Source organism: Aulostomus chinensis, chromosome 1 (assembly GCF_037954235.1).
Source record: "Aulostomus chinensis isolate RoL2024-O1b breed Wild chromosome 1, RoL_Achi_v1.0, whole genome shotgun sequence".
Classification (NCBI taxonomy): Eukaryota; Metazoa; Chordata; class Actinopteri; order Syngnathiformes; family Aulostomidae; genus Aulostomus; species Aulostomus chinensis.
The window spans coordinates 2,949,912-3,022,000 of NC_141320.1; the positions used below are offsets into that span (position 1 = coordinate 2,949,912).

Consider the following 72,089-nt stretch of genomic DNA (forward strand, 5'->3'; position numbering starts at 1 on the left):
CCTGTCAGCATCATTTTGAGGTTATTAGCAATTCTTACGACATCACTGTAGCATTATTTTGACGTGAGTAGCAACTCTTACTCCATGACTGTCAGCATCACTTTGAGGTTGTTCGAAACACTTACTACATTCCTGCAAGCATCACTGAGTTGATTAGCAACACTCACTACATTACTGTTAGCATCATTTTGAGATCATTAGCAATTATTCCTACATCACTGTCGCATCATTTTGAGATCATTAGTAATTCTTACGACATCACTGTAGCATTATTTTGAGGTTATTAGCAACTCTTAATACATTACTGTCAGCATCATTTTTAGGTTATTCGAAACTTTCACTACATTACTGTTAGCATCATTTTGAGTTCAATAGCAACTCTTCTGACATCACTGTCGCATTATTTTTAGGTTAGTGTCAACTTTTACTACATTTCTGTCAGCACCATTTTTAGGTTACTCGCATCTCTAACCACATGACTGTCAGCATCACTTTAAGGTTATTCGAAACTTTCACTACATTACTGTTAGCATCATTCTGAGTTCATTAGCAATTCTTACGACATCACTGTCGCATCATTTTGAGGTTCATAGCAGCTCTTACTACATTACTGTCAGCATCATTTTTAGGTTACTCGCAACTTTCACTACATTACTGTTAGCATCATTTTGAGTTCATGAGCAATTCTTACTACATCACTGTCCCGTCATTTCAGATCATAAGCAATTCTTGCTACATCACTATCACATCATTTTGAAGTTCGTAGTAACTCTTACGACATTACTGTTGCATTATTTTAAGGCTCGTAGCAACTCTTCCTACATGACTGTCAGCATCACTTTGAGGTTATTCGAAACACTTACTACATTACTGTAAGCAACATTGAGTTGATTAACAACTATCACTACATTACTGTTAGCATCATTTTGAGATCATTAGCAATTCTTCCGACATCACTGTCAAAATATTTTGAGGTTCGTAGCAACTTTTACTACATTACTGTCGCATTATTTTGAGGTTCGTAGCAACTCTTAGTACATGACTGTCAGCATCACTTTGAGGTTATTCGAAACACTTACTACATTACTGTAAGCATCACTGAGTTGATTAGCAACTATCACTACATTACTGTTAGCATCATTTTGAGATCATTCGCAATTCTTCCGACATCACTGTCACAATATTTTGAGGTTCGTTGCAACTCATACTACATTATTGTTGCATTATTTTAAGGTTCGTAGCAACTCTTACTACATTACTGTCAGCATCACTTTGAGTTTATTAGCAACTATCACTACATTACTGTTAGCATCCTTTTGAGTTGTTGAGCAATTCTCACGACATCACTGTAGCATTAAATTGAGTTCATTAGCAACTCTTACTAAATGACTGTCAGCATCACTTTGAGGTTGTTTCAAACTCTGACTACATTACTGTAAGCATCACTGAGTTTCTTAGCAACTATCACTACATTACTGTTAGCATCATTTTAAGTTCATTAGCAATTCTTCCTACATTACTGTCGCATTATTTTGAGGTTCGTAGCAACTCTTTCTACATGACTGTCAGCATCACTTTAGGTTATTCGAAACGTTCACTCCATTACTGTTAGCATCATTTTGAATTCATTTGCAATTCTTACTAAATCACTGTCGCATCTTTTTGAGATCTTTAGCAATTCTACTGACATCACTGTCGCATTATTTTGAGGTTCGTCGCAACTCTTACTATATGACTATCAGCATCACTTTGAGGTTGTTCGAAACACTTACTACATTACTGTAAGCATCACTGAGTTGATTTGCAACTATCACTACATTACTGTTAGCATCATTTTGAGTTCATTAGCAATTCTTCCGACATCACTGTCGCAATATTTTGAGGTTCGTACCAACTTTTACTACATTAATGTCGCATTTTTTTTAGGTTCGTAGCAACACTTAGTACATGACTGTCAGCATCACTTTGAGGTTATTCGAAACGTTCACTCCATTACTGCTAGCATCATTTTGAGTTCATTAGCATTTCTTACTAAATCACTGTCGCATCATTTTGAGATCTTTAGCAATTCTTCTGACATCACTGTCGCATTATTTTGAGGTTCGTAGCAACTCTTACTACATGACTGTCGCATTATTTTGAGGTTCGTAGCAACTCTTAGGACATGACTGTCAGCATCACTTTGAGGTTATTCGAAACGTTCACACCATTACTGTTAGCATCATTTTGAGTTCATTAGCAATTCTTACTAAATCACTGTCGCATCTTTTTGAGATCTTTAGCAATTCCACTGACATCACTGTCGCATTACTTTGAGGTTCGTAGCAACTCTTATTATATGACTATCAGCATCACTTTGAGGTTGTTCGAAACACTTACTACATTACTGTAAGCATCACTGAGTTCATTAGCAACTATCACGACATTACTGTTAGCATCATTTTGAGTTCATTAGCAATTCTTCCGAAATCACTGTCGCAATATTTTGAGGTTCGTACCAACTTTTACTACATTACTGTCGCATTATTTTGAGGTTTGTAGCAACTCTTACTACATGACTTTCAGCATCACTTTGAGGTTATTCGAAACTTTCACTCCATTACTGTTAGCATCATTTTGAGTTCATTAGCAATTCTTACTACATCACTGTCGCATCATTTTGAGATCATTAGCAATTCTTCTGACATCACTGTCACATTATTTTGAGGTTCGTAGCAACTCTTACTACATTATTGTTGCATTATTTTAAGGTTTGTAGCAACTCTTACTACACGACTGTCACCATCACTTTGAGGTTGTTCGAAACACTTACTACATTCCTGCAAGCATCACTGAGTTGATTAGCAACTATCACTACATTACTGTTAGCATCATTTTGAGTTCATTAGCAATTCTTACTACATCACTGTCGCATCATTTTGAGATCATTAGCAATTCTTCTGACATCACTGTCGCATTATTTTGAGGTTCGTAGCAACTGTTACTACATGACTGTCAGCATCACTTTGAGGTTATTCGAAACACTTACTACATTACTGTAAGCATCACTTAGTTGATTAGCAACTATCACTCCATTACTGTTAGCATCATTTTGAGTTCATTAGCAATTCTTACTACATCACTGTCGCAATATTTTGAGGTACGTAGCAACTTTTAATACGTTACTGTCGCATTATTATGAGGTTAGTAGCACCTCTTAGGACATGACTGTCAGCATCACTTTGAGGTTATTCGAAACGTTCACTCCATTACTGTTAGCATCATCTTGAGTTCATTAGCAATTCTTCTGACATCACTGTCGCAATATTTTGAGGTTCGTAGCAACTTTTACTACATTACTGTCGCATTATTTTGAGGTTCGTAGCAACTGTTTGTACATGACTGTCAGCATCACTTTGAGGTTATTCGAAACGTTCACTCCATTACTGTTAGCATCATTTTGAGTTCATTAGCAATTCTTACTAAATCACTGTCGCATCTTTTTGAGATCTTTAGCAATTCTACTGACATCACTGTCGCATTATTTTGAGGTTCGTAGAAGCTCTTACTACATGACTGTAAGCATCACTTTGAGGTTATTCAAAACACTTACTACATTACTGTAAGCATCACTGAGTTCATTAGCAACTATCGCTACATTACTGTTAGCATCATTTTGAGTTCATTAGCAATTCTTACTAAATCACTGTCGCATCATTTTGAGATCATTAGCAATTCTTCTGACATCACTGTCACATTATTTTGAGGTTCGTAGCAACTCTTTCTACATTATTGTTGCATTATTTTAAGGTTTGTTGCAACTCTTACTACATTACTGTCAGCATCACTTTGAGGTTATTAGCAACTTTCACTACATTACTGTTAGCATCATTTTGAGTTCATGAGCAATTCTCACGACATCACTGTAGCATTGAATTGAGTTCATTAGCAACTCTTACTAAATGACTGTCAGCATCACTTTGAGGTTATTCAAAACACTTACTACATTACTGTAAGCATCACTGAGTTCATTAGCAACTATCGCTACATTACTGTTAGCATCATTTTGAGGTTTGAAGCAACTGTTACTACATGACTGACAGCATCACTTTTAGGTTGTTCGAAAAACTTACTACATTACTGTAACCATCACTGAGTTAATTAGCAACTATCACTACATTACTGTTAGCATCATTTTGAGTTCATTAGCAATTCTTCCGATATCACTGTCGCAATATTTTGAGGTTCGTAGCAACACTTACTACATGACTGTCAGCATCACTTTGAGTTTATTCGAAACTTTCACTCCATTACTGTTCGCATCATTTTGAGTTCATTAGCAATTCTTACTACATCACTGTCGCATCATTTTGAGATCATTAGCAATTCTTCCGACATCACTGTCGCATTATTTTGAGGTTCGTAGAAACTCTTACTACATGACTGTCAGCATCACTTTGAGGTTATTCGAAACACTTACTACATTACTGTAAGCATCACTGAGTTGATTAGCAACTATCACTACATTACTGTTAGCATCATTTTGAGTTCATTAGCAATTTTTCAGACATTACTGTCGCATTATTTTGAGGTTCGTCGCAACTCTTAGTACATGACTGTCAGCATCACTTTGAGGTTATTCGAAACGTTCACTCCATTACTGCTAGCATCATTTTGAGTTCATTAGCATTTCTTACTAAATCACTGTCGCATCATTTTGAGATCTTTAGCAATTCTTCTGACATCACTGTCGCATTATTTTGAGGTTCGTAGCAACTTTTACTACATTACTGTCGCATTATTTTGAGGTTTGTAGCAACTCTTACTACATGACTTTCAGCATCACTTTGAGGTTATTCGAAACTTTCACTCCATTACTGTTAGCATCATTTTGAGTTCATTAGCAATTCTTACTACATCACTGTCGCATCATTTTGAGATCATTAGCAATTCTTCTGACATCACTGTCACATTATTTTGAGGTTCGTAGCAACTCTTACTACATTATTGTTGCATTATTTTAAGGTTTGTAGCAACTCTTACTACACGACTGTCACCATCACTTTGAGGTTATTCGAAACACTTACTACATTACTGTAAGCATCACTGAGTTGATTAGCAACTATCACTACATTACTGTTAGCATCCTTTTGAGTTGTTGAGCAATTCTCACGACATCACTGCAGCATTAAATTGAGTTCATTAGCAATTCTTACTACATGACTGTCGCATTATTTTGAGGTTCGTAGCAACTCTTAGGACATGACTATCAGCATCACTTTGAGGTTATTCGAAACGTTCACTCCATTACTGTTAGCATCATTTTGAGTTCATTAGCAATTCTTTCTAAATCACTGTCGCATCTTTTTGAGATCTTTAGCAATTCCACTGACATCACTGTCGCATTACTTTGAGGTTCGTAGCAACTCTTATTATATGACTATCAGCATCACTTTGAGGTTGTTCGAAACACTTACGACATTACTGTAAGCATCACTGAGTTGATTAGCAACTATCACGACATTACTGTTAGCATCATTTTGAGTTCATTAGCAATTCTTCCGAAATCACTGTCGCAATATTTTGAGGTTCGTACCAACTTTTTCTACATTACTGTCGCATTATTTTGAGGTTTGTAGCAACTCTTACTACATGACTTTCAGCATCACTTTGAGGTTATTCGAAACTTTCACTCCATTACTGTTAGCATCATTTTGAGTTCATTAGCAATTCTTACTACATCACTGTCGCATCATTTTGAGATCATTAGCAATTCCTCTGACATCACTGTCACATTATTTTGAGGTTCGTAGCAACTCTTACTACATTATTGTTGCATTATTTTAAGGTTCGTAGCAACTCTTACTACATGACTGTCAGCATCACTTTGAGTTTATTCGCAACTATCACTACATTACTGTTAGCATCATTTTGAGTTCATTAGCAATTCTTACGACATCACTGTCCCATCAGTTTGAGGTCATTAACAATTCTTTTGACATCACTGTCGCATTACTTTGAGGTTCGAAGCAACTCTTACTACATGACTGTCAGCATCACTTTGAGGTTGTTCGAAACTCTTACTACATTATTGTTCGCATCACTGAGTTTATTCGCAACTATCGCTTCATTACTGTTGGCGTCATTTTGAGTTTATTAGCAATTCATAGACATCACTGTAGCATTAAATTGAGGTTAGTAGCAACTCTTACTACATGACTGTCAGCATCACTTTGAGGTTGTTTGAAAAACTTACTACATTACTGTAAGCATCACTGAGTTTATTAGCAACTATCGCTACATTACTGTTAGCATCATTTTGAGGTTCGTAGCAACTCTTACTACATGACTGTCAGCATCACTTTGAGGTTGTTCGAAACACTTACAACATCACTGTCAGCATCACTGAGTTGATATGCAACTATCACTACATTACTGTTAGCATCATTTTGAGGTTAGAAGCAACTTTTACTACATGACTGACAGAATCACTTTTTGGTTGTTCGAAACTCTTACTACATTACTGAAAGCATCACTGAGTTAATTAGCAACTATCACTACATTACTGTTAGCATCATTTTGAGTTCATTAGCAATTCTTTCGACATCACTGTCGCAATATTTTGAGGTTCCTAGCAACACTTACTACATGACTGTCAGCATCACTTTGAAGTTATTCGAAACTTTCACTCCATTACTGTTAGCATCATTTTGAGATCATTAGCAATTCTTCCGACATCACTGTCGAATTATTTTGAGGTTCGTAGCAACTCTTACTACATGACTGTCAGCATCACTTTGAGGTTATTCGAAACACTTATTACATTACTGTAAGCATCACTGAGTTGATTAGCAACTATCACTACATTACTGTTAGCATCATTTTAAGTTCATTAGCAATTCTTCCGACATCACTGTCGCAATATTTTGAGGTTCGTAGCAACTTTTACTACATTACTGTCGCATTATATTGAGGTTCGTAGCAACTCTTACTACATGACTGTCAGCATCACTTTGAGGTTCTTCGAAACACTTACTACATTACTGTAAGCATTACTGACTTGATTAGCAACTATCACTACATTACTGTTAGCATCATTTTGAGTTCATTAGCAATTCTTCCGGCATCACTGTCGCAATATTTTGAGGTTTGTAGCAACTTTTACTACATTACTGTCGCATTATTTTGAGGTTCGTAGCAACTCTTAGTACAAGACTGTCAGCATCACTTTGAGGTTATTCGAAACGTTCACTCCATTACCGTTAGCATCATTTTGAGTTTATGAGCAATTCTTTCGAAATAACTGTCGCATCATTTTGATATCATTAGCAATTCTTCCGACATCACTGTTGCATTATTTTGAGGTTCGTACCAACTCTTGCTACATGACTGTCAACATCACTTTGAGGTTATTCGAAACACTTACTACATTACTGCAAGCATCACTGAGTTGGTTAGCAACTATCACCACATTACTGTTCGCATCTTTTTAAGTTCATGAGCAATTCTTCCGAATTCACTGTCGCAATATTTTGAGGTTCGTTGCAATTTTTACTACATTATTGTCGCATTATTTTGAGGTTCGTAGCAACTCTTAGTACATCACTGTCAGCATCACTTTGAGGTTATTCGAAACGTTCACTCCATTACTGTTAGCATCATTTTGAGATCATTACCAATTCTTCTGACATCACTGTCGCATCATTTTGAGATCTTTAGCAATTCTTCTGACATCACTGTCGCATTATTTTGAGGTTCGTAGCAACTTTTACTACATGACTGTCAGCATCACTTTGAGGTTGTTCAAAACACTTACTACATTACTGTAAGCATCACTGACTTAATTAGCAACTATCACTACATTACAGTCGCAATATTTTGATGTTCGTAGCAACTTTTACTACATTACTGTCGCATTATTTTGAGGTTCGTAGCAACTCTTACTACATTATTGTTGCATTATTTTAAGGTTCGTAGCAACTCTTCCTACATTACTGTCAGCATCACTTTGAGTTTATTAGCAACTATCACTACATTACTGTTAGCATAATTTTGAGTTCATTAGCAATTCTTCCGACGTCACTGTCGCAATATTTTGAGGTTCGTAGCAACTCTTACTACATGACTGTCAGCATCACTTTGAAGTTATTCGAAACTTTCACTCCATTACTGTTAGCATCATTTTGAGATCATTAGCAATTCTTCCGACATCACTGTCGCATTATTTTGAGGTTCGTAGCAACTTTTACTACATGACTGTCAGCATCACTTTGAGGTTATTCGAAACACTTACTACATTACTGTAAGCATCACTGAGTTGATTAGCAACTTTCACTATATTACTGTTAACATCATTTTGAGTTCATTAGCAATTCTTCCGACATCACTGTCTCAATATTTTGAGGTTCGTAGCAACGTTTACTACATTACTGTCGCATGATTTTGAGGTTCGTAGCAACTCTTACTACATGACTGTCAGCATCACTTTGAGGTTATTCGAAACTTTCACTCCATTACTGTTAGCATCATTTTGAGTTCATTAGCAATTCTTACTAATTCACTGTCGCATCATTTTGAGATCATTAGCAATTCTTCTGACATCACTGTCACATTATTTTGAGGTTCGTAGCAACTCTTTCTACATTATTGTTGCTTTATTTTAAGGTTTGTTGCAACTCTTACTACATTACTGTCAGCATCACTTTGAGTTTATTAGCAACTTTCACTACATTACTGTTAGCATCATTTTGAGTTCATGAGCAATTCTCACGACATCACTGTAGCATTGAATTGAGTTCATTAGCAACTCTTACTAAATGACTGTCAGCATCACTTTGAGGTTATTCAAAACACTTACTACATTACTGTAAGCATCACTGAGTTCATTAGCAACTATCGCTACATTACTGTTAGCATCATTTTGAGGTTTGAAGCAACTGTTACTACATGACTGACAGCATCACTTTTAGGTTGTTCGAAAAACTTACTACATTACTGTAACCATCACTGAGTTAATTAGCAACTATCACTACATTACTGTTAGCATCATTTTGAGTTCATTAGCAATTCTTCCGATATCACTGTCGCAATATTTTGAGGTTCGTAGCAACACTTACTACATGACTGTCAGCATCACTTTGAGTTTATTCGAAACTTTCACTCCATTACTGTTCGCATCATTTTGAGTTCATTAGCAATTCTTACTACATCACTGTCGCATCATTTTGAGATCATTAGCAATTCTTCCGACATCACTGTCGCATTATTTTGAGGTTCGTAGAAACTCTTACTACATGACTGTCAGCATCACTTTGAGGTTATTCGAAACACTTACTACATTACTGTAAGCATCACTGAGTTGATTAGCAACTATCACTACATTACTGTTAGCATCATTTTGAGTTCATTAGCAATTTTTCAGACATCACTGTCGCAATATTTTGAGGTTCGTAGCAACTTTTACGACATTACTGTCGCATTATTTTGAGGTTCGTCGCAACTCTTAGTACATGACTGTCAGCATCACTTTGAGGTTATTCGAAACGTTCACTCCATTACTGCTAGCATCATTTTGAGTTCATTAGCATTTCTTACTAAATCACTGTCGCATCATTTTGAGATCTTTAGCAATTCTTCTGACATCACTGTCGCATTATTTTTAGGTTCGTAGCAACTTTTACTACATTACTGTCGCATTATTTTGAGGTTTGTAGCAACTCTTACTACATGACTTTAAGCATCACTTTGAGGTTATTCGAAACTTTCACTCCATTACTGTTAGCATCATTTTGAGTTCATTAGCAATTCTTACTACATCACTGTCGCATCATTTTGAGATCATTAGCAATTCTTCTGACATCACTGTCACATTATTTTGAGGTTCGTAGCAACTCTTACTACATTATTGTTGCATTATTTTAAGGTTTGTAGCAACTCTTACTACACGACTGTCACCATCACTTTGAGGTTATTCGAAACACTTACTACATTACTGTAAGCATCACTGAGTTGATTAGCAACTATCACTACATTACTGTTAGCATCCTTTTGAGTTGTTGAGCAATTCTCACGACATCACTGCAGCATTAAATTGAGTTCATTAGCAATTCTTACTACATGACTGTCGCATTATTTTGAGGTTCGTAGCAACTCTTAGGACATGACTATCAGCATCACTTTGAGGTTGTTCGAAACGTTCACTCCATTACTGTTAGCATCATTTTGAGTTCATTAGCAATTCTTTCTAAATCACTGTCGCATCTTTTTGAGATCTTTAGCAATTCCACTGACATCACTGTCGCATTACTTTGAGGTTCGTAGCAACTCTTATTATATGACTATCAGCATCACTTTGAGGTTGTTCGAAACACTTACTACATTACTGTAAGCATCACTGAGTTGATTAGCAACTATCACGACATTACTGTTAGCATCATTTTGAGTTCATTAGCAATTCTTCCGAAATCACTGTCGCAATATTTTGAGGTTCGTACCAACTTTTTCTACATTACTGTCGCATTATTTTGAGGTTTGTAGCAACTCTTACTACATGACTTTCAGCATCACTTTGAGGTTATTCGAAACTTTCACTCCATTACTGTTAGCATCATTTTGAGTTCATTAGCAATTCTTACTACATCACTGTCGCATCATTTTGAGATCGTTAGCAATTCTTCTGACATCACTGTCACATTATTTTGAGGTTCGTAGCAACTCTTACTACATTATTGTTGCATTATTTTAAGGTTCGTAGCAACTCTTACTACATGACTGTCAGCATCACTTTGAGTTTATTCGCAACTATCACTACATTACTGTTAGCATCATTTTGAGTTCATTAGCAATTCTTACGACATCACTGTCCCATCAGTTTGAGGTCATTAACAATTCTTTTGACATCACTGTCGCATTACTTTGAGGTTCGAAGCAACTCTTACTACATGACTGTCAGCATCACTTTGAGGTTGTTCGAAACTCTTACTACATGACTGTCAGCATCACTTTGAGGTTGTTCGAAACACTTACTACATTCCTGTAAGCATCACTGAGTTTCTTAGCAACTATCACCACATTACTGTTAGCCTCATCTTGAGTTCATTAGCAATTCTTCCGACATCACTGTCGCAATATTTTGAGGTTCGTAGCAACTTTTACTACATTACTGTCGCATTATTTTGAGGTTTGTAGCAACACTTACGACATGACTGTCAGCATCACTTTGAGGTTATTCGAAAGTTTCACTCCATTACTTTTAGCATCATTTTGAGTTCATTAGCAATTCTTACGACATCACTGTCGCATCATTTTGAGATCATTAGCAATTCTTCCGACATCACTGTCGCATTATTTTGAGGTTCGTAGCAACTCTTAGTACAAGACTGTCAGCATCACTTTGAGGTTATTCAAAACGTTCTCTCCATTACTGTTAGCATCATTTTGAGTTCATGAGCAATTCTTTCTAAATCACTGTCGCATCATTTTGAGATCTTTAGCAATTCTTCCGTCATCACTGTCGCATTATTTTGAGGTTCGTAGCAACTCTTACGACATGACTGTCACCATCATTTTGAGGTTATTCGAAACACTTATTACATTACTGTAAGCATCACTGAGTTGATTAGCAACTATCACTACATTACTGTTAGCATCATTTTAAGTTCATTAGCAATTCTTCCGACATCACTGTCGCAATATTTTGAGGTTCGTAGCAACTCTTATTACATTATTGTCAGCATCACTTTGAGTTTATTAGCAACTATCACTACATTACTGTTAGCATCATTTTGAGTAATTGAGCAATTCTCACGACATCACTGTCGCATTATTTTGAGGTTCGTAGCAACTCTTACTACATGACTTTCAGCATCACTTTGAGGTTGTTCGAAACACTTACTACATTACTGAAAGCATCACTGACTTGATTAGCAACTACCACTACATTACTGTTAGCATCATTTTAAGTTCATGAGCAATTCTTCCGACATCACTGTCGCAATATTTTGAGGTTCGTAGCAACTCTTCCTACATTACTGTCAGCATCACTTTGAGTTTATTCGCAACTATCACTCCATTACTGTTAGCATCATTTTGAGTTGTAGAGCAATTCTTACTACATCACTGTCGCATCATTTTGAGATCATTAGCAATTCTTCTGACATCACTGTCGCATTATTTTGATGTTCGTAGCAACTCTTAGTACAAGCCTGTCAGCATCACTTTGAGGTTATTCGAAACGTTCACTCCATTACTGTTAGCATCATTTTAAGTTCATGAGCAATTCTTTCTGAATCACTGTCGCATCATTTTGAGATCTTTAGCAATTCTTCCGACATCACTGTCGCAATATTTTGAGGTTCGTAGCGACTTTTACTACATTACTGTCGCATTATATAGAGGTTCGGAGCAACTCTTACTACATGACTGTCAGCATCACTTTGAGGTTATTCGAAACTCTTACTACATTACTGTAAGCATCACTGAGTTTCTTAGCAACTATCACTACATTACTGTTTGCATCATCTTGAGTTCATTAGCAATTCTTCCGACATCACTGTCGCAATATTTTGAGGTTCGTAGCAACTTTTACTACATTACTGTTGCATTATTTTGAGGTTCGTAGCAACACTTACTACATGACTGTCAGCATCACTTTGAGGTTATTCGAAAGTTTCAATCCATTACTGTTGGCATCATCTTGAGTTCATTAGCAATTCTTACGACATCACTGTCGCATCATTTTGAGATCATTAGCAATTCTTCTGACATCACTGTCGCATTATTTTGATGTTCGTAGCAACTTTTACTACATTACTGTGAGCATCACTTTGACGTTATTCGAAAGTTTCAATCCATTACTGTTAGCATCATTTTGAGTTCATTAGCAATTCTTATTAAATCACTGTCGCATCATTTTGAGATCATTAGCAATTCTTCTGACATCACTGTCGCAATATTTTGAGGTTCGTAGCAACTTTTACTACATTACTGTCGCATTATTTTGAGGTTCGTAGCAACACTTACTACATGACTGTCAGCATCACTTTGAGGTTATTCAAAAGTTTCACTCCATTACTGTTAGCATCATCTTGTGTTCATTAGCAATTCTTCCGACATCACTGTCGCAATATTTTGAGGTTCGTAGCAACTCTTACTACATTATTGTTGCATTATTTTAAGGTTCGTTGCAACTCTTACTACATTACTGTTAGCATCATCTTGAGTTCATTAGCAATTCTTCCGACATCACTGTCGCAATATTTTGAGGTTCGTAGCAACTTTTACGACATTACTGTCGCATTAAATTGAGTTCATTAGCAACTCTTACTACATGACTGTCAGCATCACTTTGAGGTTATTCGAAACGTTCACTCCATTACTGTGAGCATCATTTTAAGTTCATGAGCAATTCTTTCTGAATCACTGTCGCATCATTTTGAGATCTTTAGCAATTCTTCTCACATCACTGTCGCAATATTTTCAGGTTCGTAGCGACTTTTATTACATTACTGTCGCATTATTTTGAGGTTCGTAGCAACTCTTGCTACATGACTGTCAGCATCACTTTGAGGTTGTTCGAAACTCTTACTACATTACTTTAAGCATCAATGAGTTTCTTAGCAACTATCACTACATTACTGTTAGCATCATCTTGAGTTCATTAGCAATTCTTACTACATCACTGTCGCATCATTTTGAGATCAATAGCAATTCTTCCGACATCACTGTCGCAATATTTTGAGGTTCGTAGCAACTCTTACTACATTACTGTTGCATTATTTTAAGGTTGGTAGCAACTCTTACTACATTACTGTCAGCATCACTTTGAGTTTATTAGCAACTATCACTACATTACTGTTAGCATCATTTTGAGTTGTTGAGCAATTCTCACGACATCACTGTAGCATTAAATTGAGTTCATTCGCAACTCTTACTAAATGACTGTCAGCATCACTTTGAGGTTGTTCGAATCTCTTACTACATTACTTTAAGCATCACTGAGTTTCTTAGCAACTATCACTACATTACTGTTAGCATCATCTTGAGTTCATTAGCAATTCTTCCGACATCACTGTCGCAATATTTTGAGGTTCGTAGCAACTTTTACTACATTACTGTCGCATTATTTTGAGGTTCGTAGCAACACTTACTACATGACTGTCAGCATTACTTTGAGGTTATTCGAAAGTTTCACTCCATTACTGTTAGCATCATCTTGAGTTCATTAGCAATTCTTCCGACATCATTGTCGCAATATTTTGAGGTTCGTAGCAACTCTTACTAAATTATTGTTGCATTATTTTAAGGTTCGTAGCAACTCTTACTACATTACATTCAGCATCACTTTGAGTTTATTCGCAACTATCACTCCATTACTGTTAGCATCATTTTGAGTTGTAGAGCAATTCTTACTACATCACTGTCGCATCATTTTGAGATCATTAGCAATTCTTCTGACATCACTGTCGCATTATTTTGATGTTCGTAGCAACTCTTAGTACAAGCCTGTCAGCATCACTTTGAGGTTATTCGAAACGTTCACTCCATTACTGTTAGCATCATTTTAAGTTCATGAGCAATTCTTTCTGAATCACTGTCGCATCATTTTGAGATCTTTAGCAATTCTTCCGACATCACTGTCGCAATATTTTGAGGTTCGTAGCGACTTTTACTACATTACTGTCGCATTATATAGAGGTTCGGAGCAACTCTTACTACATGACTGTCAGCATCACTTTGAGGTTATTCGAAACTCTTACTACATTACTGTAAGCATCACTGAGTTTCTTAGCAACTATCACTACATTACTGTTTGCATCATCTTGAGTTCATTAGCAATTCTTCCGACATCACTGTCGCAATATTTTGAGGTTCGTAGCAACTTTTACTACATTACTGTTGCATTATTTTGAGGTTCGTAGCAACACTTACTACATGACTGTCAGCATCACTTTGAGGTTATTCGAAAGTTTCAATCCATTACTGTTGGCATCATCTTGAGTTCATTAGCAATTCTTACGACATCACTGTCGCATCATTTTGAGATCATTAGCAATTCTTCTGACATCACTGTCGCATTATTTTGATGTTCGTAGCAACTTTTACTACATTACTGTGAGCATCACTTTGACGTTATTCGAAAGTTTCAATCCATTACTGTTAGCATCATTTTGAGTTCATTAGCAATTCTTACTAAATCACTGTCGCATCATTTTGAGATCATTAGCAATTCTTCTGACATCACTGTCGCAATATTTTGAGGTTCGTAGCAACTTTTACTACATTACTGTCGCATTATTTTCAGGTTCGTAGCAACACTTACTACATGACTGTCAGCATCACTTTGAGGTTATTCAAAAGTTTCACTCCATTACTGTTAGCATCATCTTGTGTTCATTAGCAATTCTTCCGACATCACTGTCGCAATATTTTGAGGTTCGTAGCAACTCTTACTACATTATTGTTGCATTATTTTAAGGTTCGTTGCAACTCTTACTACATTACTGTCAGCATCACTTTGAGTTTATTTGCAACTATCACTACATTACTGTTAGCATCATTTTGAGTTGTTGAGCAATTCTCACGACATCACTGTAGCATTAAATTGAGTTCATTAGCAACTCTTACTACATGACTGTCAGCATCACTTTGAGGTTATTCGAAACGTTCACTCCATTACTGTGAGCATCATTTTAAGTTCATGAGCAATTCTTTCTGAATCACTGTCGCATCATTTTGAGATCATTAGCAATTCTTCCGACATCACTGTCGCAATATTTTCAGGTTCGTAGCGACTTTTACTACATTACTGTCGCATTATTTTGAGGTTCGTAGCAACTCTTGCTACATGACTGTCAGCATCACTTTGAGGTTGTTCGAAACTCTTACTACATTACTTTAAGCATCAATGAGTTTCTTAGCAACTATCACTACATTACTGTTAGCATCATCTTGAGTTCATTAGCAATTCTTACTACATCACTGTCGCATCAGTTTGAGATCATTACCAATTCTTCTGACATCACTGTCGCATTATTTTGAGGTTCATAGCAACTCCTACTACATGACTTTCAGCATCACTTTGAGGTTGTTCGAAACTCTTCGTACATTACTGTAAGCATCACTGAATTTATTAGCAACTATCACTACATTACTGTTAGCATCATTTTGAGGTTAGAAGCAACTGTCACTACATGAGTGTCAGCATCACTTTGAGGTTGTTCGAAACACTGACTACATTACTGTAAGCATCACTGAGTTAATTAGCAACTATCACTACATTACTGTTAGCATCATTTTGAGTTCATGAGCAAGTCTCACGACATCACTGTAGCATTGAATTGAGTTCATTACCAATTCAAAGTAGCAACTCTTAGTACATGACTTTCAGCATCACTTTGAGTTTATTAGAAACTTTCACTCCATTACTGTTAGCATCATTTTGAGTTCATTTGCAATTCTTACTAAATCACTGTCGCATCATTTTGAGTTGTTGAGCAATTCTCACGACATCACTGTAGCATTAAATTGAGTTCATTCGCAACTCTTACTAAATGACTGTCAGCATCACTTTGAGGTTGTTCGAATCTCTTACTACATTACTTTAAGCATCACTGAGTTTCTTAGCAACTATCACTACATTACTGTTAGCATCATCTTGAGTTCATTAGCAATTCTTCCGACATCACTGTCGCAATATTTTGAGGTTCGTAGCAACTTTTACTACATTACTGTCGCATTATTTTGAGGTTCGTAGCAACACTTACTACATGACTGTCAGCATTACTTTGAGGTTATTCGAAACGTTCACTCCATTACTGTTAGCATCATTTTGAGTTCATTAGCAATTCTTCCTAAATCACTGTCACATCATTTTGAGGTTCGTAGCAACTCTTACTACATGACTGTCAGCATCACTTTGAGGTTATTCGAAACACGTACTGCATTACTGTAAGCATCACCGATTTGATTAGCAACTTTAAGTACATCACTGTTAGCGTCATTTTGACTTCATTAGCAATTCTTACTACATCACTGTCGCATCATTTTGAGATCATTAGCAATTCTTCCGACATCACTGTCGCATTATTTTGAGGTTCGTAGCAACTCTTACTACATTACTGTCAGCATCACTTTGAGTTTATTAGCAACTATCACTACATTAATGTTAGCATCATTTTGAGTTCATTAGCAATTCTTCCCACATCACTGTAGCATTATTTTGAGGTTTTGAGGTACCTTTGTTTGTAACCGATCTGCTGACCAGCGAGACGCCACCACGCACGGCTGTCGGCTCCGTAAAGGAGGGAGAGGAATCGGAAAGGACGGAGAAGGGTCGGACCAGGTCTATTTCTAGGTGACCACTCACTATCGTCTGCCACACTGCCCCTCATGGTGGGGAGTGTAGCGCTATCCTGCCACAGTACATTTGTTTCATTCTTTTGCTCTTGCACTTTAATTAAAATGGACTTGACTTGAGAATGTTTTGTTTCAAAATATAGATGAATTCCCAGATTTATAGGTAGCATGAGTATGAAGTTGCACTTGCACCAGGTGGGAAAATGTCCTCTGCATTTGACTCTAACTATGTAGGAGCAGTGGTAGCAGTGTCAGCCTGGGGGCTTGGTCAAGATCAATGACAGGAGTAGCAGACAGGTAATATCCATAGCATGCTTGTTGTTTTAGAGGAGTAAGGGTACACTGTTGGTCTCTCACCTGATGCGCTGTCATCAGCACAAATGATCTGTTCCTAAACATCAAAATCTACCATCCCCCCGATTGTTTTTTACAACTGGAGTACTGGTTAACACTTTAGAAAGCCTTCATTCAGAGCTGTGAAGAACCTTGAACCTGATATCCCAGACATCAAAGTGGGCCACTAACTGGCCAGATGAAGCTATGCTAGGCTGCTGTACTCTGAAGAGCTAAAGTAGCAGCTTCTGAGAGGGATGCTAACCTGGATGTGTTCATCTCCTACTTTAATATGGCCCTTCAAATAAGAGCCCTGTGTCTCTGTCTCAAAGTTTTCAACCGTATTTGTTTGTTAAATTAAAACCAGACGACCACTGTGGTCCTTTTTACACGGTAAGTAAAGCACAGATGCCCTGGTGGACCTGTTGGCACCCTGGACTTTGAATCCAGTGACCTGAGTCCAAGTCTCCGTTCCAGCAGGTTTCCTGCAGCCTTCAGCAGAGCTGCCATGTTTCTCTGTAGAGAACTAAGTGATGCTCTCAGCAGGTTGAGGGCACCACCAACAAGTGAGGTATGAACCTCTGACTTCCTTCTTGTCAAACAGGAAACTCCTAATACCTCATTTGAGTAAAGTACTTCATATTCCTGACATCCAAGTAGTAGTGAAGTGGAGGAAGAAGGGAGGAGATCTCCAACAGGATCCTTCTTTTCTCTGTCCTCCTTGATCTCATGGATCACCACAGTCAAGGGGAGACCCAAGCTCCTGGATGGATCTGGCACTCAGGAACTGCTGAGTTTTCCAGTGGACTTTGTTCCATCCATGGTTCAGGAACAGGACTCCTCCTGGTTAACCTGGTATCTTTCCACCCAACTGTGGGTTCTTGGAGAATTTTTCATGTCGTGTCAAGAAATCAGGCTGGTGGGTTTTTCAATGAGAGAAATTCTGGTAACTTAATTAAGTGGCATATTTGTTGAAGCAGTAATTAACTGATAAATTAAGGAAGGCCTGGCCAGTCTTTGCTCCCAGGTCATACGATGGAGTTAGAAAGTCCTGAATAAATCTGGAGTTCCATGATTTCCTTGTGGTTCATGATCCTTTTGCCAATGTAGTCTGGAACAAGAGCAAGATGAACCTCCAAATAGCAACAGGTTGATTGCAGGTGATGTCAAGTGGTATTTAGAGGATCCTCCACCTTGTGTTTGGTTCCATGGTGGAATGGTGAGCCCTCTGGACTCTGGATCCAGTGATCCCAGTTCAAGTCTCAGAATGACCTTCCTGTCTGGAATGTGTCCCATGTAACAAACTGATCACGAGATGTTACGTGGTTCAAATGTTCTGGTTCATTTCTTACTGCCATGAACACAGACTGTGTGTTTAATGTTAACAATAAATGTAACAACTAAGGAGCCAGTAGCTCCTGTGGAAAAAATTCTACTTTGTCAGTGAATGAATTCATTTGATATTGAAGTCGGCAACTTTCAGTGTCTGTCAGGATGGCCGAGCGGTCTAAGGCGCTGCGTTCAGGTCGCAGTCTCTCCTGGAGGCGTGGGTTCGAATCCCACTTCTGACAAAGGACATTTTCTCCACATTCCTATGCATCCACAATGGTACATTCCAAACCCAGTTGAAGCTGCTCTCCACTGATGGGAGTGAGTGGTTGAACTGGCAGCAGAGGAGGCAAAGGAGCTTCCCTGTGACGGTCCAACATCGCCTGGTTTCCTCCAACATGGAGCAGCCACCAAACTCTAACTTCAATGTTGGATCAAAGTCTGCTGAAGAAATGTGTTTTCTTTCAATTCACATTTTGTCCATTAACTTCATAATCAGAGTCTCCATTTCATCACATGACTAAAGTCTGGGTTCTGTATTGGTGGTAAAATATCCTTCAATGCCCCTCACTAGTTTGCACACAGAAAAGCATATTTTACTGGTTTCAGATCTCTTAGCTTGTTCTCTCTCTTAAAGCAGCTGAGGCAGCTTTCATTGTGTGATTCATTTTAAAATATAAAGATGGAACAGAACCATTGGAATCAGATGTCAGGACATTTGAAGGAATGTCAATCTCCTGTTGAAATGTTGCAGTGTGCAGCTGAGGCTCTCTGGCAGTGGCACAAGGAACCACAATGGCAGAACCTGGACCCTCCTGGAGGAGAACCACAGGTGAGGGCCTTCTTGGCTCCAGATTGATGGAAATCAAGTGTCTGAGGCTGTTAGCAGCCATGAAGTTGATCTGGTTGGCACTGGTATTTGTTCTTGCTGCAGCTCAGGAGTGATTCAGGAGAAGAGTTTCAGAACAGCCAAGGTTGGGGACTGGAATTTTAGAATTTCCCCTGGAACCAAACAACCTTGGAGGGTAAAACCTCCAATCCTAGCCAATCAGATGCAGCAGAAGAAGAAGCTGACATCTACCCTGACAGTCAGAGCATCAAGTCAAGGAAACATCACCATCTTGTAGTTCCAAACCTTCACCTGTCAGATTCAGCTACTTCTTATTGTAAACAACAAAAACAGAGTAAAAGTCTCTGGCAACATATTTGTTTCCTGTAGGGTTTCTTCATGTATGTGTGGTGTACCTGCTTTCCCAGAGGACTGCCATCTTTGTTCTGTGGGCTGACATGTTTTAGTGTCAGCACAGGTCATAGCGCTGAGACTGAACTCTCATTCTCCTCCAAGTAGTATTTCCACCTCACACTCCTGCAGATATTCAAGTGAACAGGGAACACAAATTTATGCTCAACTTCTCCTGTGTATTCATCCACAGTCACTAAACAACAACCAAACCAAACAAAAGGGGTTTGCTAGCATGGCGATCAGCTGTAGTTCACCATCTTATCCAGGTCACATGACTCAGGAGTAGTGTGGCCGTCTGGCAACCAAAGGGTGGCTGGTTTGATCCTCACTTTCTCCAGTGACCATGTCAAAGTGTCCTTGAGTGAGATACTGAACCCCTCAATACTTCTGATGAGTAGGTTGGCTCCTTGCATGGCAGCCTTCAGCATCAGTGTGTGAGTGTGTGAATGAGAGGACATTGTTCAGCTCCTTGAGTGCTGCTGAGGTAGAAAGGCTCTGTACAAACTGAGTCCTTTTACCATTTCTTTCCTGCTTCTAGCGGTGCTGTCGTCACTTCCTGTGACCGTGGAGGAAAGGGGTCCCCCTTCAGAATAAGTTTGATATCATTGTTACTTCCTCTTCAACATGCCTTTAGCAGACCAACTCAGAGAACAGCTCAGTGAGGTAGTGTGGCCGAGCGGTCTAAGGCGCTGGATTAAGGCTCCAGTCTCTGAGGAGGCGTGGGTTCAAATCCCACCACTGCCATCATGTCCCAGGTCACTAGAGAGGTGTGGCAGGTCTCTTACTGCCTCTCTCTTCCACTGAGGTCTTCAAACCTGTGACCAAAAGAAGAACCCTCCTCTGAGTCCACAGACCTGAGCATCGCTGCTCTGACTACCAGGTTACCTCCTGGTTATCAGGGTGAAGTCATGGGGAGGTAGTCAGTTGTTCCTTTGTTTTTTGACAGAGGCTTCATTGTGAATGAAATCATTTTAATTCTTTACTTGAAGTTTCACGCTGTTTCGACCGAAAAAGGCGAGTTCCTGGAGAAGATCTTCCAGGGGTCCAGGTTAAAGCGGTGCCCCAGCTGGCACCAGGCGCTGACCCAGGTCCTGCATGGGAGATACTGTCAGTTCTGTTCTGCCCTGCTCACAACCACAGGCTGGTGTTGAGGCCTGCAGCAACCAGGGCCCCAGTCACCAAGAGTATAAAGGCTGGTCATTGTGGCAGTGGGAGGAGTCAAAATGAAGACAGACCAATGTGAGCAGGACGTTCCTGGAGAAGTCAGAAGAACTTGACCATGTTTCCTACAGTACCCAGGAGGCCTGGTAGTTGTTGAAGGAAGCTCCAAAAGCAAAGAGCAGACAGCAGGATATCAAAAGAAAAGATCCAGACACTAAAACTACAAGTAGAAACAAGAAGAAATACTAAAAGCTTTGGAAAGATACTACAAGGTTGGATATACATTATTATATACACTACTATTCTCATTGACTCCTAAAGAGGGACAGGAAACATTAGAATGTGGATCAGATCAGCTGATTTCAGTGTTGAGTCCATCCCTCCATCCACTTTCTATTCTTATCCTTTAAGGGTCATGGGGGGGGGGGGGGGGCGATCCCAGGTGACATTGTTCAAGAGGCAGGGTTCACCCTGGACAGGTCAGAATTCCTGATGATGTCATCAGGGCTTTGACAGTAGCTAGAATTCTGTCTTTGATCTCAGGAGGACATGAAAGAAACACAACTGAGGAAAGTAGAAGAGAACATTCAGCTTCATTAGAAACACTTGAACTGTTGAACAGTAGAATTTGTTTGAAACAGTTTACAACACTGAGTGACAGGATTGAAGAGGGAAGGTTTTTCTACTTTAAATTTAATTCTAACTTTAAACTGGAGATGAACATTTTTAGTCGTTCATATTCTAACATACAGAGGAAGTCATGACATTCCCTTTTTTAAAAAAGAAAAAACATGTGAAGCTCCTCCCCCCAGCTCCAGATGGACAGACAGACATGAGAATGACAAGGAAGCAAAGAAGTGTTGTGCTCCTCTCCAGTGCTCTGGTGTTGTTGTGTTCTTCTCAGCTCCATCATGTAGACCTGCTGGCACTGGGCGCTGGTGGAAGTTTGCAGCTCTCACTGGAAAGTCCTGAGGCTCCTCCCACTCTGAAGCAGGCAGTTGCTCCCAGCCAGCCCTCACTTTCACTCTCTGGTGTAGGAGTGAAGAACAAAATCAGAATCAAGAACCATCACTCTTTCATTGGGGCTCCTTCCTCCTTGTTCTGATCCAGAAATTCAACAGCTTCTATCATTGATTTGACAGGAAATGTTGATGACACACTGGGATTTTTGTTCTCCTGCTGTCACTGTCAAGTGCAGCTTAACATGAGAGGTAGCAGGATCATTCATGTGTTCATGTTTCCAGCAGACAAGGAGGAAACCTGGGAGGACTTCAGTGACTTTGATCAGTGGTTCTCACTTCATCTTCTCAGTATAAAGTTTAAAGCGAGCTGGCCAGGAGTTGAACCTAGAATCTTCTGATCCGTAATCAGACTCGTTATCCATTGCGCCACTAGCCCTGTGAAGAAGCTGCTATGTTCATGTGTGCTTGCTTTTACAGAAAAGCCCAACAAGGTGGTGGCATTTTCAGGGGACACAATGGTGCAGTGGTCAGCACTGTGGCCTCACAGCAAGAAGGTTCAGCTCTCCTCCTATTTGGTTGCTAGGAACCTGAATCAGTCCTCAGTGGAGCCGTGCTGCTGAGGCTGAGTGAGGCTGAGTGAGGGACTGAGCAGGAGCCAGCAGGTCCAAGCAGGTTCAGGCAAACTCCCCTCGGTCCACCAACATCAAAGCAGAGGAACAGAGTTCATCTAACAAAATGGATTCATATCATCTCCTCTTGGAATGTTCTGGAACTACAAGTACACTTAAAATGGCTGACTTATGACAACAGAAGGAACTTTGAAGTAGATTTGATTTATTTAAGTCAGTGACAGTCATTTTTTCAAGAACTTAGTTCAGGTAACTTGATTGTTTTACTAAGATGAGCTTTAATGTTATACCATTGAAACAAGACCTTCATGTATTTATGATGACATCACCAATAGGAGCCTTCAGTCTGTCAGGGGGTAGAGTTCAGTCACCACCAATGACATCAGAGTCAGAGTTAGAGATCAAAGACAGACATTAAAGTCTCACATTAAAGTCTCTCTTATTAAAAAAATTAAAGTGTTATATCTTTGAAAATATACTGCAATACATGAAATATTATATTTCCATGGATGGTAACCTCATTCTTATATTCTTTAATATACTGCAATAGTAATGGACCCTCTATGACACTGTAGTGATGAATCTATCAAGGAGTACAAATGATTATAATCAGAGAATTTTGAAGTCAAGTTTGAGATCAGTTTGATCCTCTCTCTCTCTCTCTGTCTCTCTCTCTCTCTCTCTCCCTCTGTCTCTCTCTCCCCCCTCTCTCTCCCTGTCTCCCCCCTCTCTCCCTCTCTCTGTCTCCCCCCTCTCTCCCCCTCTCTCTGTCTACCCCCCTCTCCCTCTCTCTCTCTGTCTCCCCCCTCCCTCTATCTCTCTCTCTCCCTCTCTCTCTCTCTCTCTCTGTCTCCCCCCCCTCTCTCTCTCTCTCAGGAGCTTTTAAATGAATATTTTAATAAAACAGAACAGGAGACTGAAGAGTGATCACTCAAACCCACAGGCTGAATGGGACATCTCTTAAAAATATTGAACCACTGAGTAAAACCATAGAAGCGCTCCTGTCTAGTCGGTGCTAACAAGTTAGCTGTTGAGTGAGTCCAGCTGTGCTGTCTAGGAATCCTGGTCAAAAGCCTCCACACATCAAACAGCTGGTGTGTTGGTGGATCTGTGGATCCTGCTGGAAGAAGCAGGGTGGAGCTCTGAATGGTTCCTGTCTCAAAGAGCTTCTCTGTGCAGCTCCCATCAGCTCCTAAAAACAGGAAACCAGCAGATTCACTGTTGAACGGTGGCATTAAAATTTTTCCAAAGCTGTCCTGTCCACCATTTGTTGGTGCAAAGACATTTAAAAACACCAGTTGAACATTTTCCAAAGTTGCTCTCACCTTCTTTCAAACACCTGGAATGATTTCCTCCAAACCAAAAGAAACTGGTGAAAAAAACAACAACAAAAACCTCCTGGAGAATCAAACTCCACCGTCTGCTCCAACTGGACTTGGGACTTCAAATGACCTCCATTAAAAGCCTGCCTGCATCCCCATTCACTGACTGTTGTGCTGTGGGTCTCCTGGACAAACATGGCAGGATCCTCTTGATCTCCAGGAGTTTAAAAGAGCAGCTCTTTTAGAATGGGTTCTGGCTCCATTCAGGTTTAGAGAGCTGAGACTAAAATCACACATGAATGAAAGAGGGAACCCAACAAAACAAGTCAGCGTGAAAGAGGAGCAGATTTTAAAACTCCTCACCATTTCCACCTCCAGGAGTGAAGCCTCCCAGGACCCAAGAGGCTCCAGCTGGCAGAGCTCTCACTGGTTTCTCCACCACCTCGCTAACCTGAGCTGGAGCATCTGAGAACCAAACAGTGACCCCCTTCACTCCAGAGCCGACTCCACAAACTCTGAGCCCCCACTTTACCCACAGCCAGCAGGACTCCTCAACAGTGCATGACACACGACGACTAAATTTAACACTGAAGCGTCTCATCCAGAGATCTGTCACAGGCATCTGCTGTGGAGGGTCAATCTGTCCGTCCACATTCAGATCATTAACGCAGCGACTCCTAAGCACCAGCAGAGCCTGTTCATCGTCCCTGGGTGGGCTCGAACCACCAGCCTCTCGATTAACAGCCGAGCGCGCTGACCGATTGCGCCACAGAGACTCTGAGTCGCCTGCTTTTCATGAAGAGTTTTCAGGCTAAATTCAGTGTGTGAGGTCCACACTGCACATTTGAGGGACCATGAAGGACAGAGGAGAGTCTGACTGTCATGGTGAAAGCCTTCAGCACTAGAACTGAAACAGCCCCACCATCTTAACCCCCCCAGACCAAACAGGCTTCATCAGAAACAGACCCCCCTCCTAGAACATCCAGAGATCATCAGTCTGATTAATAGAACATGACAAACAATCAAGAACTTGTTATTGTTTGATCAGAAGCTGAAACAATGTTTCTATGTTTGTCTGTTCTGGTCTGAATGAAAGAGGAGGTTTTCTTGGTCATGTGACGTGGATGAGAGTTCAACTAGAACTTCCTGATTCAACAGGATTTGAGTTTGTTGGGATTTTGTCAAAGCCACCAACCAAACCTCTGAGTGGTGCAGATGTCTGCTGCCTCCTCAGAGCAGACTGGAGCTCAGCCTCACTCACCTGTGGGAGCCCCAGCAGAGCCACGGTGTGATGGAGTTTCAGTTTAGGATCCAAGATGCTGGGTTTCATTGGTGTTTTGTGTTTTTAGGCCTCCTGGCACCATCAATGGTAGAGCAGAGTGGCGCAGAGGAAGCGTGCTGGGCCCAGAACCCAGAGGTCGATGGATCGAAACCATCCTCTGCTAAAAGAAGAAAAATAAAATGAACCAGTGTCTTTAGAAATGTGTGTCTGTTAAAAAGAGGTTCACAAGGATTTTGTCTTCCTCCACAATCACCAACCATTGTGAGAGTTAACAACAGTCTACTTTCTGACTGAAGCAAAAGTAGACTTCAAAAGGTTTTTCTGATTCAACATAGCAGCTAAATTTCCATTTCCATTTCCTGAACAGGACAGGTTAAAAAAAAGGGAATGTCATGACTTCCTCTGTATGTTAGAATATGAACGACTAAAAATGTTCATGCCCAGTTTTAAGTTAGAATTAAACTGAAAATACAAAACTCTCCCCTCTTCAGTCCTGTCACTCAGTGTTGTAAACTGTTTCAAACAAATTCTACTGTTCAACAGTTCAAGTGTTTCTAATGAAGCTGAATGTTCTCCTCTACTTTCCTCAATTGGGTTTCTTTCATGTCCTCCTGAGATCAAAGACAGAATTCTAGGTACAAATAAAGACACTATCAAAGCCCTGATGACATCATCATCAATTCTGTCTTTGATCTGTGTCTGTCCAGCCTGTCCTGAGTGGATCCAACAGTTTCCCATGGGTGACTCTGTCGTGGTCTCTCTCTCCTGCTGTCTCCAACTCTCAGAGTGCTTCTACTGGTTTCTCTCCATCGTCCCTGTTGCTAGGCAGAGCACTGGTGAGGACTGAGGCCAGTGATGTCATCACCTCCAGCTGAGACCTGCCAGGTGGTCCTGCTTCATTCAACTCTGCTGCCTCTGCCACTGCCCTGACTGGTGAGGCTGACAGCAGGTTCTCTCTCATCTAAACTCTCTGTTTACAATGGAGGCTGAAATCCTTGTGATTGGTGGTTCAATCATCAGGTCTGTTGAACTCCCAGGTGCCATCACCTGCTGTCTTCCTGGTGCCAAAGTTGTGGACATTATTGAACGTCTCCAGGACTCATCGACCTCCACCCCTCCTGCAGGTTCTCCCTGTCTCTGTGGTGGTTCTCTCTGGTACTCCAGCTTCCTCCCAAAGTCCAAAGACATCAAGAGGGTAGTGGTTACCTGGACACTCTAAATGACTGTTAGAGTGAATGGTTGTCTGTCTGTGTGTGTTGGTCCTGGGATGGACTGGCGACCCATCAAGGGTGAACCCAGGGCTGGACTGGCCACCTGGCCGATGCACATCTTTGGGCCGGCCCATAACTGTCATAATTTGTTTTTCAAAAGTGTATAGTTTTTAATCGACCGTAACGGTATCGGAGACGCGAAACGCGGCCCATTGGTTGATTTTCTTGAAGGACATTGGGCTCGTCCAATGAAATCTCTCCGCTCTCTCTCTTTCTCTTAGTCAAGCCATGCTGTTGCAATGGAAGTGGAGGAGTCAGATCAGACAGTTGGAGACTATTTTAGTCGCCCTTCTTCCACACAGAGGACTGATTTTTTAAAGTTTCATCCTCAACAAGATTCCATAAACCCTGTCGTCCAGAGGCTCTTCGTTAGAACGGACGGCACGACGTGGAAATGGCTGACTTATTGTGGTCAAAGTCATGCTTTGTTTTGTTTTGTTTGCCCTGCTTTTAGCAAGCCCAGTGATCCAAGTGTCTTCATTAGAGGCCTGACAGACTGGAGGCATGTGCACCAAAGAGTAGAGGAGCATGAGAGAGGCATGGCACAGAGGCAGTGTGCTGAGGCCTATTTTTGAAACTGCTCCAGAGCAAGACTGGCCACCTCCTTGAGGGAAGACAGCTGACAGGACACCGTGAGCAGGTTAAGAAGCAGGGCTGGACTGGGACCAAAAAATGGCCCTGGCATTTTTCATCCCTGGCAGCCCTCCATGGTTATTTACACGATATGTGTAAGCACACGCCATACCAGAGGATGTATGCGCACATTTTGAAGTTTCAAAAATTAAAATAAAGTGCAGTATTCTACATGGAAGACAGTAACCATGTTAAAAGAGTGATACTCTTTCACTACTCACAGAGACCTTCTTCTTCCACTACACGTTCCAACACCTGACGTCTCTTCTTCCCAGTCCAGCCCTGGAAAGAACGCGTCGAGTTTTGGAAATTCGTCTGCTTTTCTTCTCGGGAGTCTCTCTTTTTCGGCTCCTCCTTTCTCCTTCCTCTTACTGGGCAACATTCTTCATGGCTTCTGACTGCAAGGCGGCCGCTGAGTGGTGGCACTACAACTGGATGGGTCTGTTTCTCATTTTAACACAAAAACAAACTAACCGCTGTTTCTGCGTTTTTACCAGAAATATATATTTTGAAGTGCCTGCTCACACCGGCCCATCCGGCTACATCCACCAAACTTTACACACATAATATAATATAATAATATAATATAATAACCCTAAACACAAGCCCCAAAGCAGTAGTTGTTTTGTTTTTCTTCATAAAGGAGGTGCACAGTCATGACTACGATATCTCTGGCAACAAACTTGGAAGGGGCTTTGGGGTCTTGTGTTTCAGCTCTGTAACTTCTGGATGGCTGAAAATGTCAGAATCAGTCCTCTCACTGACATCAACCATTGGTGTGACTTTTGGTGGATCAGCTCAAATGAAACCAGGGAAGAGGGGCCAGACTTTGAGGAGCCCATTCGGGTTAGTGGATGCCCCGGGACCGTGCTTGGGCCCCTTAGCACCTAGATGGCTGAAATTCCCAGCACATGCTACTCTGGGGCATCACACTATGTGTGTAAAGTTTGGTGGATGTAGCCCAAGTACAAACACCAGAACCCAGATTTGATCCTCAATTCTGCTCCAAAAGGCTCTCGGAGTGCAGAAGTCCCAGACCCTGATTTTGCCCAGTTTCACAAAGGGATAGTTTTTTCTCTTTGAACCTAGGAAGTTGAAATTTTAGTGTGTTGTTCTGTTCTCGAAGGATCGCATCTGTGGTGGTTTGACCCCCCTAAGTCCTTTCTGCTGTCCGTAAAGGGCGTGGCAAAGTCCAGTAAAGTCTTTAAATGAAGCATCATAACTGGTCAAAGTTGCTCCAAATGAGATGAGCTTTCTGGGAGGAGTTCACACCTCTGCCAGAAACCAATATTTAAAACTTTGAAGCCCCACCTCCTTCCTGAAGCCACTTCCTGTTTGGGAGGGGGTCCTAGAATTATTCCACCAGATTAGGATTTCATAAAGTTTCAGGTCTGTATCCACTGGAGAGGCCAATGAGAGCAAAAGAGCAACAGGGTCAAAGGTCAACAGGCCTCGTGTCTCAGCCAGGCCTCAAAGGGTTAAGTGAGCCTTTTGGAGCTCCTTTGAAAAAAGGCCTGTCACCAATCTTGTTCAGGACCAACATGAAGAAGGATCTTTGGAACATTTTCACATCTTTAAGACCGCCTTGACTCCTTTTTATAGCAGGAGTCACTGAACAGCACAAAGCTGCTATTGCAGCCATCAGGCCTCATTTCTGATCAGTTATTATTGTTGAAACAAAGCTGAATATCAATTATTGATTTTTATTGTCATCATTTTGAACACCTGATGAGAGAAACACAATAAAAACATTTGAAAAGGAAGGATCAGAGTGTTGTTGTACTGCAATACTACAGTACAGCATCAGAGACACTCAGTTATTGATTGCCTGAATGATTGATTTCCCCAGAAGAGGAACAGCTTTGTTGGAGCAGTAAAAATACACACATCAGAACGACAAAGTTACATTGGAAAAGAAACTACATGACATTACCAGCACAACATCTGAAGAACAGTTAGGATCAATTTAACTGGCCAGATAGTTAGGATTTCTTTAATGATATCCTTGATGAACCCAGACATCAGAGTGGTTTGTTCCCCTCAATCATAAATCTGTAAATACAGCGTGAAGTGATGGAACTAAAAGGCCACCTCTGAGTGCAGGAGTGAGCCTCTGTGACGGATGTGACGTCAGCAGACCGCCATTAGTTTGAGTCATTGTTTATATTCTTAATGCTGATTGGTCGATCTATAATGGTGACAAATGGACTTTGTAGGTAGAATAAACATCCAGAAATTAAATGAATTTGTAGATTGTCTTATTAATCAAAAGATGAAGTATTAAAAATATTTGTTTTTTTTTCTCGGAGTGAGCGACAACTACCGGATTTTCTCACAGAAGAACGGGGGCCGACTTCCACGGAAGCAGATGTTTGTAATTCCTGGGGCACTAAAATCCATTTCATATTATTCTTTATTGAACAGCGAACATTATGGAAATAAAATTTATATTTCTCGCCAGAAATGTCCTTGAAATGCTTTTTAAAAATCAAACCTATCTTGAAATGACACTCGTCCGTAATGGCGTCCTTAGCAACCAACATAGCAACAGTAGAAATGTGACACTGTAACGACTCTCTTCCGAGAGGTGAAAGATTCATCGTAATAACGAACAAACCAAAGATTAAACACAAGAACTGAGCAAAGATTATGAAAACAAAATGCATATTTCTCTCTAGAAATGTCATCAGAATGCTTTATTAAATCAAAACTATCTTGGAAGAAGGCACTTTCCTCCGAAAATGACAGGAGCGGCGGCCATGTTTTTGTTTTGAGAGGCCCGCATGAAAGAGTCACATGAGGGAAGGGGGTATGGGGTCATGGGGGGGGGGGGGGGGGGGCGATCCCAGGTGACGTTGTTCAAGAGGCAGGGTTCACCCTGGACAGGTCACCAGTCCATCAGGAGAAATGAGGTGGTCGGTATCATGCAACCTAAAGTAAAACATTAGTCAGGTCAAATTCAGATTAAAGCAAGAGTCTCCAGATCAAAGTCAGAATTCCTGATGATGTCATCAGGGCTTTGACAGTAGCTAGAATTCTGTCTTTGATCTCAGGAGGACATGACAGAAACACAATTTAGAAAAGTATATGAGACCACGGCAGCATGATGGTTTAGGGGTCAGCACTGTGGCCTCACAGCAAGAAGGTTCTGGGTTTGAGTCCAGGCTCGGGTGCAGAATCTGCATGTTCTCCCCGTGCATGCGTGGGTTCTCTCTGGGTACTCCGGCTTCTTCCGACCGTCCAAAGACATGTAATTTGGGATGAGGCTGATTGGACACTCTAAATTGACTGTAGATGTGAGTGTGAATGGTTTTGGTGACCTGTCCAGGGTGAACCCCGCCTCTGGCCCGTAGATGCTGGGATAGGCTCCAGACCCCTCGACCATCAATGTAGGTCTTTTGTTAATTGCATGCCACATGAAATTATTAGTGGTCACTTTTCTAGCAACAGTCTCACAGTGGCAAGACAAGAACACTTCTACTTTTGATGATGACAGTTTGTTCAACACTAAACTTCATCCAGTACCATGTTGTCAAACACTGGAACCTCCACAGCACCTGAACAGGGACTTGAACCCTGGACCCTCACATTAAAAGTCTGATGCTCTACCGTCTGAGCTCCTCAGGCTCTTTCTACAGCATTGAGACAGGAACAGAAACACCTGTGAAGGTCAAACTGATGCTTTCTTGACTTGTTCAGTCCTCCATGTTGAAGTCCACCATGCTTTTGATTGGCTCTGATTCTCTGTGGCAAAATCCAACAAGAGGCTCCAAAAATGTCCTGAATGTCACAAGAATGCACAGGACAAGATGTTAGTTTCCTTCATGTCTGCAGTTCCTCCACTGGAAAGTAAAGTCAATGCTGCTCCTCTGCTGAAACCTGGGATCGGACCAGGGACCTTTAGATCTTCAGTTTAAGGCTCTCCCAACTAAGCTGGTTCAGTTCTGAGGGAGGGCCCTGCTTCTCTCATTTATAATCTCTTCCACTCTCACTGGACCTTAGAGAGGATTGGAGCTTCTGAAGTCCTGACACATTGAACAGTTCTCCAGCACCATTTTTGATGGATGTCTGAATCACACCAGCCTTTTTTGTTTGTCTTCTTGCACCACCGTGCCGCCCCTACTAGTCGTCTACATATCAGTGTTCTCAGTATTGCACGAACATTCACATCAGTATTGTGCTAATATTTTATTTCCTGGCTCTTCAATCCTCCTATTATGAAGTTGATTGCTTCAGCGACCAGGAGACGTTATCATTGGCAGCTAGTTTACTATTATTGCTGCTGCTGTTGTTGGTTGTGTGTCTGTCTTCCATCCCCCTGTCCCTCTGTCTTTCTCTCTGCTTGTCTTTCACCCTCATTTTGTTCCCATCTTTTTGTCATTCTCTCCCTCCTTTCTCTCTGTCTTTTGTCTTTCCTTCTCTATATTTGTCTTCTGCTGTCTGTCCTGTCCTGCTCTCTTTCAACAACCAACCAGTCAAAGCAGACGTCCGGTTAAAAAAATATGATAAAAGAACTCTTGGTTTGATTTGGCTTGAGACATGAAGAAGATAGGATTGTTTTCCTTTCATTTTAGAAGCTTTTCCAGATTCATGAAAAGATCATCAATCAGAGCAGTATTTCAGACAGACTTCTGGTCCGTGAGGACGAGGAATCCAGCACAGATCCACAGAACTCCAACTGCCATCTTTGATGGTTCCTTTACAGTCTGTAGGGTGGAGAGATCCTCCTGAGTCTGGCTTGGAATGTTTGTCTGTGGATGTGTTGGCCCTGTGATGGACTGGTGACCTGTCCAGGGTGAACACGGCCTGTCGCCCAAAAGCTGCTGGGATAGGCTCCACCCCCTCATGACCCTGAACAGGATAAGCAGAAGACAATGGACAGAAGTCCTGACACATTGAACAGTTCTCCAGGACCATTTTTGATGAAGGTCTGGATCACACCAGCCTTTTTTGTTTGTCTTCTTCCAGTGTCCTCAACATTGTGTGAGCCAATAATTCCACATCTGTACCAGACACACCTCTGGTTGGTGGGTTGATGGATCTTTCTGTTCTAACAGTGTCTTTTATCTTGCTTTTATCTTTTCTATCTTTTCTTTGTATCTGCATTCTGTGGTGCACGGTGGCTCTGGAAGAGCGCTCTAACTATTGTCACTGTACCCCCCCCCCATACAACGAAAATAAAAGATTCTGATTCTGAGTCTGACACACACACACACACACACACACACACACACACACACACACACACACGTGTATCAACATGATGTTCCGAATGTTTCACTGTCTGTGGTTGTCCAGCTCTCCTTGCCTCTTCACTGTCATTGTCAGAACTCTGAGCAGTCTTCCTCTCCAGGTGATGTCTCTGAGTGATGATGATTGCTGTCTGTTCAACCAGCTTCATTTGTTGATATCTGAGAAGGACTGAAGACAGCAAAGTGTCCTGATTGGCCAACAACCCCTCACAGGTCAAAGGTCACTGCTCTGAGGCGGACCAGTTTACTGTAACAGTGGTGGCACCATCCACTGCTGGCGCTCTCTTCAGTGCTTCTTGTTTCTGCCCTTTGTGTGTGAGCTCCTAGAGCAGCTGGTCCGGCTCCTCCCCCTTTTCTTTTCTATTCCTCTAATTTATTTTTTTGATTTTCTGTTTTTGTAATTCATCATCGATCTCGGCTCACGGTCGCTACACTCTTGACCTCCTGTGAGCCTTGAAGAGAGAGAAGCCACCTTTGTGTCGGAGAAGAGCAGCTTAGTCCAGGCAGCCAGCAGCCTGAGACCAGAGGGTAGCCCATCAACGCGCTTCCCTTCTTCATCGAGCGAATCTCAGCGGGAGCCACGGTCGACGAGGTGGAGGCTTTGGAGGCCGTCCTCCCACCAGTTCGTTGGAGAGGCGTCGTACATCGATGGGAGAATCCAGCTGAGAACGTAAGCCGGTTACGTTGGTTTTCACCGATTCAGGCCTGGACTCCTGTCTCGCTGCCAAACTCCGCCTGACTCCGTAGAGCTGGTCAGCCTCCACTCAGTCCTCTTCATTTGGTTGGAGGTCACCATCGTTCATCCTACACACCTTTCCACCTGCCTCTTAGCCGTCTACTTGAAGCTCAGATAAATCCAGGCTAATTCATACCTGCTACTCAATATGGGCCTAAATTACTCTGCTGGAATTATCTCTCTGTCTTAAGGATTTTCTTAATTGTATTAAATCCTCTTTAATTTCCAAGAAGTCTTCCAACTCATTCATTCATGCAAGCCACTGATCCACAAGACCTCATTGATGAGCTTCAACCTGAGACTGAGTGTTTCTCGTTGGACGAGACACCCATTCAATGAGACTCATTGTCAGTCCATTGAAATCTACTGGTGTTCCTGGTGAGTTGATTTAACAACATGAGCTGACAGAATCAACGTTCAGGTAGGAACCACCACATCCAGGGGTCTGGACCTTTGAGCAGGCAGAGCCATCAAAGTGGCAGACTAAGCTAGCAGACATTAGCATTGAGAAGAAACTGATACCTGAGCCTACTTTTGGGTCTGGTCAAGTGATGACACAATAATACGAGATCATTGTCAGACTGACGCCTGCTCAACACTGACCAAACGCCACCCTATTGCATTATGGGAAATTTCTGCTTGGCTCGCGTCAATCAAAACACACAAAGAAATTTGTCCAGAATCAGTATTGACAGTGGATACAATTGAGTCCACACTGGTTTTTCATTCTGAGTCGGGTGCAGGTGTGGAACTTCATACACAGTCTGTGTTTGTGTTGTTCATTCAGTGATTTTTCTTACAATTCCCAATCACAGCTGCAGAAAGTGAGAGGACAAGCAGGGATTTTCAAGATGAACGCCCAACGTGGGGCTTGAACCCACGACCCTGAGATTAAGAGTCTCATGCTCTTCATCAGACTCACAGTCACATGAGCCATCACATGATTGATGAATGACCACAAACACCTTCATCTTTGACAAAGAAGTCAAATAAAAGGTGAACCACAGATGAGACACCAGTGGTAAAAACACTAAAGTGCTGTCAAGGAGAAACAGGATACGAGCAAACACACACACAAGTTACAGAGAGAGAACTCTCCCAGAGGGAACCACTCAAAGGAGAACCTCGAGATCATCAGGCTGGATGACCTCATCAACATGAGAAAGGTGGATCAGTAGACTTTGATCCAACATTTGAAGATCAGTTTTGGTGGCTCCTCCATGTTGGAGGAAACCAGGCAATGTTGGACCCTCACAGGGAAGCTCCTTTGCCTCCTCTGCTGCCAGTTCAACCACTCACTCCCATCAGTGGAGAGCAGCTTCAACTGGTTTCCATTGTGGATGCACAGGAATGTGGAGAAAACGTCCTTTGTCAGAAGTGGGATTCGAACCCACACCTCCAGGAGAGACTGCGACCTGAACGCAGCGCCTTAGACCGCTCAGCCATCCTGACAGACACTGAAAGGTGCAGACTTAAATATCAAATGAATTAATTCATTGACAAAGTAGAATTTTTTAAAATGTTAACATTAAACACACAGTCTGAGTTCATGACAGTAAGAAATTAATTTCATTTTTCTAAAGGACAAGAAATGAACCAGAACATTAGAACCACATTGATCAGTTTGTTACATGGGACACCTTCCAGACAGTGATGTAGTAAGAATTGCTAATGAACTCAAAATGATGTGAACAGAAATGGAGTGAAAGTTTCGAATAACCTCAAAGTGATGCTGACAGTAATGTAGTAAGAGTTGCTACGAACCTCAAAATAATGCAACAGTGATGTCGGAAGAATTGATAATGAACTCAAAATGATGCTAACAGTAATGTAGTGGAAGTTGCTAATCAAGTCAGTGATGCTTACAGTAATGTAGGAAGTGTTTCGAACAACCTCAAAGTGATGCTGACAGTCATGTAGGAAGAGTTGCTAATGAACTCAATTCAATGCAACAGTGATGTCGTGAGAATTGCTCATTAACTCAAAATGATGCTAACAGTAATGTAGTGATAGTTGCTAAAAAACTCAAAGTGATGCTGACAGTAATGTAGTAAGAGTTGCTACGAACCTCAAAATAATGTGACAGTGATGTCAGAAGAATTGCTAATGATCTCAATATGATGCGACAGTGATTTAGTAAGAATTGCTAATGAACTCAAAATGATGCTAACAGTAATGGAGTGAACGTTTCGAATAACCTCAAAGTGATGCTAACAGTCATGTACTAAGAGTTGCTCCGAACCTCAAAATAATGCGACAGTAATGTCAGAAGAATTGCTAATGATCTCAAAATGATGCGACAGTGATGTAGTAAGAATTGCTAATGAACTCAAAATGATGCTAACAGTAATGGAGTGAAACTTTCGAATACCCTCAAAGTGATGCTAACAGTCATGTAGTAAGTGTTGCTACGAACCTCAAAATAATGCGACAGTAATGTAGTAAAAGTTGCTACGAACCTCAAAATATTGCGACAGTGATGTCGGAAGAATTGCTCATGAACGTAAAATGATGCTAACAGTAATGTAGTGGTAGTTGCTAATCAAGTCAGTGATGCTTACAGTAATGTAGTAAGTGTTTCGAACAACCTCAAAGTGATGCTGACAGTCATATAGTAAGAGTTGCTATGAACCTCAAAATAATGCGACAGTGATGTCGGAAGAACTGCTTAAGATCTAAAAATGATGCGACAGTGATGTCGGCAGAAATGCTAATGAACTTAAAATGATGCTAACAGTAATGTAGTGGTAGTTGCTAATCAAGTCAGTGATGCTTACAGTAATGTAGTAAGTGTTTCGAATAACCTCAAAGTGATGGCGACAGTCATGTAGGAAGAGTTGCTACGGACCTAAAAATAATGCGACAGTAATGTAGTAAGAGTTGCTACGAACCTCAAAATAATGCGACAGTGATGTCAGAAGAATTGCTAAAGATCTCAAAATGATGCGACAGTGATTTAGTAAGAATTGCTCATGAACTCAAAATGATGCTAACAGTAATGGAGTGAACGTTTCGAAAAACCTCAAAGTGATGCTGACAGTCTTGTACTAAGAGTTGCTACGGACCTCAAAATAATGCGACAGTGATGTCGGAGGAATTGCTAATGATCTCAAAATGATGCAACAGTGATGTAATAAGAATTGCTAATGAACTCAAAAAGATGCTAACAGTAATGGAGTGAAAGTTTCGAATAACCTCAAAGTGATGCTGACAGTCATGTAGTAAGAGTTGCTACAAACCTCAAAATAATGCGAAAGTAATGTAGTAAAAGTTGCTATGAACCTCAAAATATTGCGACAGTGATGTCGGAAGAATTGCTAATGAACTCAAGATGATGCTAACAGTAATGTAGTGGTAGTTGCTAATCAAGTCAGTGATGCTTACAGTAATGTAGTAAGTGTTTCGAACAACCTCAAAGTGATGCTGACAGTCATGTAGTAAGACTTGCTACGAACCTCAAAATAATGCGACAGTGATGTCGGAAGAATTGCTAATGATCTCAAAATGATGCGACAGTGATGTAGTAAGAATTGCTAATGAACTCAAAATGATGCTAAAAGTAATGGAGTGAAACTTTCGAATAACCTCAAAGTGATGCTTACAGTCATGTAGTAAGTGTTGCTATGAACCTCAAAATAATGCGACAGTAATGTAGAAAAAGTTGCTACGAACCTCAAAATATTGCGACAGTGATGTTGGAAGAATTGCTCATAAACTCAAAATGATGCTAACAGTAATGTAGTGATAGTTGCTAATCAACTCAGTGATGCTTACAGTAATGTAGTAAGTGTTTCGAATAACCTCAAAGTGATGCTGACAGTCATGTAGGAAGAGTTGCTACGAACCTCAAAATAATGCGACAGTAATGTAGTAAGAGTTGCTACGAACCTCAAAATAATGCGACAGTGATGTCAGAAGAATTGCGAAAGATCTCAAAATGATGCGACAGTGATGTAGTAAGAATTGCTAATGAACTCAAAATGATGCTAACAGTAATGGAGTGAAACTTTCGAATAACCTCAAAGTGATGCTTACAGTCATGTAGTAAGTGTTGCTACGAACCTCAAATAATGCGACAGTAATGTAGTAAATGTTGCTACGAACCTCAAAATATTGCGACAGTGATGTCGGAAGAATTGCTAATGAACTCAAAATGATGCTAACAGTAATGTAGTGATAGTTGCTAATCGACTCAGTGACGCTTACAGTTATGTAGTAAGTGTTTCGAATAACCTCAAAGTGATGCTGACAGTCATGTACTAAGAGTTGCTACGAACCTCAAAATAATGCGACAGAAATGTAGTAAAAGTTACTACGAACCTCAAAATATTGCGACAGTGATGTCGGAAGAATTGCTCATGAACTTAAAATGATGCTAACAGTAATGTAGTGGTAGTTGCTAATCAAGTCAGTGATGCTTACAGTAATGTAGTAAGTGTTTCGAACAACCTCAAAGTGATGCTGACAGTCATATAGTAAGAGCTGCTACGAACCTCAAAATAATGCGACAGTGATGTCGGAAGAATTGCTTCAGATCTCAAAATGATGCGACAGTGATGTCGGCAGAAATGCTAATGAATTTAAAATGATGCAAACAGTAATGTAGTGGTAGTTGCTAATCAAGTCAGTGATGCTTACAGTAATGTAGTAAGTGTTTCAAATAACCTCAAAATGATGGTGACAGTCATGTAGGAAGAGTTGCTACGAACCTCAAAATAATGCGACAGTAATGTAGTAAGAGTTGCTACGAACCTCAAAATAATGCGACAGTGATGTCAGAAGAATTGCGAATGAACTCAAGATGATGCAAACAGTAATGTAGTGGTAGTTGCTAATCAAGTCAGTGATGCTTACAGTAATGTAGTAAGTGTTTCGAACAACCTCAAAGTGATGCTGACAGTCATGTAGTAAGACTTGCTACGAACCTCAAAATAATGCGACAGTGATGTCGGAAGAATTGCTAATGAACTCAAGATGATGCTAACAGTAATGTAGTAAGAGTTTCGAACACCCTCAAAGTGATGCTGACAGTCATTTAGTAAGAGTTGCTAATGAACTCAATTCAATGCTACAGTGATGTCGTGAGAATTGCTCATAAACTCAAAATGATGCTAACAGTAATGTAGTGATAGTTGCTAAAAAACTCAAAGTGATGCTGACAGTAATGTAGCAAGAGTTGCTCTGAACCTCAAAATAATGTGACAGTGATGTCAGAAGAATTGCTAATGATCTAAAAATGATGCAACAGTGATTTAGTAAGAATTGCGAATGAACTCAAAATGATGCTAACAGTAATGGAGTGAACGTTTCGAATAACCTCAAAGTGATGCTGACAGTCATGTACTAAGAGTTGCTACGAACCTCAAAATAATGCGACAGTAATGTAGTAAAAGTTGCTATGAACCTCAAAATATTGCGACAGTGATGTCGGAATAATTGCTCATGAACTTAAAATGATGCTAACAGTAATGTAGTGGTAGTTGCTAATCAAGTCAGTGATGCTTACAGTAATGTAGTAAGTGTTTCGAACAACCTCAAAGTGATGCTGACAGTCATATAGTAAGAGTTGCTACGAACCTCAAAATAATGTGACAGTGATGTCGGAAGAATTGCTTAAGATCTCAAAATGATGCGACAGTGATGTCAGCAGAAATGCTAATGAACTTAAAATGATGCAAACAGTAATGTAGTGGTAGTTGCTAATCAAGTCAGTGATGCTTAAAGTAATGTAGTAAGTGTTTCGAATAACCTCAAAGTGATGGTGACAGTCATGTAGGAAGAGTTGCTACGAACCTCAAAATAATGCGACAGTAATGTAGTAAGAGTTGCTACGAACCTCAAAATAATGCGACAGTGATGTCAGAAGAATTGCTAAAGATCTCAAAATGATGCGACAGTGATTTAGTAAGAAATTCTCATGAACTCAAAATGATGCTAACAGTAATGGAGTGAACGTTTCGAATAACCTCAAAGTGATGCTGACAGTCATGTAGTAAGTGTTGCTACGAACCTTAAAATAATGCAACAACAATGTAGTAAGAGTTGCTACAAACCTCAAAATAATGCGAAAGTAATGTAGTAAAAGTTGCTACGAACCTCAAAATATTGCGACAGTGATGTCGGAATAATTGCTCATGAACTTAAAATGATGCTAACAGTAATGTAGTGGTAGTTGCTAATCAAGTCAGTGATGCTTACAGTAATGTAGTAAGTGTTTCGAATAACCTCAAAGTGATGCTGACAGTCATGTAGTAAGAGTTGCTACGAACCTCAAAATAATGCGACAGTGATGTCAGAAGAATTGCTAAAGATCTGAAAAAGATGCGACAGTGATGTAGTAAGAATTGCTAATGAACGCAAAATGATTCTAACAGTAATGGAGTGAAAGTTTCGAATAACCTCAAAGTGATGCTGATAGTCATGTAGAAAGAATTGCTGCGAAACTCTAAATATTGCGACAGTGATGTCGGAAGAATTGCTAATGAACTCAAAATGATGCTAACAGTAATGTAGTGATAGTTGCTAATCAACTCAGTGATGCTTACAGTAATGTAGTAAGTGTTTCGAAGAACCTCAAAGTGATGCTGACAGTCATATAGTAAGAGTTGCTACGAACTTCAAAATAATGCCACAGTGATGTCAGAAGAATTGCTAAAGATCTCAAAATGATGCGACAGTGATTTAGTAAGAATTGCTAATGAACTCAAAATGATGCTAACAGTAATGCAGTGATCGTTTCGAATAACCTCAAAGTGATGCTGACAGTCATGTACTAAGAGTTCCTACAAACCTCAAAATAATGCGACAGTGATGTCAGAAGAATTGCTAATGATCTCAAAATGATGCGACATTGATGTCGTAAGAATTGCTAATGAACTCAAAATGATGCTAACAGTAATGGAGTAAGAGTTTCGAACAACCTCAAAGTGATGCTGACAGTCATTTAGTAAGAGTTGCTACGAACCTCAAAATAATGTGACAGTGATGTCAGAAGAATTGCTAATGATCTGAAAATGATGCGACAGTGATGTAGTAAGAATTGCTAATGAACTCAAAATGATGCTAACAGTAATGGAGTGAAAGTTTCGAATAACCTCAAAGTGATGCTGACAGTCATGTACTAAGAGTTGCTACGAACCTCAAAATAATGCGACAGTAATGTAGTAAGAGTTGTTACGAACCTCAAAATATTGCGACAGTGATGTCGGAAGAATTGCTAATGAACTCAAAATGATGCTAACAGTAATGTAGTGATAGTTGCTAATAAACTCAGTGATGCTTACAGTAATGTAGTCAGTGTTTTGAACAACCTCAAAGTGATGATGTGACAGTCATGTAGTAAGAGTGGCTTTGAACCTCAAAATAATGCGACAGTGATGTCAGAAGAATTGGTAATGATCTCAAACTGATGGGACAGTGATTTAGTAAGAATTGCTAATGAACTCAAAATGATGCTACAGTGATGTTGTGAGAATTGCTCATAAACTCAAAATGATGCTAACAGTAATGTAGTGATAGTTGCTAATAAACTCACAGTGATGCTGACAGTAATGAAGTAAGAGTTGCTATGAACCTTAAAATAATGCAACAATAATGTAGTAAGAGTTGCTACGAACCTCAAAATAATGTGACAGTGATGTCAGAAGAATTGCTAATGATCTCAAAATGATTCGACAGTGATTTAGTAAGAATTGCTAATGAACTCAAAATGATGCTAACAGTAATGGAGTGAACGTTTCGAATAACCTCAAAGTGATGCTGACAGTCATGTACTAAGAGTTGCTACGAACCTCAAAATAATGCGACAGTAATGGAGTAAAAGTTGCTACGAACCTCAAAATATTGCGACAGTGATGTCGGAGGAATTGCGAATGAACTCAAAATGATGCTAACAGTAATGTAGTGATAGTTGCTAATAAACTCAGTGATGCTTACAGTAATGTAGTAAGAGTTGCTACGAACCTTAAAATAATGCAACAATAATGTAGTAAGAGTTGTTACGAACCTCAAAATAATGCGACAGTAATGTAGTAAAAGTTGCTACGAACCTCAAAATATTGCGACAGTGATGTCGGAAGAATTGCTAATGAACTCAAGATGATGCTAACAGTAATGGAGTGAAACTTTCGAATAACCTCAAAGTGATGCTGACAGTCATGTAGTAAGTATTGCTACGAACCTCAAAATAATGCGACAGTAATGTAGTAAAAGTTTCTTCGAACCTCAAAATATTGCGACAGTGATGTCGGAAGAATTGCTAATGAACTCAAGATGATGCTAACAGTAATGTAGTGATAGTTGCTAATAAACTCAGTGATGCTTACAGTAATGTAGTAAGAGTTTCGAACAACCTCAAAGTGATGCTGACAGTCATGTAGTAAGAGTTGCTACGAACCTGAAAATAATGCGACAGTGATGTCGGAAGAATTCCTAATGATCTCAAAATGATGCGACAGTGATGTAGTAAGAATTGCTAATGAACTCAAAATGATGCTAACAGTAATGGAGTGAACGTTTCGAATAACCTCAAAGTGATGCTGACAGTCATGTCGTAAGAGTTGCTACGAACCTCAAAATAATGCGACAGTGATGTCAAAAGAATTGCTAATGATCTCAAAATGATGCGACAGTGATGTAGTAAGAATTGCTAATGAACTCAAAATGATGCTAACAGTAATGGAGTGAAAGTTTCGAATAACCTCAAAGTGATGCTGACAGTCATGTCGTAAGTGTTGCTAAAAACCTCTAAATAATGCGACAGTAATGTAGTACAAGTTGCTTCGAACCTCAAAATATTGCGACAGTGATGTCGGAAGAATTGCTAATGAACTCAAGATGATGCTAAAAGTAATGTAGTGATAGTTGCTAAGAAACTCAGTGATGCTTACAGTAATTTAGTGATACTTGCTAATAAAATCAAAGAGATGCTGACAGTAATGTAGTAAGAGTTGCTACGAACCTTAAAATAATGCGACAGTAATGTTGTAAAAGTTGCTTCGAACCTCAAAATATTGCGACAGTGATGTCGGAAGAATTGCTAATTAACTCAAAATGATGCTAACAGTAATGTAGTGATAGTTGCTAAGAAACTCAGTGATGCTTAAAGTAATGTAGAAAGAGTTTCGAACAACCTCAAAGTGATGCTGACAGTCATTTAGTAAGAGTTGCTAATGAACTCAATTTAATGCTACAGTGATGTCGTGAGAATTGCTCAAAAACTCAAAATGATGCCTACAGTAATGTATTGATAGTTGCTAATAAACTTAGTGATGCTGACAGTAATGTAGTAAGTGTTTCGAATAACCTCAAAGTGATGCTGACAGTCATGTAGTAACAGTTTCTACGAACCTCAATATAATGCGACAGTAATGTCGTAAAAGTTGCTACGAACCTCAAAATATTGCGAGAGTGATGTCGGAAGAATTGCTAATGAACTCAAAATGATGCTAACAGTAATGTAGTGATAGTTACTAATCAACTCGGTGATGCTTAATGTAATGTAGTAAGTGTTTCGAATAACCTCAAAGTGATGGTGACAGTCATGTAGTAAGAGTTGCGACGAACCTCAAAATAATGCGACAGTGATGTCAGAAAATTGCTAAAGATTTCAAAATGATGCGACAGTGATTTAGTAAGAATTGCTCATGAACTCAAAATGATGCTAACAGTAATGGAGTGAACGTTTCGAATAACCTCAAAGTGATGCTGACAGTCTTGTACTAAGAGTTGCTATGAACCTTAAAAAAATGCGTCAGTGATGTCGGAAGAATTGCTAATGATCTCAAAATGATGCGACAGTGATGTATTAAGAATTGCTAATGAACTCAAAATGATGCTACAGTGATGTTGTGAGAATTGCTCATAAACTCAAATAATGCAAACACTAATGTAGTGATAGTTGCTAAAAAACTCAAAGTGATGCTAACAGTAATGTAGTAAGAGTTGCTACGAACCTTAAAATAATTCAACAATAATGCAGTAAGAGTTGCTACGAACCTCAAAAAAATGCGACAGTATTGTAGGAAAAGTTGCTAGGAACCTCAAAATATTGCGACAGTGATGTCGGAAGAAATGCTAATGAACTCAAAATGATGTTAACAGTAATGTAGTGATAGTTGCTAATCAACTCAGTGATGCTTACAGTAATGTAGTAAGTGTTTCGAATAACCTCAAAGTGATGCTTACAGTCATGTAGTAAGTGTTGCTACAAACCTCAAAATATTGCGACAGTGATGTCGGAAGAATTGCTAATGAACTCAAGATGATGCTAACAGTAATGTAGTGATAGTTGCTAAGAAATTCAGTAATGCTTACAGTAATGTAGGAAGAGTTTCGAACAACCTCAAAGTGATGCTGACAGTCATGTAGTAAGAGTTGCTAATGAACTCAATTTAATGCTACAGTGATGTCGTGAGAATTGCTCAACAACGCAAAATGATGCTAACAGTAATGTAGTGATAGTTGCTAATAAACTCAAAGCGATGCTGACAGTAATGTAGAAAGAGTTGCTAGGAACCTTAAAATAATGAAACAATAATGTAGTAAGAGTTGCTACGAACCTCAAAATAATGTGACAGTGATGTCGGAAGAATCGCTAATGATGTCAAAATGATGCGACAGTGATGTAGTTAGAATTGCTAATGAACTCAAGATGATGCTAACAGTAATGGAGTGAAACTTTCGAATAACCTCAAAGTGATGCTGACAGTCATGTAGTAAGTGTTGCTACGAACCTCAAAATAATGCGACAGTAATGTAGTAAAAGTTGCTACGAACCTCAAAATATTGCGACGGTGATGTCGGAAGAATTGCTAATGAACTCAAGATGATGCTAAAAGTAATGTAGTGATAGTTGCTAAGAAACTCAGTGATGCTGACAGTAATGTAGTAAGAGTTTCGAACAACCTCAAAGTGATGCTGACAGTCATTTAGTAAGAGTTGCTCATGAACTCAATTTAATGCTACAGTGATGTCGTGAGAATTGCTACACAACTCAAAATGATGCTAACAGTAATGTAGTGATAGCTGCTAATAAACTCAAAGTGATGCTGACAGTAATGTAGTAAGAGTTGCTACGAACCTTAAAATAATGCAACAATAATGTAGTAAGAGTTGCTACGAACCTCAAAATATTGTCACAGTGATGTCGGAAGAATTGCTAATGATCTCAAAATGATGCGACAGTGATGTAGTAAGAATTGCTAATGAACTCAAAATGATGCTAGCAGTAATGCAGTGAAAGTTTCGAATAACCTCAAAGTGATGCTGACAGTCATGTAGTAAGAGTTGCTACGAACCTCAAAATAATGCGACAGTGATGTCGGAAGAATTGCTAATGATCTCAAAATGACGCGACAGTGATGTAGTAAAAATTGCTAATGAACTAGAAATGATGCTAACAGTAATGGAGTGAAACTTTCAAATAACCTCAAAGTGATACTTACAGTTATGTAGTAAGTGTTGCTACGAACCTCAAAATAATGCGACAGTAATGTAGTAAAAGTTGCTACGAACCTCAAAATATTGCGACAGTGATGTCGGAAGAATTGCTAATGAACTCAAAATGATACTAACAGTAATGTAGTGATAGTTGCTAATCAACTCAGTGATGCTTACAGTAATGTAGGAAGAGTTTCGAACAACCTCAAAGTGATGCTGACAGTCATTTAGTAAGAGTTGCTAATGAACTCAATTCAATGCTACAGTGATGTCGTGAGAATTGCTCATAAACTCAAAATGATGCGACAGTAATGTAGTGATAGTTGCTAATAAACTTCAAGTGATGCTGACAGTAATGTAGTAAGAGTTGCTACGAACCTCAAAATAATGTGACAGTGATGTCGGAAGAATTGCTAATGATGTCAAAATGGTGCGACAGTGATGTAGTAAAAGTTGCTACGGACCTCAAAATATTGCAACAGTGATGTCGGAAGAATTGCTAATGAACTCAAGATGATGCTAACAGTAATGTAGTGATAGTTGCTAAGAAACTAAGTGATGCTTCCAGTAATGTAGTAAGAGTTTCGAACAACCTCAAAGTGATGCTGACAGTAATTTAGTAAGAGTTGCTAATGAACTCAATTTAATGCTACAGTGATGTCGTGAGAATTGCTCAACAACTCAAAATGATGCTAACAGTAATGTAGTGATAGTTGCTAATAAACTCAAGGTGATGCTGACAGTAATGTAGTAAGAGTTGCTACGAACCTTAAAATAATGCAACAATAATGTAGTAAGAGTTGCTACGAACCTCAAAATATTGCGACAGTGATGTCGGAAGAATTGCTAATGATCTCAAAATGATGCGACAGTGATGTCGTGAGAATTGCTCAACAACTCAAAATGATGCTAACAGTAATGGAGTGATAGTTGCTAATAAACTCAAAGTGATGCTGAGAGTAATGTAGTAAGAGTTGCTACGAACCTCAAAATATTGCGACAGTGATGTCGGAAGAATTGCTAATGAACTCAAGATGATGCTAACAGTAATGGAGTGAAACTTTCAAATAACCTCAAAGTGATACTGACAGTCATGTAGTAAGTGTTGCTACAATCCTCAAAATAATGCGACAGTAATGTAGTAAAAGTTGCTACGAACCTCAAAATATTGCGACAGTAATGTCGGAAGAATTGCTAATGAACTCAAGATGATGCTAACAGTAATGTAGTGATTGTTGCTAAGAAACTCAGTGATGCTTACAGTAATGTAGAAAGTGTTTCGAACAACCTCAAAGTGATGCTGACAGTCATGTAGTAAGAGTTGCTACGAACCTCAAAATAATGCGACAGTGATGTCAGAAGAATTGCTAAAGATCTCAAAATGATGCGACAGTGATGTCAGAAGAATTGGTAATGATCTCAAAATGATGCTAAAAGTAATGGAGTGAACGTTTCGAATAACCTCAAAGTGATCCTGACAGTCATGTAGTAAGAGTTGCTACGAACCTCAAAAAAATGCGACAGTAATGTAGTAAAAGTTGCTACGAACCTCAAAATACTGCGACAGTGATGTCGGAAGAATTGCTAATGAACTCAAAATGATGCTAAACGTAATGTAGTGATAGTTGCTAATCAAGTCAGTAATGCTTTCAGTCATGTAGTAAGTGTTTCGAAGAACCTCAAAGTGATGCTGACAGTCCTGTAGTAAGAGTTGCTCCGAACCTCAAAATACTGCGACAGTGATGTCGGAAGAATTGCTAATGAACTCAAAATGATGCTAAAAGTAATGTAGTGAACGTTTCGAATAACCTTAAAGAGATGCTGAAGGTCATGTAGAAAGAGTTGCTACGAACATCAAAATAATGCGACAGTGATGTCAGAAGAATTGCTAATGATCTCAAAATGATGCGACAGTGATGTAGTAAGAATTGCTAATGAACTCAAAATGATGCTAACAGTAATGTAGTGATAGTTGCTCATGAACTCAGTGATGCTTACAGGAATGTAGTAAGAGTTTCGAAGAACCTCAAAGTGATGCTGACAGTCATGTAGTAAGTGTTGCTACGAACCTAAAAATAATGCGACAGTGATGTAGTAAAAGTTGCCACGAACCTCAAAATATTGCGACAGTGATGTCGGAAGAATTTCTAATGAACTCAAAATGATTCTACAAGTAATGTAGTGATAGTTGCTAATCAACTCAGTGATGCTTACAGTAATGTAGTAAGTGTTTCGAACAACCTCAAAGTGATGCTGACAGTCATGTAGTAAGAGTTCCTACGAACCTCAAAATAATGCGACAGTGATGTCGAAAGAATTGCTAATGATCTCAAAATGATGCGACAGTGATGTAGTAAGAATTGCTAATGAACTCAAAATGATCCTAACAGTAATGGAGTGAAAGTTTCGAATAACCTCAAAGTGATGCTCACAGTCATGTAGTAAGTGTTGCAACGAACCTCAAAATAATGCGACAGTAATGTAGTAAAAGTTGCTACGAACCTCAAAATATTGCGACAGTGATGTCGGAAGAATTTCTAATGAACTCAAGATGATGCTAACAGTATTGTAGTGATAGTTGCTAATGAACTCAATGATGCTTACAGTAATGTAGTAAGAGTTTCGAACAACCTCAAAGTGATGCTGACAGTAATGTAGTAAGAGTTGCTATGAACCTCAAAATAATGCGACAGTGATGTCTGAAGAATTGCTAAAGATCTCAAAATGATTCGACAGTGATTTAGTAAGAATTGCTAATGAACTCAAAATGATGCTAACAGTAATGGAGTGAACGTTTCGAATAACCTCAAAGTGATGCTCACTGTCATGAAGTAAGTGTTTCTACGAACCTCAAAATATTGCGACAGTGATGTCAGAAGAATTGGTAATGATCTCAAACTGATGGGACAGTGATGTCGGAAGAATTGCTAATGAACTCAATATGATCTAACAGTAATGTAGTGATAGTTGCTAATAAACTCAGTGATGCTTACTGTAATGTAGTAAGAGTTTCGAATAACCTCAAAGTGATGCTGACAGTCATGTAGTAAGAGTTGCTACGAACCTCAATTTAATGCTACTGTGATGTCTATGAATTGCTCATAAACTCAAAATGATGCTAACAGTAATGTAGTAAAAGTTGATATGAACCTCAAAATAATGCGACAGTGATGTCAGAAGAATTGCTAATGATCTCAAAATGATGCGACAGTGATGTAGTAAGTGTTTCGAACAACCTCAAAGTGATGCTGACAGTCATGTAGTAAGAGTTGCTACGAACCTCAATTTAATGCTACAGTAATGTCTATGAATTGCTAATAAACTCAAAATGATGCTAACAGTAATTTGTAGTGATAGTTGCTAATAAACTCAAAGTGATTCTGACAGTAATGTAGAAAGAGTTGCTACGAACCTTTAAATAATGCAACAGTAATGTAGTAAAAATTGATACGAACCTCAAAATAATGCGACAGTGATGTCAGAAGAATTGCTAATGATCTCAAAATGATGCGACAGTGATGTAGTAAGAATTGCTAATGAACTCAAAATGATGCTAACAGTAATGGAGTGAAAGTTTCGAATAACCTCAAACTGATGCTGACGGTCATGTAGTAAGAGTTGCTACGAACCTCAAAATAATGCGACAGTGATGTCGGAAGAATTGCTAATGAACTCAAAATGATGCTAACAGTAATGGAGTGAAAGTTTCGAATAACCTCAAAGTGATGCTGACAGTCATGTGGTTTGAGTTGCGAGTTAATTAAAAATGATGCTGACAGTGATGTCGTAAGAATTGCTAATGAACTCAAAGTGATGCTGACAGTAATGGAGTGATAGTTGCTAATCAACTCAGTGATGCTTACAGTCATGTAGTAAGAGTTGCTACGAACATCAAAATAATGCGACAGTGATGTCAGAAGAATTGCTAATGATCTCAAAATGATGCGACAGTGATGTAGTAAGAATTGCTAATGAACTCAAAATGATGCTAACAGTAATGGAGTGAAAGTTTCGAATAACCTCAAAGTGATGCTGACGGTCATGTAGTAAGAGTTGCTACGAACCTCAAAATAATGCGACAGTAATGTAGTAAAAGTTGCTACGAACCTAAAAATATTGCGACAGTGATGTCAGAAGATTTGCTAATGAACTCAAAATGATGCTAACAGTAATGTAGTGATAGTTGCGATAAACTCAGTGATGCTTACAGTAATGTAATAAGTGTTTCGAAAAACCTCAAAGTGACGCTGACAGTCATGTAGTAAGAGTTGCTACGAACCTCAAAATAAAACGACAGTGATGTCAAAAGAATTGATAATGATCTCAAACTGATGGGACAATGATGTTGAAAGAATTGCTAATGAACTCAAAATGATGCTAACAGTAATGTAGTGATAGTTGCTATAAACTCAAGTGATGCTGACAGTCATGTAGAAAGAGTTGCTACTAACCTCAATTTAATGCTACAGTGATGTCTATGAATTGCTAATAAACTCAAAATGATGCTAACAGTAATGTACTGATAGTTGCTAATAAACTCAAAGTGATGATGACAGTAATGTAGTAAGTGTTGCTACGAACCTTTAAATAATGCAACAGTAATGTAGTAAGAGTTGCTACGAACCTCAAAATAATGCGACAGTGATGTCAGAAGAATTGCTAATGATCTCAAAATGATGCGACAGTGATGTAGTAAGATTTGCTAATGAACTCAAAATGATGCTAATAGTAATGGAGTGAAAGTTTTGAATAACCTCAAAGTGATGCTGACGGTCATGTAGTAAGAGTTGCTACGAACCTCAAAATATTGCGACAGTGATGTCGGAACAATTGCTAATGAACTCAAAATGATGCTAACAGTAATGTAGTGATCGTTGCTAACAAACTCAGTGATGCTTACAGTAATGTAGTAAGAGTTGCTACGAACCGCAAAATATTGCGACAGTGATGTCGTAAGAATTGCTTATAAGCTCAAAATGAAGCTAACAGTAATGGAGTGAAAGTTTCGAATAACCTCAAAGTGATGCTGACAGTTATGTAGTAAGAGTTGAAACTAGAACAACAAACTGTCCTCTGATGGTTGGACAGGTTGGTTTGGTCCGTCCTCTCACTCATCATTAAAGCCCTTATTACTCATCATTCATCCAATCTGACACTCACGTCTGCAGAGGGGAATCCCCAGCAGCCCGCGGCCCACATGGAGCAGTCTCGGCCAATCACGTGGGGCCTGCAGCGGCACCGACCACCAAATGGCTCGCAGGTGTCACTCTCAGCTCCAACCTCATGGCAGGCACAAGGCAGGGCGCCGTTGGTGAAGAGAGCCCAAGAGACACAGCTGAGCTGAGACAGAATGGAGACGAAGGACAGGAGGGACGACAGAGAAAAAGGAAACGTTAGCGAGACATTTTAGGAAAATTAGTTCAGTGGGGAAAAGGTTCTTAGCCAAACTTGCTAAATGGAAGGACAACAAAAAAACAAAGATCTTAACAAGAAAATTTGCACAAAATGAAACCCTGCAAGAGAAAGTAAATCAAGAACTAAATATTCTTGAGGCTCAGGTCTTTAGTTCCAATGCTTGTAAATGACATCTGAATGCATTCACAACCCAAATCTGAGCAGACAGAAGCGTCCCAGTCAGGCCCAGTTTAGTTCCTCTAGAACATTCAGGGATACAGAACAGGGACCAACTCAGGCTGAGAGACACCGACTTGACATGAAAGCTGTTGAGGCCACAGTTGCTGATGAAGTGGTCAGATTTCTCCAGTGGTTCTTGGTTCAGGGAGCTGGAGCTGGAGCTGCTCTCAGGCACCACCAGGACGTGATCCTGGAGAGACAGAAGGAAGAAGTCCAGGCCTGACAGAGGAGAAGGAGGCACAGAGTAGAAACAGCAGATACGTGTGGGGAAAGGGAGAGGGTATCAGTCCAGCAGAGGAGCAGGAAACCTACCACCACAGTGCTCTGCCTGCACGAACCTGCAGGTGAGGAGGACCTGGTGGTCCGGCACATCCAGAATGATCTGGTTTTCAGACACCGGCACGTTTCGGCAGCCGTAAGCGTGGGGACAGAAGGAGGCGTTGGCGTGGCCTGAAAGACACAAACAACCATCTCCATTTGAATGTTTCTCAAACAGCCGGAGCAGGAAAGCTAAGATGAATCAAAGATCCTCCACCCTGCCAGATCCGACCCTGGTAATGTAGACCTACACAGGGTGGGTGGGGTGGAGCGGCTGGTGGTGGTGGAGGATGAAGACGTATCTGCCCAAAGCCTGGACACGGTGGAGTCTACCGCAGCGTTCCGAGTAGAAGGATGAGAGCGATGTTCAATGGTACATGTTTTCTTTCCTGAACCGCCGATGTTTCCAATCACGAATCTCAGTCATGAGATTTGAACATCATGAAGGAGTTCAAAAGTGTCAAACTGGGCCGGTCTCCATTTTATGAGTCCGGAGACCGAGGATAAAACTACAAGTCCCTGGTTCAGATTTGACTCGTCTGAATCCAAACACAGCAGCGTTCTTCCACCAGGCCAGATTAGTTGATCATGATAACAAGATATCTTCATGCTACTACAACACACAAACTCATCACCAGAAAAGACTTCATGTTGGAACAACAAATCTCCTCCCAATGGGAAACACATTGGGAGGAGAAACAAGAGCGCTGAGGGGACACAGGAGGAGCTACAGGGGGAGGGAAGGTGGATCAGAACCATTCTAACAAGAGCGCTGAGGGGACACAGGAGGAGCTACAGGGGGGGGGGGGAGGTGGATCAGAACCGTTCTAACAAGAGCGCTGAGGGGACACAGGAGGAGCTACAGGGGGAGGGAAGGTGGATCAGAACCGTTCTAACAAGAGCGCTGAGGGGACACAGGAGGAGCTACAGGGGGAGGGAAGGTGGATCAGAACCGTTCTAACAAGAGCGCTGTCCCACTAATGTTCCTCACCAGAATCCACCTGTCAGGGGGGAACCGTCCATGGGTGCTGATGCAGCGGACTGAAGGTTCAACGTAGTCCATGCTGAACTGGTCTTTAGGCACCAGGTGGTCTTTGTGCTAAAAACAGCAGAAAAAAAGACAAAAAGGGGAGAATTTTAACAAAAGTATGCAAATGAGCTGAAGATCAAAATACAAAAAGTAAATCAAGGTTTTTTTTTCAAATGATTGTCAGCTATTTAGCTAAGAGAAGGACAAATGTCAATCAAGATGTCAGAATGGAACGATCCCACTGGCTTCTGGTCAAGGGAACCATGGAGATGCTAACTTCCTGTTGGACTATCAGGGTGTCTCATCCATGACATGCTAACTTCCTGTTGGACGATAAGTGTGTCTCATCCCTGACATGCTAACTTCCTGTTGGACTATCAGGGTGTCTCATCCCTGACATGCTAACTTACTGTTGGACGATAAGCGTGTCTCATCCCTGACATGCTAACTTCCTGTTGGACTATCAGGGTGTCTCATCCCTGACATGCTAACTTCCTGTTGGACGATCAGGGTGTCTCATCCATGACATGCTAACTTCCTGTTGGACGATAAGTGTGTCTCATCCCTGACATGCTAACTTCCTGTTGGACTATCAGGGTGTCTCATCCCTGACATGCTAACTTCCTGTTGGACGATCAGGGTGTCTCATCCCTGACATGCTAACTTCCTGTTGGACGATAAGCGTGTCTCATCCCCGACATGCTAACTTCCTGTTGGACGATAAGCGTGTCTCATCCCTGACATGCTAACTTCCTTTTGGACTATCAGGGTGTCTCATCCCTGACATGCTAACTTCCTGTTGGACTATAAAGCCTGATTTATGCTTCTGTGTCGAGTAGTATTCATACCTCCGCCGTAGCCTGAAACGCGCCTCCAAAAAATCCTGCTTACGCATCGCGTCGACGCGTGGTGACGTCAACGTCGAGGACTGTGATGGGTCCGCTCAGAACGTTATTTCCGGTTCAGTCGCAGCACAACACCGCCATTTTCAAAGTTTCTGTGGTGAAGGCTCCAAGAAAAAATGGACCAAGCTGAATAAAGGATTATCGAGGAGGTGCTCAAGTACGACCACCTCTACAACGCCTCTTCGCGGCACAACAAAGACTGACAAATGGCCAACAATTGTTGTCTGTGACCGGAAGAAAACCAAGGAATCCGACAAGAGCCCCGTAAACAATACAAAGACAAAGCCACACCCCCTAGCGGCTTGGCGGTGAATTGCAGAGCAACGCGTTCCCTCGACGCAGAATAAACCAGGCTTTCCAGTCGCACCAGTTTTACGCCCCCGTGCCAGATAAGGACCCCCATCGGGCTGTGCCACTCTGGAGGGAGCGCGTCTCACAGTCAGTCAGCGGAACCATGCGGATCCGGGCCGGAGCTGTGGGAAGGAGCGCCAATTGTATCGGGTTGTTGTTTTCTGGACTGCAGCAGAACAGGAGCAGCCGGGACTGGAATGTAGAAGTAGGTTATCTTGAAGTTGAAGTTATGGTGAACGATATTGTGGTTCAACACTTTAATGAGCTTTAAGGCAAACATATTTCATGAGGAAACAACGCCGCAATTGGACGGATTTCAGCGGCACACAACAACGTATCCGATACACCTCATTGGAAACCTGGTGGTCTAAGACTAAGAAACACCAGTCACCATGAAGAAAGGAACTTTTAGCTGAGCACTCATGTTCTTTTCTGCAGGTTGAATGTGGCATTTGTTGGACTGAAGCGTCTCATCTCAACAAAAGCACCTCTTCAGTGCTGAGGCATGATGGGGCCAGGCATGAGAATGAAGTCCCAGATCCACCAGGATGAACTCAGGTATACAGCCACTCTCCAACTGACTCACAGTTGCTTCATTGATCATTAATTCCTATTCATTTCTTCTCTCCTTCATCTTTAACCATCCAGCTTCCAGGAAGCAGATGCTGGATGAGGCTCTGCTGAATTTCATCCTGAAGGACTGCCAGCCCCTCAGCACTGTTGAGAGGGAAGGGTTCAGGGAACTGGTTCAGGTCCTTGAGCCTCATATGTTTGCCAACCAGAAAGGTTTGTGTGGAAATGATCTAAAGCAGTCGTTGATATCTCCAGTTTATTTCATCTTGAATTTCAATGTATTGATTTACTCTGGGTGTCATTTTCAGACCATCAAACAAACGGTGGCCAAAAAGTACCAGGAGGAACGGGAAGGAGTGAAAAAGGAAGTCCAGCTGCCATGTGGACATCTGTGGACATGGAGGCTCCCTTGGCTCTGACCTGTCACTGCATTCGTGAGAATGAATGTGTTGGGAGTGCAAGACTTTCCACAAAGTCACCCTGCTGACAGTTTGGCCCCAGTCCAAAGAGGCCTGATGGAGGACTGGGCCATCACCAACAAAGTGAAGTGTCTTTTGAGCGACGCAGCACCAAACATGACAGCATCCACTAGACAGCTCCAAATTCACCACTCAGTCTGCACTGCACATCGTCTGAATCTAGGAGTCAGAAAATCCTGTGATCAGATCCCCACTTCCATCATCAGACACAAAGCCAGGAACACTGTCACATCCTTCAGATCAGCACTACAGCCAAGGAGAAGCTGGCTCAGGTGCAGCAACAGATGGGAGGGCCAACCCTGAAACTCATCAGTGAGGTGCCAACACGCTGGAACAGCACACACAGCTGTCAGGGCTGCATGATGAGAGGGAACCAGTGTGGGAACCTCTGGCCTCTCTAAGACAGATTTGACTCCACTGACAGCTGAGGAGTTCACCATCATAGGAGAAGCACTTCTAGTAAACAGAGGTCATTCTAGTAGCCTGGTCCCTCTGTGGTTGAGCTATAATTTTAGGAAATATGGTCATTATTCAATGGTGACATCTCTCTGCTGAATAATGTAGAACTGAACGGATCCACTGGACCTTCTTTTTACAAACAGCAGCATGCAGCAGCTGTCCTGAGTGGAAAACTGCACATTTCTGTTGGTGAGAGTTAATCAAGCGATGGACTTTGTCTCTCAACAAAAGCTGTGTGGAAAAACCCTGCAGCTACGAGCGCTTCAGATTCTGAGAGTGATTCTTACGCCATTGGCTGGTTTAACCTGGCGTCTGACCGTGGAGGTGGCCGAGAGGAGCGTGACATGGCTGCACAGGTAAATCAACTAAAGCAGTGTTAGTCTTTGGCAGCAGGCCAGGCCGACAAATGCTAATGTCTCTGACTGACTGACTGATGAAGTTGGACCATTGGTCAGCCACAATGATGCATGACCACAAATAGTGGCCTGGGTCTTGATGGAGCTCACAAGACTGTTAGCATCATTTTGATGTCATGAGCAACTCTCATTACATTACTGTAGCATCATTTCTTAGGTTTGTAGCAACTCTCACCACATCACTGTAGCATCATTTCTTAGGTTAGTAGCAACTCTCACGACATCACTGTCAGCATCATTTTGAGATTAGTAGCAACTCTCATTACATCACTTTCGCATCATTTTGAGGTTCGTAGCAACTCTCACTACATGACTTGTCACCATCATTTTGAGGTTAGTAGCAACTCTCACCACATCACTGTAGCATCATTTCTTAGGTTCATAGCAACTCTCATTACATCACTTCAGCATCATTTCTTAGGTTCATAGCAACTCTCATTACATCACTGTCAGCATCATTTTCAGGTTTTTAGCAAGGATACTACATTACTGTCAGTATCCTTTTGAGGTTTTTAGCAACTCTCACTACATGACGGTCACCATCATTTATTAGGTTTGTAGCAACTCTCATTACATCACTGTAGCATCATTTTGAGGATAGTAGCAACTCTCACGACATCACTGGAGCCTCATTTTTAGGTTAGTAGCAACTCTCATTACATCACTGTTGCATCATTTTGAGGTTCGTCGAAACTCTCATTACATCACTGTCACCATCATTTTTAATTTAGTAGTAACTCTCACTACATTACTGTAGCATCATTTCTTAGGTTAGTAGCAACTCTCATTACATCAGTGGAGCATCATTTCTTAGGTTAGTAGCAACTCTCACCACATCACTTTAGCATCATTTTGAGGTCGGTAACAACTCTCACGACATCAATGTTAGCATCATTTTGAGGATTTTCGCAACTCACACTACATCACTGTCAGCATAATTTTAAGGTTAGTAGCAACTCTCACTACATTACTGAAGCATCATTTTGGAGGATAGGATCAACTCTAACGACATCACTGTAAGGATCATTTTTCGGTTAGTAGCAACTCTCACAACATCACCTTAGCATCATTTTGAGATTAGTAGCAACTATCACTACATCACTGTGGCATCATTTCTTAGGTTTGTAGCAACTCTCATTACATCTCTGTAGCATCATTTTGATGTTCGAAGCAACTCTCATTACATCACTGTCAGCATCATTTTCAGGTTTTTAGCAACTCTCACTACATTACTGTCAGCATCCTTTTGAGGTTTTTAGTAACTCTCACTACATGACTGTCACCATCATTTTGAGGTTTGTAGCAACTCTCACCACATCACTCTAGCATCATTTTGAGATTAGTAGCAACTCTCACAACATCACTGTAGCATCATTTTGAGGTTCGTAGAAACTCTGACGACATCACTTTCAGCATCATTTTGAGATTAGTAGCAACTCTCACCATAGTACTTTAGCATCATTTTGAGGATAGTAGCAACTCTCACCATAGTACTTTAGCATCATTTTTAGGTTAGTAGCAACTCTCATTACATCACTGTAGCATCATTTTGAGGTTCAAAGAAACTCTCACGACATCACTGTCAGCATCATTTTAAGGTTAGCAGCAAGTCTCACTACATGACTGTCACCATCATTTTGAGGTTAGTAGCAACTCTCACCACATCACTGTAGCATCATTTCTTAGGTTAGTAGCAACTCTCATTACATCACTTTAGCATCATTTTGAGATTAGTAGCAACTCTCACCACATCACTGTAGCATCATTTCTTAGGTTAGTAGCAACTCTCATTACATCACTGTAGCATCATTTTGAGGTTCGTAGCAACTCTTACTACATCACTGGAGCATCATTTTGAGTTTTTTGAAACTATTACCACATCACTGTCACATCATTTTGAGATTTTTAGCAACTCTCACGAAATCACTGTAGCATCATTTGGAGGATAGTAGCAACTCTCATTACATGACTGTCAGCATCATTTTTAAAGGTTTTAAGCAACTCTGACTGCATCACTGGAGCATCATTTTGAGGTTTTTAGTCAACCTAATACATTACTGTAGCATCATTTTGAGGATCGTAGCAACTCTCACTACATCACTGTAGAATCATTTTGAGGTTCGTAGCAACTCTCACTACATTACTGTAGCATCATTTTGAGGTTCGTAGCAACTCTCACCACATTACTGTAGCATCATTTTGAGGTTCGTAGCAACTCTCACCACATCACTGTGGCATCATTTTGAGGTTCGTAGCAACTCTCACTAAATTACTGTTGCATCATTTTTAGGATTTTAGCAACTCTCACCACATCACTTCAGCATCATTTTGAAATTTTTTCGCAACTCTTACCACATTACTGTAGCATCATTTTGAGATTCGTAGCAACTCTCACTACATTACTGTCAGCATCATTTTGAGGTTTTTAGCAACTCTCACTACATCACTTTAGCATCATTTTTTAGATTAGTAGCAACTCTCACTATATCACTTTAGCATCATTTTCAGATTTTTAGCAACTCTCACCACATAACTGTCAGCATCATTTTGAGGTCTTTCGCAACTCTTACCACATCACTGTCGCATCATTTTGAGATTTTAAGAAACTCTCACCACATCACTGTGGCATCATTTTGAGGTTTTAAGCAACTCTTACTGCATCACTGTAGCATCATTTTGAGGTTTTAAGCAACTCTCACCACATTACTGTAGCATCATTTTGAGGTTCGTAGCAACTCTCACTACATTACTGTTGCATCATTTTTAGGATTTTAGCAACTCTCACCACATCACTTCAGCATCATTTTGAGATTTTTCGCAAATCTTACCACATTACTGTAGCATCATTTTGAGATTCGTAGCAACTCTCACTACATCACTGTAGCATCATTTTGAGGTTTTAAGCAACTCTTACCACATTACTGTAGCATCATTTTGAGATTCGTAGCAACTCTCACTACATTACTGTCAGACTCATTTTGAGGTTTTAAGCAACTCTTACTGCATCACTGGAGCATCATTTTCAGGTCCGGAGCAACTCTCACTACATCACTGTAGCATCATTTTGAGGTTTTAGCAACCTAATACATTACTGTAGCATCATTTTGAGGATCGTAGCAACTCTCACTCCATCACTGTTGCATCATTTGAGATTTTAAGCAACTCTCACTACATCACTGTAGCATCATTTGGAGGATAGTAGCAACTCTCACCACATCACTGGAGCATCATTTTGAGGTTCGTAGCAACTCTCACTATATCACTTTAGCATCATTTTGAGATTTTTAGCAACTCTCACCACATTACTGTCAGCATCATTTTGAGGTTCGTAGCAACTCTCACTATATCACTTTAGCATCATTTTGAGATTTTAAGAAACTCTCACCACATCACTGTAGCATCATTTTGAGGTTTTAAGCAACTCTTACTGCATCACTGTAGCATCATTTTCAGGTCCGTAGCAACTCTCACTACATCACTGTAGCATCATTTTGAGGTTTTAAGCAACTCTCACCACATTACTGTAGCATCATTTTGAGGTTCGTAGCAACTCTCACTACATTACTGTTGCATCATTTTTAGGATTTTAGCAACTCTCACCACATCACTTCAGCATCATTTTGAGATTTTTCGCAACTCTTACCACATTACTGTAGCATCATTTTGAGATTCGTAGCAACTCTCACTACATTACTGTCAGCATCATTTTGAGGTTTTTAGCAACTCTCACTACATCACTGTAGCATCATTTTTAGGTTCTTAGCAACTCTCACTACATGACTGTCAGACTCATTTTGAGGTTTTAAGCAACTCTTACTGCATCACTGGAGCATCATTTTCAGGTCCGGAGCAACTCTCACTACATCACTGTAGCATCATTTTGAGGTTTTAGCAACCTAATACATTACTGTAGCATCATTTTGAGGATCGTAGCAACTCTCACTACATCACTGTTGCATCATTTGAGATTTTAAGCAACTCTCACTACATCACTGTAGCATCATTTGGAGGATAGTAGCAACTCTCACCACATCACTGGAGCATCATTTTGAGGTTCGTAGCAACTCTCACTATATCACTTTAGCATCATTTTGAGATTTTTAGCAACTCTCACCACATTACTGTCAGCATCATTTTGAGGTTCGTAGCAACTCTCACTATATCACTTTAGCATCATTTTGAGATTTTAAGAAACTCTCACCACATCACTGTAGCATCATTTTGAGGTTTTAAGCAACTCTTACTGCATCACTGTAGCATCATTTTCAGGTCCGTAGCAACTCTCACTACATCACTGTAGCATCATTTTGAGGTTTTAAGCAACTCTCACCACATTACTGTAGCATCATTTTGAGGTTCGTAGCAACTCTCACTACATTACTGTTGCATCATTTTTAGGATTTTAGCAACTCTCACCACATCACTTCAGCATCATTTTGAGATTTTTCGCAACTCTTACCACATTACTGTAGCATCATTTTGAGATTCGTAGCAACTCTCACTACATTACTGTCAGCATCATTTTGAGGTTTTTAGCAACTCTCACTACATCACTGTAGCATCATTTTTAGGTTCTTAGCAACTCTCACTACATGACTGTCAGACTCATTTTGAGGTTTTAAGCAACTCTTACTGCATCACTGGAGCATCATTTTCAGGTCCGTAGCAACTCTCACTACATCACTGTAGCATCATTTGGAGGATAGTAGCAACTCTCACCACATCACTGTCGCATCATTTTGAGATTTTAAGCAACTCTCACTAAATGACTGTCAGCATCATTTTAAGGTTTTAAGCAACTCTTAATGCATCACTGGAGCATCATTTTGAGATTTGAAGCAACTCTCACTACATCACTTTAGCATCATTTTTTAGATTAGTAGCAACTCTCACTACATCACTGGAGCATCATTTTGAGGTTTTTAGCAACTCTCACCACATTACTGTCAGCATCATTTTGAGATTTGAAGCAACTCTCACTACATCACTTTAGCATCATTTCTTAGATGAGTAGCAACTCTCACTGTATCACTGTAGCATCATTAAGAGGTTTTTAGCAACTCTTACCACATTACTGATGCATCATTTGGAGGATAGTAGCAACTCTCACCACATCACTGGAGCATCATTTTGAGGTTCGTAGCAACTCTCACTATATCACTCTGACATCATTTTGAGATTTTTAGCAACTCTCACCACATTACTGTCAGCATCATTTTGAGGTCTTTCGCAACTCTTACCACATCACTGTCGAATCATTTTGAGATTTTAAGAAACTCTCACCACATCACTGTAGCATCATTTTGAGGTTTTAAGCAACTCTTTCTGCATCACTGGAGCATCATTTTCAGGTCCATAGCAACTCTCACTACATCACTGTAGCATCATTTTGAGGTTTTAAGCAACTCTCACCACATTACTGTAGCATCATTTTGAGGTTCGTAGCAACTCTCACTACATTACTGTTGCATCGTTTTTAGGATTTTAGCAACTCTCACCATATCACTTCAGCATCATTTTTAAAATTTTTCGCAACTCTTACCACATTACTGTAGCATCATTTTGAGATTCGTAGCAACTCTCACCTCATTACTGTCAGCATCATTTTGAGGTTTTTAGCAACTCTCACTACATCACTTTAGCATCATTTTGAGATTCGTAGCAACTCTCATTACATAACTGTAGCATCATTTTGAGGTTCGTAGAAACTCTGACGACATCACTTTCAGCATCATTTTGAGATTAGTAGCAACTCTCACCATAGTACTTTAGCATCATTTTGAGGATAGTAGCAACTCTCACGACATTACTGGAGCCTCATTTTTAGGTTTTTAGCAACTATCACTACATCACTGTTAGCATCATTTCTTAGGTTTGTCGCAACTCTCATTACATCACTGTAGCATAATTTTGAGGTTCAAAGAAACTCTCACGACATCACTGTCAGCATCATTTTAAGGTTAGCATCAAGTCTCACTACATGACTGTCACCATCATTTTGAGGTTAGTAGCAACTCTCACCACATCACTGTAGCATCATTTCTTAGGTTAGTAGCAACTCTCATTACATCACTTTAGCATCATTTTGAGATTAGTAGCAACTCTCACCCCATCACTGTGGCATCATTCCTTAGGTTAGTAGCAACTCTCATTACATCACTGTAGCATCATTTTGAGGTTTTTAGCAACTCTCACCACATCACTGTGGCATCATTTTAAGGTTTTAAGCAACTCTTACTGCATCACTGGAGCATCATTTTGAGATTTGAAGCAACTCTCACCACATCACTTTAGCATCATTTCTTAGATTAGTAGCAACTGTCACTACATCACTGCAGCATCATTTTGAGGTTTTTAGCAACTCTTCCTACATCACTTTTAGTTTTTTGAAACTATTACCACATCACTGTCACATCATTTTGAGATTTTTAGCAACTCTCACGAAATCACTGTAGCATCATTTGGAGGATAGTAGCAACTCTCATTACATGACTGTCAGCATCATTTTTAAATGTTTTAAGCAACTCTTACTGCATCACTGGAGCATCATTTTGAGGTTTTTAGTCAACCTAATACATTACTGTAGCATCATCTTGAGGATCGTAGCAACTCTCACTACATCACTGTAGAATCATTTTGAGGTTCGTAGCAACTCTCACCACATTACTGTAGCATCATTTTGAGGTTCGTAGCAACTCTCACCACATCACTGTAGCATCATTTCTTAAGTAAGTAGCAACTCTCATTAAATCACTTTGGCATGATTTTGAGGTTCTTAACAACTCTCACTACATTACTGTCAGCATCATTTTGAGGTTTTAAGCAACTCTTACTGCATCACTGGAGCATCATTTTGAGGTCCGTAGCAACTCTCACTACATCACTGTAGCATCATTTGAGATTTTAAGCAACTGTCACTCCATCACTGTAGCATCATTTGGAGGATAGAAGCAACTCTCACTACATCACTGTAGCATCATTTTGAGATTCGTAGCAACTCTCACTACATTACTGTCAGCATAATTTTGAGGTTCGTTGCAACTCTCACTACATCACTGTAGCATCATTTTTAGGTTCTTAGCAACTCTCACTACATGACTGTCAGACTCATTTTGAGGTTTTTTAGCAACTCTTACTGCATCACTGGAGCATCATTTTCAGGTCCGTAGCAACTCTCACTACATCACTGTAGCATCATTTGGAGGATAGTAGCAACTCTCACCACATCACTGTCACATCATTTTGAAATTTTAAGCAACTCTCACTACATGACTGTCAGCATCATTTTAAGGTTTTAAGCAACTCTTACTGCATCACTGGAGCATCATTTTGAGATTTGAAGCAACTCTCACTTCATCACTTTAGCATCATTTTTTAGATTAGTAGCAACTCTCACTACATCACTGGAGCATCATTTTGAGGTTTTTAGCAACTCTCACCACATTACTGTCAGCATCATTTTGAGGTTTTTAGCAACTCTCACTACATCACTGTCAAATCATTTTGAGATTTTAAGCAACTCTCACTACATCATTGTAGCATCATTTGAAGGATAGTAGCAACTCTCACCACATCACTGTCGCATCATTTTGAGATTTTAAGCAACTCTCACTACATGACTGTCAGCATCATTTTAAGGTTTTAAGCAACTCTTACTGCATCACTTTAGCATCATTTTGAGATTAGTAGCAACTCTCACCACATCACTGTCACATCATTTTGAGATTTTTAGCAACTCTCACGACATCACTGTAGCATCATTTGGAGGACAGTAGCAACTCTCACGACATGACTGTCAGCATCATTTTTAAAGGTTTTAAGCAACTCTTACTGCATCACTGGAGCATCATTTTGAGGTTTTTAGTCAACCTAATACATTACTGTAGCATCATTTTTAGGATCGTAGCAACTCTCACCACATCACTGTCGCATCATTTTGAGATTTTAAGAAACTCTCACCACATCACTGTAGCATCATTTTCAGGTCCGTAGCAACTCTCACTACATCACTGTAGCATCATTTTTAGGATTTTAGCAACTCTCATTACATCACTGTAGCATCATTTTGAGATTTTTCGCAACTCTTACTACATTACTGTAGCATCATTTTGAGATTCGTAGCAACTCTCACTACATTACTGTCAGCATCATTTTGAGGTTTTTAGCAACTCTCACTACATCACTGTAGCATCATTTTTAGGTTCTTAGCAACTCTCACTACATGACTGTAGCATCATTTGGAGGATAGTAGCAACTCTCACCACATCACTGTTGCATCATTTTGAGATTTTAAGCAACTCTTACTGCATCACTGGAGCATCATTTTGAGATTTAAAGCAACTCTCACTTCATCACTTTGGCATTATTTTTTAGATTAGTAGCAACTCTCACTACATCACTGGAGCATCATTTTGAGGTTTTTAGCAACTCTCACCACATTACTGTCAGCATCATTTTGAGGTTTTTAGCAACTCTCACTACATCATTGTAGCATCATTTGAAGGATAGTAGCAACTCTCACCACATCACTGTCGCATTATTTTGAGATTTTAAGCAACTCTCACTACATGACTGTCAGCATCATTTTAAGGTTTTAAGCAACTCTTACTGCATCACTTTAGCATCATTTTGAGATTAGTAGCAACTCTCACCCCATCACTGTGGCATCATTTTAAGGTTTTAAGCAACTCTTACTGCATCACTGGAGCATCATTTTGAGATTTGAAGCAACTCGCACCACATCACTGTGGCATCATTTGGAGGATAGTAGCAACTCTTACTACATCACTGAAGCATCATTTTGAGGATAGTAGTAACTCTGACTACACCACTGTCGAATCATTTAAAGGTTCGTAGCAATTCTCACTACATTACTGTCAGCATCATTTTGAGGTTCGTAGAATTCTCACCACATCACTGTAGCATCATTTCTTAGGTTAGTAGCAACTCTCATTACATCACTTCAGCATCATTTTGAGGTTCGTAGAAACTCTCATGACATCACTATCAGCATCATTTTGAGGTTCGTCGCAACTCTCACTACATTATTGTTGCATCATTTTGAGGTTTTTCGCAACTCTCACTACATCACTGTAGCATCATTTGTTTGGTTAGTGGCAATTCTTATTACATCACTGTAGCATCATTTGAGCATCGTAGCAACTCTGACGACATTACTGTTGCATCATCTTGCGGTTCTTAGTAACTCTCACGACATCACTGGAGCATCATTTCTTAGGTTAGTAGCAACTCTCATTACATCACTGTCAGCATCATTTTGAGATTAGTAGCAACTCTCACTACATCACTGTAGCATCAGTTTGAGGTTTTTAGCAACTGTCACAACATTACTGATAGCATCATTTTGAGATTTTTAGCAACTCTCACTTCATCACTATCAGCATCATTTTGAGGTTGGTAGCAACTCTCACTACATCACTGTAGCATCATTTTGAGGTTATTAGCAACTCTCATTTCATCACTTTAGCATCATTTTGAAATTCGTAGCAACTCACTACATTACTCTCAGTATCATTTTGAGCTTTGTAGAAACTCTCACCACATCACTGTAGCATCATTTCTTAGGTAAATAGCAAACCTCATTATATCACTGTAGCATCATTTTGCGGTTCGTAGCAACTCTCACTACATCATTGTAGCATCATTTCTTAGGTAAATAGCAACTCTCATTACACTGCTTTAGCATTATTTTGAAATTACTATCAACTCTCACCACATCACTGTAGCATCACTTCTTAGGTTTTTAGCAACTCTCATTACATCACTTTAGCATCATTTTGAGGATCGTAGCAACTCTCACGACATCACTGTCAGCATCATTTTGAGATTCGTAGCAACTCTCACTACATCACTGTAGCATCATTTTGAGGTTCCTCGCAACTCTCACCACATCACTGTCGCATCATTTTGAGGATAGTCGCAACTCTCACGACATCACTGTAGCATTATTTTGAGGTTCGTAGCAAATCTCACCTCATCACTGTAGCATCATTTCTTCGGTAAGTAGCAACTCTCACCACATCACTGTAGCATCATTTTGAGGATAGTCGCAACTCTCACCACATCACTGTAGCATCATTTTGGGATTCGTAGCAACTCTCACCACATCACTGTAGCATCATTTCTTAGGAAAGTAGCAACTCTCATTACATCACTTAAGCGTGATTTTGAAATTACTATCAACTCTCACCACATCACTGTAGCATCATTTTGAGCTTTGTAGCAACTCTCACTACATCACTGTCAGCATCATTTTAAGGTTTTAAGCAACTCTCACTACATCACTGGAGCATCATTTTGAGGTTCGTAGCAACTCTTACTACAAGACTGTCAGCATCACTTTGAGGTTATTCGAAACTTTCACTACATTACTGTCAGCATCACTTTGACTTTGTTAGCAACTATCACTACATTACTGTTAGCATCATTTTGAGTTTATTAGCAATCCTTAGAACATCACTGTAGCATCATTTTGAGTTCATTAGGAATTCTTACGACATTATTGTAATCATCATATTGAGGTTTTTCGCAACTCTCACAACATTACCATCAGCATCATTCTTTAATTAACAATTCTTCCTACATCACTGTAGCATCATTTTGAGTTTATTAGCAATCTTTACGACCTCACTGTAGCATCATTTTGAGGTTCGTAGCAACTATTACTACAATAATGTCAGTATTATTTTGACTTTATTAGCAATTCTTACGACATCACATTCGCATTATTTTGAGTTTTTTTAGCAACTCTTACTAGATTACCGTCAGCATCATTTTGAGTTCATTTGCAATTCTTCTGACATCACTGTCGCATCATTTTGAGTTCATTAGCAATTCTTACGACATCACTGTCGCATCATTTTGAGGTTATTAGCAACTATTACTACATTACTGTCAGCATCACTGATTTTATTAGCAACTATCACCACGTTACTGTTAGCATCGTTTTGAGTTCAATAGCAATTCTTACGACATCACTGTCATCATCATTTTTAGGTTACTCGCAGCTCTAACCACATGACTGTCAGCATCACTTCGAGGTTATTCGAAACTTTCACTACATTACTGTTAGTATCATTTTGAGTTTATTAGCAATTCTTACGACATCACTGTCGCATCATTTTGAGATCATTATCAATTCTTACGACATCACTGTCGCATTATTTTGAGTTTCGTAGCAACTCTTACTACATGACTGTCAGCATTACTTTGAGGTTATTCGAAACTTTCACAACATTACTTTTAGCATCATTTTGAGTTCATTAGCAATTCTAATGCGGTTCGAGGCCACGCTGGTTCCCCGAGCGAGAAGGTGAGCCTTGAAAACGGCATCGGCCGAGCTTCCCGGGCTTTGGATACCCTTGTGAATTCCCCAAATGTGGGAATCTCAACTGCATAATTTCTGTCAGTGGGGGACTGCGTCCGCGCTCTCCCCTGTGATCGTGTGAAAAAACGAAAGAAAGAAAGAAAGGCCGACGACGGCGGCAACAACAACGGTGACTGCCTGTCCCGGCCAGTTGGCGGTCTCCTCTTATGCTGACCAGCCTGAGGAGACCGCGGAGGACGTAGCCTCGATGAGCTCCCAGTATCTCTCACACCTTCCAGCCCTAAATGAAGAGGGCAGGGTTTCTGCCACATTTAGTTGAGGGTCATGGTGTCCGACAAGCCCTGGGCTCAGGACAATACATCCACGGCTCGTCTTCGCAGTAAGTGGAATGATACCAGAGAATTCATGCATGGGAGGAGATCAACTTGGAAAACCCCGAGTCCAGGATGAGTCGCTGGCTTGTGGCTTTGAACACTGCTTTGTTTTACTTTGAGTCGCCCCACTAGCATAGCAGGGTGAAGGCACCGATTGCCTTTGCTTTGGATAGCAGTGGGGACAACCAGTGTGCCAGATGTAGTGTTTATGGCACTGCATTTTGTGTCGCCACCCAAAATGTTGCAGTTCCTGCCCACAGCCGCGGCCGGGATTGGCTGTACCGGGGGTGCTGGCTCTCACGTCGGGTGGCTGACAGGCATCGCTTCTCGGCCTTTTGGCTAAGATCAAGTGTAGTATCTGTTCTTATCAGTTTAATATCTGGTACGTTCCCTATCCGGGAACCATATATTAAATTGCTTTTTGGAACAGGGAGATGGAACGGGAGCTTGCTCCGTCCTTTCCACGCATCAACCTGGTGTTGCAGTATTTCCAGGAGTGGTGCAATGCCCCGCATTTCTTGTCGGAAATAAAACAAGCCTCCGCCAGGCACTCGCTCACCTGCTCCACCCAAAACCGGACCAGGGTTCTCCTCCTGCCCTGCAGCTTTTTCTCAACCTGCGGCCGCAATGGCCTTCCAGGAACAGTGCGGGCCCCTCCCCTTTTGTCAGGAGCAAATCCCGTGCTCTTCAGGCCAACTCTCGAGTGCTGCACATGAGGCCGGGGCTGGATTTCCGCCCGCGCTGCCGCTGGGCGTCAAGTTGTGGCTCCGTTTGCACTCCAGATAAGGATGGAGGTCCGCTGACGGCACTGCTCTCGGAGCCTTTCCCAAAAGGCTTTGGAATGCACTCTGAAAGACCTGAACCTTCAATGTGCGTGTTTTGCCCAGAGATGGGTTGTGAACTTGATGTTGAAATGTGAAACCCCAGCTTGCTGCCTTCAGTCTTTCGGAATTGGGCCGCTTGCGTTGACAGCTCTCATGGTCGCGACGCTCCATCCAAGGGTGAAAGCGGACGGAGATTGTTTTTTTTTACTGCGGGGCACGATGCGTGCGGTTAGAGGCCACGCTGGTGCCCCCAGCGAGAAGGTCAGCCTTGAAAACGGCATCGGTCGAGCTTCCCGGGCTTGGGATATCCGACATCTGGCATCGTTGTGAGAAACAAAGGGGGCTGCGCACGCAACAGATTGGCACAAGGTAGGAAAGATCAGGCGCTGTGTCGGCCTCCCTGCCTGTCAGTCAGAAGGCTGTGTCCCTGGAGCTCATGTCTGTTCCTAAGCTCAGCGAGTCATACTTACCTGGCAGGGGAGATACCATGATCAGCAAGGTGGTTCTCCCCGGGTGAGGCTCAGCCATTGCACTGGGGCTGTGCTGACCCTGGTGAATTCCCCAAATGTGGGAATCTCAACTGCATAATTTCTGTCAGTGGGGGACTGCGTCCGCGCTCTCCCCTGTGATCGTGTGAAAAAACGAAAGAAAGAAAGAAAGGCCGACGACGGCAGCAACAACAACGGTGACTGCCTGTCCCGGCCAGTTGGCAGTCTCCTCTTGTGCTGGCCAGCCTGAGGAGACCGCGGAGGACGTAGCCTCGATGAGCTCCCAGTATCTCTCACACCTTCCAGCCCTAAATGAAGAGGGCAGGGTTTCTGCCACATTTAGTTGAGGGTCATGGTATCTGACAAGCCCTGGGCTCAGGACAATACATCCACGGCTCGTCTTCGCAGTAAGTGGAATGATACCAGAGAATTCATGCGTGGGAGGAGATCAACTTGGAAAACCCGGACTCTCAATTCTTACGACATCACTGTCGCATCATTTTGAGATCATTAGCAATTCTTCTTACATCACTGTCGCATTATTTTTAGTTTCATAGCAACTCTTACTACATTACTGTGTCATTATTTTAAGGTTTGTAGCAACTCTTAATAAATTACTGTCAGCATCACTTTGAGTTTATTAGCAACTATCACTGCATTACTGTCAGCATCATTCTTGAATTCATTAACAATTCTTCCGGCATCACTGTTAGCATCATTTTGAGATCATTAGCAATTCTTACGACATCACTGTAGCATTATTTTGAGGTTAGTAGCAACTCTTACTACATGACTGTCAGCTTCACTTTGAGGTTATTCGAAACACTTACTACGTTACTGTAAGCATCACTGAGTTTATTAGCAACTATCACTACATGACTGTCAGCATCATTTTGAGTTTATTAGCAATTCTTATGACATCAGTGTAGCATCATTTTAACGTTAGTTTCAACTCTTCCTACATTACCGTCAGCATCATTCTTAGTTTTTTAGCATCTCTTACTACATCACTGTAGCATCATTTTGACTTCATTACCAACTCTTCTGACATCACTGTCGCATTATTTTGAGTTTAGTAGCAACTCTTACTACATGACTGTCAGCATCATTTTGAGGGAGTTCGAAACACTTACTACATTATTGTAAGTATCACTGAGTTTATTAGCAACTATCACTACATTACTGTTAGCATCATTTTGAGTTCATTAGCAATTCTTCTAAAATCACTGTCGCATTATTTTGAGGTTATTAGCAACTCTTAATACATTACTGTCCGCATCATTTTTAGGTTACTCGAAACTCTAACCACATGACTGTCAGCATCACTTTGAGGTTATTCGAAACTTTCACTAAATTACTGTTAGCATCATTTTGAATTTATTAGCAGCTTTTACTAGATTACCGTCGCATCATTTTGAGATCATGAGGAATTCTTCCGACATCACAGTCGCATTATTTTGTGGTTTTTAGCAACTCTGACTACATGACTGTCAGCATCATTTTGAGGTTGTTCGAAACACTTACTACATGACTGTAAGCATCACTGAGTTTATTAGCAACTATCACTACATTACTGTTTGCATCGTTTTGAGTTTATTAGCAATTCTTACGACATCACTGTCGCATCATTTTGAGATCATTAGCAATTCTTCTGAAATCACTGTCGCATTACTTTGAGGTTAATCGAAACTCTAACCACATGACTGTCAGCATCACTTAGTTTATTAGCAACTATCACTACATTACTGTTAGCATCATTTTGAGTTCATCAGCAATGTGGGGCTTTGATTGGGAATTGTAAGAAAAATCACTGAATGAACAACACAAACACAGACTGTGTCTGAAATTCCACACCTGCACCCGACTCAGAATGAAAAACCAGTGTGGACTCAATTGTATCCACTGTCAATCCTGATTCTGGAGAAATTTCTTTGTGTGTTTTGATGGACGCGAGCCAAGCAGAAATTTCCCACAATGCAATAGGGCGGCGTTTGGTCAGTGTTGAGCAGGCGTCAGTCTGACAATGATGTCATATTATTGTGTCATCACCTGACCAGACCCAAAAGTAGGCTCAGGTATCAGTTTCTTCTCAATGCTAATGTCTGCTAGCTTAGTCTGCTACTTTGATGGCTCTGCCTGCTCAAAGGTCCAGACCCCTGGATGTGGTGGTTCCTACCTGAACGTAGATTCTGTCAGCTCATGTTGTTAAATCAACTCACCAGGAACACCAGTAGATTTCAACGGACTGACAATGAGTCTCATTGAATGGGTGTCTCGTCCAACGAGAAACAATCAGTCTCAGGTTGAAGCTCATCAATGAGTTCTTGTGGATCAGTGGCTTGCATGAATGAATGAGTTGGAAGACTTCTTGGAAATTAAAGAGGATTTAATACAATTAAGAAAACCCTTAAGACAGAGTGATAATTCCAGCAGAGTAATTAAGGCCCATATTGAGTAGCAGGTATGAATTAGCCTGGATTTATCTGAGCTTCAAGTAGACGGCTAAGAGGCAGGTGGAAAGGTGTGTAGGATGAACGATAGTGACCTCCAACCAAATGAAGAGGACTGAGTGGAGGCTGACCAGCTCTACGGAGTCAGGCGGAGTTTGGCAGCGAGACAGGAGTCCAGGCCTGAATCGGTGAAAACCAACGTAACCGGCTGACGTTCTCAGCTGGATTCTCCCATCGATGTACGACGCCTCTCCAACGAACTGGTGGGAGGACGGCCTCCAAAGCCTCCACCTCGTCGACCGTGGCTCCCGCTGAGATTCGCTCGATGAAGAAGGGAAGCGCGTTGATGGGCTACCCTCTGGTCTCAGGCTGCTGGCTGCCTGGACTAAGCTGCTCTTCTCCGACACAAAGGTGGCTTCTCTCTCTTCAAGGCTCACAGGAGGTCAAGAGTGTAGCGACCGTGAGCCGAGATCGATGATGAATTACAAAAACAGAAAATCAAAAAAATAAATTTGTGGAATAGAAAAGAAAAGGGGAGGAGCCGGACCAGCTGCTCTAGGAGCTCACACACAAAGGGCAGAAACAAGAAGCACTGAAGAGAGCGCCAGCAGTGGATGGTGCCACCACTGTTACAGTAAACTGGTCCGCCTCAGAGCAGTGACCTTTGACCTGTGAGGGGTTGTTGGCCAATCAGCACACTTTGCTGTCTTCAGTCCTTCTCAGATATCAACAAATGAAGCTGGTTGAACAGACAGCAATCATCATCACTCAGAGACATCACCTGGAGAGGAAGACTGCTCCGAGTTCTGACAATGACAGTGAAGAGGCAAGGAGAGCTGGACAACCACAGACAGTGAAACATTCGGAACATCATGTTGATACACGCGTGTGTGCGTGTGTGTGTGTGTGTGTGTGTGTGTGTGTTCGTGTGTGTCAGAATCGGAATCAGAATCTTTTATTTTCGTTGTACGGGGGGGGGGGGGGTACAATGACAATAGTGAGATAGAGCGCTCTTCCAGAGCCACTGTGCACCACAGAATGCAGATACAAAGAAAAGATAGAAAAGATAAAAGCAAGATAAAAGACACTGTTAGAACAGAAAGATCCATCAACCCACCAACCAGAGGTGTGTCTGGTACAGATGTGGAATTATTGGCTCACACAATGTTGAGGCAACTGGAAGAAGTCAAACAAAAAAGGCTGGTGTGATCCAGACCTTCATCAAAAATGGTCCTGGAGAACTGTTCAATGTGTCAGGACTTCAGAAGCTCCAATCCTCTCTAAGGTCCAGTGAGAGTGGAAGAGATTATAAATGAGAGAAGCAGGGCCCTCACTCAGAACTGAACCAGCTCAGTTGGGAGAGCCTTAGACTGAAGATCTAAAGGTCCCTGGTCCGATCCCAGGTTTCAGCAGAGGAGCAGCATTGACTTTACTTTCCAGTGGAGGAACTGCAGACATGAAGGAAACTAACATCTTGTCCTGTGCATTCTTGTGACATTCAGGACATTTTGGAGC

General features: G+C 40.6%; 5 non-coding genes across 5 annotated transcripts; 4 read left to right on the forward strand and 1 right to left on the reverse strand.

The window, feature by feature from the left end:
- Nucleotides 1–19,155: 19,155 nt before the first annotated feature.
- Nucleotides 19,156–19,238, forward strand: trnal-cag (transfer RNA leucine (anticodon CAG)). The gene has a single exon. It is a non-coding gene; the product is annotated as a tRNA-Leu (tRNA).
- A 1,663-nt stretch (nucleotides 19,239–20,901) lies between these two features.
- trnal-aag (transfer RNA leucine (anticodon AAG)) lies at nucleotides 20,902–20,983 on the forward strand. Its single transcript has one exon. It is a non-coding gene; the product is annotated as a tRNA-Leu (tRNA).
- Nucleotides 20,984–25,015: 4,032 nt separating this feature from the next.
- On the reverse strand, nucleotides 25,016–25,089 carry trnan-guu (transfer RNA asparagine (anticodon GUU)). The gene has a single exon. It is a non-coding gene; the product is annotated as a tRNA-Asn (tRNA).
- A 42,042-nt stretch (nucleotides 25,090–67,131) lies between these two features.
- LOC147270000 (U2 spliceosomal RNA) lies at nucleotides 67,132–67,322 on the forward strand. The gene has a single exon (XR_015117055.1). It is a non-coding gene; the product is annotated as a U2 spliceosomal RNA (small nuclear RNA).
- A 776-nt stretch (nucleotides 67,323–68,098) lies between these two features.
- Nucleotides 68,099–68,262, forward strand: LOC147270001 (U1 spliceosomal RNA). The gene has a single exon (XR_015116680.1). It is a non-coding gene; the product is annotated as a U1 spliceosomal RNA (small nuclear RNA).
- Nucleotides 68,263–72,089: the final 3,827 nt, after the last annotated feature.